This window comes from Nelumbo lutea, chromosome 5 (assembly GCF_056320005.1).
Source record: "Nelumbo lutea isolate HS-2025 chromosome 5, American lotus-T2T, whole genome shotgun sequence".
In the NCBI taxonomy this organism is placed as follows: domain Eukaryota; kingdom Viridiplantae; phylum Streptophyta; class Magnoliopsida; order Proteales; family Nelumbonaceae; genus Nelumbo; species Nelumbo lutea.
Window position 1 is genome coordinate 56047422 of NC_142688.1, and position 72089 is coordinate 56119510.

The window sequence follows — 72089 nt, forward strand, 5'->3', positions numbered from 1 at the left end:
AAATATTAAAAATAGAAAAATAACTATTTAATAAAATATTAAAATTACATAATAACTTTAAAATAAAAAATTTCAATAACAAAAAATTTAAATATTTTAAATAGTTAAAATAATGAAAGTTTGTAATAATAGTATAAATTATAATTTTATGGATTATTAAATTTAATAAATTGTTAATATTTTAACAAATTAAATAATGGTATTATTTAAACAACTAAATAATATTGTAAATAACTAATTTTTAAGTATTTTGAATATCAACTAATCAACTTTTAAATATTATTTAAAAACAAAAGAATAGATTAAACAATGAAATTATGTAATAACTTTAAAAGTTTTATCAAAAACACAAAATTAGTTATAATAGATTTAATAATAGTTGATAATAAAAATATAAAATATAAAAAATTTAAAATATTTAAGTATTATTGAATTAATGAAAATAGATTAAATAACTTAGAGTTATTGTAGCTTCCAAATAGAAATTTTATGTAATAACTTTCAAAAAAATATTTTTAATAGATCTTATAAAAATAGAATAATAACTGAAATTATTAATGTACTAATAATGAAAACATTATTTCACTTATATCAATTAATAATTATAAAAATATAACTTTTAAGAAATGAATATTTATTAATAATAATTTTAAAATCTTTATCTATATTTATTATATATTTATATATAATTAATATTTATTGTAATTTTTTATAATTATTTATTATATTTTTTGATAAATATATTTTCAATAATTATGTATAAGTCTATTTTTTTTATTTAACAAAAATTTTCAACAATTATTGGAGATTAAAACATTGTTATTTAGATTTTTTAAATTTATTGTATTATACTTATTGGATTATTGTATTTTTTTTATAACTTATTGATTAATATTTATTAGAGGTTGAAATATTTTTGAAGATTACACTATTTATTGTCTAACTTAAATATTTTTAGTATTTATTGTTTATATTTTATATTTTTTGTTATTTATTGTATTTTTATTATAAATTTTATTTTTTATAATTGCATTTTTTTGCTATAAAATTTCAATAATTATTGGAGATTAAACTACTGTTATTTGTTAGAGATTAGACTATTAATTTATCTGAAATTTGGAGTGTTGACTTGTCGATTTGGTTCATAGATTGTTTGAGCAACCAAACTAATTTTGTCGGGTTGGGGAGTTAGTCACTCGAAACTAACTGATTATTAGTGAAAACTGGCCAACTCGATTGGTCAATGTTTTAAAATCTAACCTGTAAGCCGACACGCTTTTGCCTCTAGGTCGCGTGTCATTAGTTCGATTGTCCAAGTCAAATGGGTCAATATATATCAATTTATATACTATAAATATATATTTATCAATAAATGGACTATAATTATGTTTTACATATAATATACGTATTATTTTTATATTTAATTAATGTTTTTAATTTTTTATTTATAAAAAATATTAAAGATTATGATTTAAGGCCAAAAAAGAGTTTTTTTTTTGCGAAAATAGTGGGGCAAGGTGCCCATGGCTCCTTGGGACACATAGATCCTGAAAAGTTACCCAAAATACAAAAAAAAAAAAGAAAAGAAAAGATCACGTTAATCGGACTTCTGAGTGCAAAGTTATTATAGCCTCCGAAAGTTTGCACATACATTAAGTGTGCAACCCATGACCAAGTCAACATTTTTTGACTGAAGGAAAAGTTCAACAAAACCAAACCCATAATCAATACGTGGTGATGATTCAAACGGTTCAACCGACCAAATTAAACCAATCAAAAGTTTCTACATGACATTATCTTAGCTTTTTTATTTTCTTTTAATTTCTTTTATTTTTTCCCATTTTCCTTGGTTTTTGCAATGGCTGCCTTTCTACCTATATAGATGCTTGACATAGCTCATCTAGACCATTACCTTAACTTTCTATCAAATAGATGGGATCTCGTTTAGGCTGCGCATGGTAATGCAATCTCTTAGTTTTAGGAGAGACAATACAAGTGATGAGGAGCAAGTAGTGTTACTGTGTTGGAGATCCTTTTAAGTTTGGCAGAAAGTTTCCACCCACAAGTAGGGCTAGATAGCCTAACACATAGATACCATGGTTCTACAAAATCACTACCACGGATGAAAATATCAGACCACGAATCCAAGCTTGTTGTAAAATGCTACCCCACGTTTTATAACTTATAAACTAACTTTTTGGAGTTCATTTATATGGTCTGTTAGGTAGGGGTGGTAATTTTTCACCCAACCCGCTCAATCCACCCAATTTGCCCATTTAAATGGGTTGGGTTGTGGATAACCATTGGGTTAACCACTATATATATATATATATAGTATTAATTTCTTAACCATTTTTTTAATTTTCTTCATTTGAATGAAATAATTTATAATTAATGTATTAATTTTCTATTAATTATTGACTAAATTTAGTTTTGTCTCGAATCAACACACTTCACCCAATTCGACATAAGTCCAAATCAACTTGACCTGAGCCCGGACCAACTCAACTTGGTCTAAATATGAACAAACCTGATCACCTTGGTCCAGTTCGTTTGGGTCGGTCAGCCTAGTCCAACCCGACCCAGTACATGTCGATCTGGATTGACCCGATTCCGAAATGGGTCTAGGCGGGGTGTTTCAACTCTCTCTTGCTTTACCCTATTTGGATCGTATGGTCCAACCAGTATTTGCACAACCTAACCTGAATCTAGACCGGTCCAATTTAATTCTCTTGACCCACTCCGGGTTAGTCGGTTTGGTCCCAAACCCATGCACAAACCTAATATGGGCTGGTCCAAGTCAACCTGCGAATGACTCAACAAGTCTGGTTTGGTCCAATCGAATTGATTCGGATCTAAATGGTTCAACCACCTTTGATGTGATTAGCTTGAAGACAATCTAATTAGATAGTTCAAGTTGGTCTAACTGGTTTGAACCTAAGTGTTTCGGTCAAACCCAAAATCTGAACATAGTCAAATGGCTTTGTCGCTTGTGTAAAAATAACATGCATGTAATGTTATTTTGAACCTTCACCACTAATGTAAATAGCAACTACTATTACCACCAAGCTATGACCATTTTATTTGTTAAAAGAGAGTTTTTATTTTAAATGCATAAATATAAGATTAATGGGTTTGGGCAAGTTGGATTAGATTAAAGCGGGTTTAGGTTAAACCCAACCCATTTAATTTTATATAACTAGGTCATTAATGGGTTGGTGGGCTAGATGGATTGGGTTGAAGCTTAACCAAAACCAAACCCAACCCAACCGCCCAATTGCCATTGCTACTGTTAGGGTCATAATCACCTAAAGTGCATTTTCTATCCAAATACTTCATGCTACTATAATTTTTTAGTCAACCAAAACAAACGAGATATGGATTCATGCCTCATAAGCACTTCAAGGTATTTTTTAGTCACTTGGAGGTTTCATATTGATTTCATTGAACTGCTCTCTAACTCTGCATTTTGGAATGTTCGGTTTTCACTACTTTTCAAGATTTTTTACTATCATACATTTGGACCACTGGTCTACTATTTGGAATCTTCTCCTTCCAAAGTTTGAATGAGCTCAGACTTTTCAATATTTTTCTGTCACTCTTTAATTAGTCGCGAATTAAACAAATGGGACAAAACCTATATAACCACATTGTCATACCAATAGATGCCCATGTGCCATTACGGTTCAGAAGAGCAAGATAAAAAATGAGTGACAAATTTAGGCTCAGTTTGGAAAGAATATAAATGCAAATATGTACAGCGTAAATACATACAAAATAATACAAAGTATAATGTTTTGCACTCTACATATTTGCATTTGTATTCCTTCCAAACTCAGCCTTAGGGGTATATTTTGAACTATGTCAATATCCTTCCTTGATATATTTTATTTATGTCTTCTTCATAGTTTTTATTGGTTTCTTCTCACATTTCTTTCTTATTTATTTTTCAGGCAAACTTGGACTTTGGGGTTTTTTTGTTCACAATAATTGAATCACTTTAAGCATATGATGCATTTTGGTTTATAAATCAAGAGGTGACAATATTTTGAGTAGTAAAGTGAATGATTAAAGAGAAAAAAAGTTAATTTTTACAATTTAGCTGACATTGTAACATGTGGGGCTTCTTGAAAGACGGCACATCAAATTTATTTACTCCTTTACACTTATTAAAATCGCTATTGAGTATCATTTTGCTTATAATGATTTGATATTAAAGATGCCAAGATTGTATTGAACCTTCTACCATATTATTTTGTACCTTGAATCCCAAAATATAATCCTTTAATTTTTACTATCAAACCAAAAGGTTATTTCTCAAATTAGTTGGTCCACTTTTGTATTTAAATTGTGGGACTGTAGTAGTTCTAACTTATGGAAGACTGCTAATGGGTGTTCTAGCTCCCACTTTGATTTATTATTTTTAGTAGCAGTATAGTCATTTATTTGGAAATTTGAACAAGTTGAGAAATTATATAATTTTGGAAGGAATGATATAATTTGTTAATTTGCACAATTAGCCACATAGTGGGTTAGCCTAGGGAGATGAATGAATCAACTTTCCAGGTTAATTTAAAATTATGAAGCCATTGTTATATCTGAGGAATGAGGATTGCAATTTAGATCTGGAAATTGGAATAAAATTTATTCTCATTGAGAACATATATTAGGATGAATTTGGAGAGGTGGCTTGGTAAAAGTGTTAGTGTTGAAAAAGAACAGCCACTCAAAGCATTCATTTCATTAGTGCTAGTAGCTTGTTTGTAGCACAAATTTGGAGTCTTTTTAGAATTACGAAAGTTCTCAATTGTTTGGAAATATACACCTAACTAGTGGATCTGTTCTCAGGATTGAGATTAATGTAAATAATCTTGGGCACATATGTTTCAACCAGATATTGGCGTTGGTCGGTTTGTGAGCCATCCAATTAACCAGTCTAGCATTTCCATTCAGAATTAAAAAATAAGAAATAAGCGAAATGTCGGATGTTATCCATTAAAGAAATACCAACTAGAGACGTCTAAAATCCAATAAAAGGCTTAGTTTGGAAAGAGTATAAATACATATAAAATAATACAAAATACAAGGTTTTGGACTCTACATATTTGAATTTGTACTCCTTTCAAACTAAGCCTTATAGGGAAATTGGCTTACCAGTACTCTATGCCTTCAACCAGAAACAAAGAGGAGAATAAGGTAAAAGTATAAATTAAACAGAGAGCTTGGAGTAGTTTTGAAAGACTCACCCGCAGTAGCACCAAAGAGAGTAGAATGATAGTTGATGATGTGTAATTTGGTGCTCCCTATTGGAGGACAGTTCGGACGTCGGGATAGCGAGGTCGTCTAGTAGAATTGCAAGAAAAGGAGGTCAAAGTGTCATAGGTGCTTTACTCGGTGTGGGCACTCTGATGCTTAAGTTAGTGTACTAGAGGTTTTTGAGAGAGCTAAAAGCGTAGAGTATTGAGATAGTTGAATCATGCGTACCTTGTGAGGCTGGAGGTGAGGCCTTTATATAAGTGAGCTGCTGTGGGCCTCACGATGTGTGTCCAAGATCTTCGGTCCGTCTGTCTAGTGTTGGTTTTGCACCCGGAGATGGACTCCGCATAAGCTAATAAGGCTTGTCCAGGTCCGTCTGAATCAGGTGGGGAGAAGATCAACTCTATTAATGTGGTGCCATGATCCCAATGAGATCAGAGGCACTTGGCTTGCTTTTGGATAGAGGTTACGCGGCATCTCGGCAGATCAATGCATATAGTTGAGCTAGTCTAGCTGGGTGACCCGAGGTGTACGTGGTGACTGGGATCGCTAGTCACCAAGGTCGCTAAGGTGTCACCTCATCATTCTGTCACTCCACGTGTCATCACATCATTCGACAGGCCAAATTATCCCTCATGAACAATAATTGCAAATGCAAGGGATAATTAGATTCCAATAAGTTGAGAAAATCAGATTACAAGTTGGGAAGGTAAGGTTCAGTGAAGTGATTATGGTTTCAAATTTTTAAATGGTGAGCGGTGTTCAGAGATAAAGAGGGAGAAGTTCAGAGATGCAGAGAGAGAATGGGGGAGAAATGAGGAGATGGTGATTAAGATTTCAGAATTTGGAGACAAAGACAGGATTCAAGGACGAAAAGGAGAGAAGTTTTTCTGAAATTGAGTTTGAAATATTTTTTGGAGCCAACGGTGGGGCTTAAAACTCCTCCATTAGTTTCTCACACATGCCAAAGTGTTTTGCATGTGTATGGACAGGTGTTATCTTCTCATGCAGTGGTCAGCAGATTCGGACTCCACTCCTATAGCTATTGACACCAATGTTTTTGAACCACCATTGATTTAGACGGTTGAACCATTTGACTTAGAAATTATTCAAGCAACCAGTTTAAATTCACCTTCAACCTGGTGGTTGGCTAAAATTGTTGATTTAATCAGCGACCCACTGACCTGGGTGATTAGACCATAGATCTGTTCGACGATTTTTTACCATTTTTTATTTTTTAAGCCGGAATTGAGCATCCATTCAAACGGGACATTTGAAACGTTGACCACATAAAATTAAGCTCTAATCCAAATATGAACGTGTTTTCTTGTTAAAAAAGGGGGTTTTCAAAAGAGGGAGAAAGAGGGGCTTGGAAATCCTCCCTCCGTGATCAAGTAGTATGGTTCTTTATTGATTTTTTATGCCACCACAAAAATTAATCTTGGAGTGTTTTATTGTCACAAGGGTTTGTTTGGGTCATTAAAAGGAGGTAGCCTTATATCCATTTGATGATGTACAATTTGGACTCTCCCTTGTGTGCTATGATTCGGATTCCAATTTACAGCAATTTGGCTGGGCTGAGTTGTGTGGATAAGCTACGAACTAGGTATTCGAGCTGAAGCGAGTTGTAAAAAGAGAAGAAGGTGAGAGTGCCCGGGGAGCTTTTACCTGGGGAGGGCACTCTGATGCTTAAGTTAGTGAGTGTGTAGGAGTAATCTCTGAGAATGTAAGGGAGCTTGAGAGTGTCAGTGTGCATACCTTTCAGAGTGATTATGGGGTCTTTTTATCGCTACTCAAGGTTTAGGTGCCATCAGGCGACATCTTTGAGTTTTTTGCGGAGTTGTTTCAGTAGTTTAGGGCATGTTGGACTATTAGTTGCTAGATTTGCATGGCGGTTACAGGTCGCCTGCGGGTCTTGTAGCGTTCAACTCAGTGAGCTGTTTTCATGGTTACGGTTATGGCGCTTACACGGGTGTTGTTCGCAAGACTGTTTTGGACAAGCTAGTGAGCCGAGCTCGCTCTAGCTCGGCTGCATACCTGATGTTGACTATCACGTGTCACTTTGGCGAGCTGCTTCTCTATGCTGGACGTTGCGTTATCACCGACGTCCATGTGTCAATAATTGTGTTGGGCGACCAAAATGCCCCTCATCAATTACCCCCGACTCTTGTCTACTTAGTAGGTGAAGAGAGTAGAAGCTCTTTAGGGCATTTTTGGGTCGGCTTGCTTCGACCGTCAATTCAGCTTGGTCTGCTCTCATAGCCGATTCGGCTTGTTCGGTTCGGCCTGGTTGAGATGCTCCAAGCTAATTTTACTGAGCTAGTTCGTTGACTTGGCATTGAGGTGTCATTTGGAAGCCAAATGTCGTTGTACGATTCAAAGGACCAAATTACCCCTCATTAATTGCCCCCCACTCTCGAGCGACAAAGAAAGTAACTCTCAGAAAGGGTAATTGGTCTGGTTGGTTCATAGGTCGCTTGCTTTATTAGTTCGACGCAAGTATTATAGATATGGTAGTGTAGGATCTTCTATAGAGTTGCTCGCCTACTATCATGTAGCGAGCAGTTTATCGTTCTATGAGCCAAGCTGCGTTTCATTCTCTTGGCGATTCATTTTGTCGATGGTTGGATCTATCCAGCTCGGCTCTGTAAAATATCTTTTATAGAGCTGCTCGCCTACTGTCACATAGTGAACTGTTTGTCGTAATATCTTCTATAGAGCTGCTCGCCTACTGTCACATAGTTAACTGTTTGTCGTAATATCTTCTATAGAGCTGCTCACCTACAATCACATAGTGAGTTGTTTGTCATAATATTTTCTATAGAGCTTCTCACCTACTATCACGTAGTGAGCTGTTTGTCATAATATCTTCTGTATAACTGCTTTCCAACTCTATCTGAGGTGACATGCTTCTTCTTCGTGACGAGTTGTTGTACCTACTCTAAGGCAACCTACTTCTCATTGGTGACTTACTCCTCTACTTGGTTCTACTTGTACTCGCTTCTTCTTTAGTTCACTTTCTTTTTCTTACTATGTCAAACTCTGTCCCCATTGCTTCCTCTGCCTTGATGAAGAACTATGCTATGTCAAGGAATTTTTCCATGGTGGCTGGAGGGCGTAGCTCGAGTTCCCATTTCAGTTTGTGATGTTTCATGCCCTTCTTTGCGGCTATTAGACCTATTCATGGGTTGGGTGGCCCGACGGACCAGCCCGGCCCGGCCTAGCCCCCGAATGGGCTTGAACATGCTTTTTGGCCCACGGGCTTAACCTTGGGCCAAAAAGCTCGACCTGCATAAAATTCGAGTTGGGCTTGGGCTTTTCCAAAATAGCACGGCCCGAGCCTGACCCGAGCCCGACCCAGCCCGACCTATAGTTAAACCTAAGTAAAAACCCTATGTGATGTCCATTTGAATAAATTTTTTGATTTAAGAAGGTTGTTCATTCACTTGTAGGCCCATTGTTCATTTAAATAGGGGAAAAACATCTAAATTAAAATAGATAATGTTCATTTGAATAGGGAAAATTTTGAATTTCTTTTATTAGGTCGGGCTCGGGCTTTGGGATTTTTATCAGGGCCGGGCTCGGGCCCAAGTTGTAGGCCCGCTGGTCAGGCCGGGCTCGGGCCTAACATTTTTCTGTTAATAAAGAGTAAAAGCCCGACCCGAGCCCGACCCGGCCCAGCCCATGAACAGGTCTAGCGGCTATTAGCTGTACAGCGGGATCCAAGTCCGGAATCTGTATACGCTCCATGTTGAACCTCCTAATATATTCTTTGAGTGTCTTATTCAATTTTTGGACAAAGTTGAACAAGTTGCTGATTTGGAGTGTCTCTTACTAGTAGTGAATTGATTGATGAAAAATTTGGCGAACTAGTCCCAGTTCTTGATGGATCCTGGTGTCAGTCAAGAATACCAAAGCCAAGCCTCCTCCTTTAACGTGGTGGGGAATGTGATGTGCATGCTGGCATCGTTAGCTCTATGGAGGAGCATGAGATCTTGAAAGTTGTTCACATGCTCCACTCGGTCTGTCTTTCCCTTGTAGGACTCCAAAGTTGGAGATCGAAAGTTCTTCGTACATGGTGCTTTAAGAATTTCAGGTGCTAGTGGGACTTCACGTGTCAGGCTAGGTGGCTTTGAGAGGGAGAATATCCTGTTGGTTACTACACTGTTTTCCCCTTGTTGGGCCCCGCTGCTCGCATGGGCAAGCTATATCTTTCTTCCTACACGGTATGTGCGCTTCTTGCTCTTCCTCCTAGTGCATTCGGTGGAACTGGTAACATTGGTCTCAACAGGAAACTCAGCTTGGCTCTCTGCTAGGGCTTGGTCATTCCAAGTGGCTGGGTTTAGGACTTGAATCCGACTACATACCCATGGGCAAGGTGGGTTTTCACTCTTCATGACATTGTTTTGAAGCAGCAGCCACTAGTTGCTCCTTAGGACCTCCTAGTTGTTGGCTAGCACTTGCTAGCTATTAAAAGATCATTGTTGGCTATTATGTGGTACCTAGTGGCCATCTCGTGACACAGGATGATCAGGCGCTACAATATGCCACTGTTGTCGCTATTGGAATTGCTATTGTTGTCGCTGTTGTTGCTGTTGATATTGTTGTTGTTGTTGATACTGCTGTTAATGTTGATGTTGTTGTTGTTGTTGATGTTGTTGTTGATTTGTTGTTGTTGTTGATACTGTTGTTGCTGTTTCCCAACAACAAAGACAAATCTGTTTTCTCATGATTGCATCCGTTCGAACATGTTGTGCAAACATCGCACCAAGTTGTTGAACTGTTGCGCGTCCACCGCTATGGGAGGTGTTACAGAATCTACAGTTGGAAGCAGGGGTGGGATGTTCACATTTTCTTGCGCATTTGTTGGTGGTAGAGGAACATCAATTTGACCTATTGTGAGTGTCAAGACCTAGCCGTTGGCACTATTGACAGAGGGGATCGCCATTGAAAGGCTTCTTTGAAAGAAATGAGAGAAAAAGATGAATGAAAAGAAACACAAGCTTTTGATGCACAATTTGGACGCTCCCTTGTGTGTTTTGACTCAAACTCCGACTTGCAGCAATCTGGTTGGGCTGAGCTATGTGGATGAGTTGTGAGCTGGGTATCTGAGCTATAAAAAGAGAAGAAGGTGAGAGTGCCCGAGTAGCTTTTACCCGAGGAGGGCACTCCGATGCTTAAGTCAGTGAGTGTGTAGGAGTAATCTCTAAGAATGTAAGGGAGCTTGAGAGTATCAGTATGTATACCTTTCAAAGTGATTCCTGGGTCTTTTTATAGCTATCTAAGGTTTAGGTGCTATCAGACGACGTCTCTGAGTTTTCTACGAAGTTGCTTCTGCAATTTGGGGCGTGCTGGACTGTTAGTTGCTAGATTCGCATGGAGATTACAGGTCACCTGCAGGTCTTGTGGTGGTCAACTCAGCGAGCTATTTTCACGGTTACGGTTATCGCGCTTACGTGGGCGTTGTTCGCAGGACTGTTTCGGGCGAGCTAGTGGGCCGAGCTCGCTCTAGCTCAGCCACGTATCTGATGCTGACTGTCACGTATCACTTTGGCATGTTGCTCTGCTATATTGGACGCTGTGAGCCAAACTTGTTCTAGCTCAACCATATACCTGATGCTGACTACCATGTGTCACTTTGGCAAACTGCTTCGCTATGCTAGACACTGCATTATCATCAGTATCCACGTATCGGTAATTGTGTGGGGTGACCAAAATACCCCTCATCACTATTCATTTTTATAATTTCTCAACGAGAGTAAGCACTTTGTTTTCTTGGCTATGTTTTTTTTTTTTTTTATATATATATATCTGTATGTATATTTATTGCATATTTGATTATTTGTACTTATTTTACTGTATCGAGACGAGACTTGTTGAACGGGGGCAAAGAACCGTACGTAATTGGGGCAATGGCCCATGGGGTCCCATAGCTAAAGTAATGCACTACACATGTACGTAGAGCAATGGAAGACTATGACCAGCAAGTCAGCAACTACCGTTGGAATAGTGCTCCATCCCACAAACAGTGCCTATCAAAATCAGCATTATCAAATATCAACTGAGTTCTAACTATCAGCTTTTTTCTAGCTATAGTTTCAAAAAACACTTTCCTGTTTGGACTGGAAAACCTATATTAATTGCCTTTTCTTTTCCCTCTTCAGTTGTCAAAAAATATCTGTTTAACAGGAAACTGGGATTTAGCCATTTGGGTTGCCCACTCAAGTCCTGGACCCTGGACATATCCTGTACTTTTCAAAATCTTAGTAGTGGAAGTCAAGATCATCAAAACAATTAATTTAAATAATAAGATAAATACACTAAAATCAAACTGAATTTTGAATTGCCAATCCTTTCTTGTTTTTGTGGTTATGGAACTTTCTCTCAAGTTCAATAATTGAAAACCTAATTTTCTTATTCTAGCACCTGGACAGAACTAGACTCATAGGCTAGACTTAGTTGTTTTCCTAAGTGGGGTCCCCCACACTCTCCACTGGTAGCAGCTCTTAACAGGTAGGGCTGAAGCAGGACCTCAAAAACTGCAACTTTACCCAGCATGGTTTTGAAATGAGCTTTCAGGTCTTAAAGCAATTGTGCCTTAATTGGTTATCATATTCAAGACATTGACAGATTTCCCCTTTTTTCTTTCCTCTATATTTTAATACTTGTTTGAATGTATATGATGTAGCTTTTTTATTTTTATTTTTATTTTTCTATGCATGGTTCTTATTATATTTTCTTATTGATATTTTTTATAGATATGGTGGTTCCACCTCCATTGTATGCCTTTTTCTTTTCCTCGTGGTCTTACCAATCATGTTGTTGTTGGTCTTCCATTCCATATTTTAGGAGATAAAAATACTTGATGCAATGATAATATAATGAAAAGAAATCCCCTTTGAAGTTGAATGAATTGTACCAATAGATTAGTCTGAAAACTTGTAATCCTTTTCTTTCTCTCTCTCTTTATTTTTTATTTTTTTATTTTTTTTGGTTTTTGGGACCCCATTATCCGATTTATCCCAACATGGGTTTAATACCAAAAACCCACATCTTTTCTATTTCCAAATTAGTTTGAAAACATGTCATCTTTTTTCTTTCCTAATTTTTGGGGCTTATTTAGTAATCCTATAATTAATCTCTTTCTAGATTCTCTTGGAAAATATTTGAAATTAAAAACAAAATTACAGACCAGCCAAGCCTGGAAATCTAGATAGATATATCTCTGGGCCCAATCCTAGCCCTAATGTCCTCCGGGCTAGACTGGCCGGGCCAAAATCCGATTGTTCGGGCTAGGCTTTGACAGTAAAAGTTGGCCAAAAATTCAAATAGTACTAGCTTAACTTCTCTACACCAGGAGCAGCAGATATTCTTACAATTTCAGTGTTCTATGTAATGGAAAACCTGTTGGATTTTAATCTCATAAGAGATTAAATCCAATGAGCTTGATTGGTCAATTACATGAGAAATTGCATCTATACACTTGTTTGAAAAAATCAGTTTTTTCTCTTACAAAAACCCAGTTTTGAACTTGTACCACATTGGAAAATTATAAGTTTTGTTTTCAATATTTCAATAGGAGCTGATTTACACTCCTTAGAATTAGTAGAGGAGAGTATGGGGATTCGATACCGCACAACGCGCGCGTGTGTGTGGTGCAATGAGGCGCTTTAGAGGCGCACTTTGCTCGCACTTTGCGTGCACCCGCACGGCTTGCGATGGGCGGCTCTGGTTTTGGAATGTTGATGACTGTTGATCACCATTGATGAGATCAATGGTCACGATTTGATCGGGTGTGATCAAGAGGCACAATTCAAAGTTAACAGTCACCAATTGTTAACAACTTTTTAAACAGTCACAATGGTTGAAATTGTAACTGCTCAAGGTGCCTTCTCTAAACCAGCACCTACCTTTTCCTTATACCTCTTCACAAATTATTTAAGGAGCATGAATCAGACTCCAAAACACACAATTTCGAAATTCACTATCTCTCTCTCTCTCAGTCCGGTCTGCTACAATCTCATAGAAGGTTTCTTTGGAGACTCTTCAACTTTGCTGGTTGCAGATTCTCGCCCAAGGCTTTGTTGTATCCTGGGAATGAATTTGCCTGTAACCCAACAACAAACTCAGTAAAACTGAGTGGGGGCAAATAACATTCTAAAGACAGTGTCTTTAGACGCGCCTCAGAGCTTCTCCTCCTAAGTTACAGTGACCCCATCTTCCCCAACAAAACCTTCATGGGGTGGGATCTTTCATTCAAAAGATGTAAATGATATGGCCAATAGAATGTATATTATATTTCCATATAAAATCTTGTTAAAAAAAGACTCACCCAGCGAGACCAAGTATCACCACGATTCCTTGGCGATGGTTTTCGAACCACAGTTGATCCAGGCGGTTGAATTGTTGACTCATCGATAAGTTTAGTAGTTTTTGACCGTTTTTTATTCTTTTATCAAAACAGGCCATCTGTTTGAGTCGGACAATTAGACCATCAATCCAAAAACCGATAGCCAAAACGGTTCAATTTCTAAATCATTTTTTTTTTTTTGAAATCATGCTCTGAATTTATAAAAACTTTACATCAATAATAATTAAAATCATAAACTGGGGTCACGGCACATATTCCAAATTATTCATCCAGCACAGTGAAACCAAAGATCACCATTGTGTTTTAAGTAGGCCAAGTGGGGAGATCTGAAAGCCAATCAAAGAGGGCTTTCTACTAAAAATAACTAGATGATCTTGTAAGTCTACTTCTTGTCTTCTAGTTGGCTCATCTTAAATCTTAATGACATCTCTCAACGGTACAACGAGAGGTAAACATCTATCAACAAGTAAAATTCTTATATATAAAGCATTTGGGTACTTAAGGGCATTTTAGTCATAAAAGTATGTTAGGTAATTTGTGAATGAAAATTGCATTTATGCTGGATAACTTTTGTCAACATACAGTAACGATGCTATAACGGATGATGATGAATTAAAAAAAATAAAGAAAAATCATGATGAATTTTAAACAGTTTCCCTTAATCCAATGGATAAGCGTGGGTAAAATTCTTATCAGTACCAGATCTGGATCTGGATTGATGTTTGTCATAGTACAGTAACCACTGATCTAAAATGTATTTCTTGGTTCAAATTTCAAAGCTTTTATAGAGAAGTCTATCTTTGGCTATTTTTTCAACTGTCAGAAAATAATTGTACAGAATAAGATCCATTTATTAATTGAATATTCAAGATTGAAGAAGATAATGTACTATAATAAAGTAGGTACATAACAATGTAACCCAAGTAACTGCTTCATATCAGCAAAGTTTGATGAGTAATTTATCAAGAAGTTACTTAAATTGTTTGACAAAGGCACTTCTTTGACTTTTGCCCGTGCTTGTGAGGTGATTGGGTCTTAATAGCCCGTAGGCTTTGGGAGTGATTCGTAGTCTACTCTTTTTTGATTTTGCCCGTGCCGGAGAGGCGACTGGGTCTTAAGCAATAATGTGGCTTGTAGGCTTTGGGAGTGACTCGTAGTCTACTCTTTTTTGACTTTGCCCGTGCTGGAGAGGCGACTGGGTCTTAAGTAGTAATCTGGCCCGTAGGCTTTGCCTGTGAGGTATCGAGTTATGATTGTGCTGCATCAGCTTTGTAATGCCGGTCACCCACTCCTACAAAAAGCTACTAGGAGTTCGACCTTCGGGGGCAGCACTACCAACTTTAAGTCGCCAGCTCACACGGGAGCCTTGGAAGGCTCGACCGGTAAGGACGCCTATGTAGTCGGTTGGCCGCCAACTCCTGCGGAAGCCACAAAGAGCTCATCTTTGTAGGGGGGACCTTGTAGAGAGGATTGATGAGGCATTATCTGAATTGAAAGTAAGGTTGGTATAGCTACTTAGTCTGTTAGCTCCCTGCATAGTCTTTGAGTTCATAAAAGATGTAAACTATAAAGCGCTAGCTTCGATTTCTAAAAAAGTGAGGATTTAGCTTTCTGGGAGAAGAGGACTTAGCTTAGTAAGATGAGAACTTAGCTTTTTGTAGTGTGTTCCCACAGACGACACCAATTGATGTAACTGTTTCTGGCCACGTACCAATGTTTTGTGATGTAAAAATTTTTTGGCTAAGTACCTCATTATTTGACCCGGTGGTGACGTGCCTTGGTGATGAGCTACTTGGTGGCGAACTGCGTGGTGGCGAACTACCTAGTGGAGAACTGCCTGGGGGTGAACTGCCTGGTGGCGAACTGCCTAGTGGTGAATTGCCTGGTGGCGAACTGCCTGGTGGTGAGCTCCCTGGTGGCGAACTGCCTGGTGGCGAACTGCTTGGTGGCGAGCTCCCTGGTGGCGAACTGCCTGGTGGCAAGCTCCTTGGTTGTGAGCTCCCTGGTGGCGATCTGCTTGGTGGCGAATTGCCTGGTGGTGAGCTCCCTGGTGGCGAACTGCCTGGTGGTGAGCTCCCTGGTGGCGAGCTCCCTGGTGGCGATCCGCCTGGTGGCGAGCTCCCTGGTGGCGAACTCCTTGGTGGTGAGCTCCCTGGTGGTGAACTGCTTGGTGGCTAACTGCCTGGTGGCGAACTCCTTGGTGGTGAGCTCCCTGGTGGTGAACTGCTTGGTGGCTAACTGCCTGGTGGCGAACTCCCTACTAGGCGGCCTGTGACTTAGGGAATGGTGGAGCTCCCTGGTGCAGCACAACCCGACTGCCCTCTGCATGAGGTGGTCTTCTTTCCTTTGTAGGCAGTGGGAGCTGAGGTACCTGCTAGAACTCCATCTTTTCCTCCTCTTTGTAGGCGGCGGGAGTTGAGGAACCTGCGAGAACTCCATCTTTTCATCCTTTTTGTAGGCGGCGGGAGCTGAGGGATCTGTGAGAACTGAATCAAATGACTCGGGGGTATTTTCTCGGCGGGGGCTCTCCGATGCTTAAGTTAGCACTCTGATTGTAGAGAGCTTTGAAGTTGATATTGGAGAAACGAGAGAGCTAGAGAGCAGGGATTACCTCCATTTTTTCCCCTCCTCCTCCCCTTTGGGGGGTGAGGTCTTTATATACCGGAGTCCTCGCGGGTTAGGTGGATGAAAAGCCTCCAAACGGTAAGACTTGTCACATCCCATCAGAACTGGGGTACAGTGGTGAACTCCTCGAGGTTGTCAGGCTGGCGTTTGTATCAGGCGGCCAGGTCGGCACTTGGGCCAGGTTGTCAAGGCGGCGCCTGCGTCAGTCGACGGGTCAGTGTCTAGGCCAGGTTGTCAGGTCAGCGCCTGTGTCAGTCGGCGAGTCAGTGTTTGGGCCAGATCGTCAGGTTAGTGCCCGTGTCAGTCGGAGGATCGGTGTCTAGGCTAGGTCGTCAGGCAGGAGATCTTCCTGCTATACGTCAAACTACTCTTGTACCAAGTTGCCTATGTAGTGCCGAGTTGTCTAAGTTGCCAGACTATGAGGGTGAGCTACCTATGGTGAGCTGCCTGTGGCGAGCTGCCTATGGTGAGCTGCTTGTGGCAAGCTGCTTATGGCGAGTTGCCTATGGCGAGCTGCCTGTGGCGAGCTGCTTATGGCGAGCTGCTTATGGCGAGCTGCCTATGACGAGCTGCCTGTGGCGAGCTGCCTATGGCGAGCTGCCTGTGGCGAGCTATCAAGAGGCCACACGTAATTAGCATGAGGTGCCATATGTCACAATTCCATTGGAGGGCCAAATCTGCCCTCACCAAAAATTGCATTTATGCTGATGTGGATAACTTTTGTCAAGATACAGTAACGATGCTCTAACGGATGATGATGAATTAAAAAAAAAAACAAAGAAAAATCATGATGAATTTTAAACAGTTTCCCTTAATCCAATGGATAAGCGTGGGTAAAATTCTTATCAGTACCAGATCTGGATCTGGATTGATGTTTGTCATAGTACAGTAACCACTGATCTAAAATGTATTTCTTGGCTCAAATTTCAAAGCTTTTACAGAGAAATCTATCTTTGGCTATTTTTTCAACTGTCAGAAAATAATTGTATAGAATAAGATCCATTTATTAATTGAATATTTAAGATTGATGAAGATAATGTACTGTAATAAAGTAGGTACATAACAATGTAACCCAAGTCTTTCTCAGTTGTCTGCTTCATATCATATAGCACTGACAATTTCTTATTCAGCAAAGTTTGATGAGTAATTTATCAACAAGTTATTTAAATTGTTTGACAAAGGCAGTAGATACCTTCTCTCATTTGGTGAAGTCCTCTACACCATATGATACCCACCTAGAAATCTAATACTATTTTAAGCATCTAAAGCATAGCTTGCTATCTGTTGGATAGAGAGTAGGATGATCAGAAAATACAAAAATAATCCTTGCCTTCTAAATGGGTTTGGATGAAGCGTGATTGGAAAATTTATCTAAGTAGTATATTTTCTGTATATGAATTTTTGCAGTTGGTAAAATTTCTGTTACATAGGGTTTTCTATCATGGGCCTGGTACTACATGACCCATAAAAGGGTTTTGGGCTTTTGTCCCGTATTGCTCATCTTATTCTCAGAAAATGAGGAAAATGGGGATTATATATCTATATATATATATATATATTAATTAGTTTATTTTCCAAATCATATATAATGTTTTGATCATTTTAAATAATATATTAATACTGTTCAAATATCTACTGCAATCTGAATTTGATCATCCAATGGATAAAATTCGATTTGAACCTAAAAATGACAAAATCTATGGTGCATCCTCTGCACTAAGAGTGTCAATGGACCGGTTTTGGATTGGACCCTGTCCAGTCCAAAATCAATTTGGATGGATTGAATGGACCGGTTCAAAATATTTATTATGTTGAATTGGACCTGATCTGTCCATAACAAATTTATATTGGATTGGATTGGATTAAGCCAATATCTGATCCATTGATATAAGATAAGAATATGTGTCAATAGACCGGGTTTGGGTTGAAACCAATCCAAATTAAAATGAATTTGAACAAATTGGACAGTCCAGGCATTGAATTGGACCGATCCAAATTGGTCCAAAACATTCATTGGATTGAATTGGACCTGGTCCATTTATAATGAATTCATTTTGAATTGGATCGGATTGGACCAAATCCAGTCCAATTGACACCGTTACTCAGCACCATGCAATAAAGGATGTGATTGGTTGAATGTGAATGTTAGTAGACACTAAACATGAAAAATACACTCTACACTCCCCAAAACATGAATCAATGAAAAATAAGCAGACTTTGATATGATTAATTGATATTTGTATTTAACATAGAACCAATACTAGTAACTGCACTCTAGCTGAACTCCCTATAATTTATAAACCAAATTAGACTATGTCTCATTCAATATGATCCAATCCAATTGCAGCCCTACCAAGGCAACTTCCTTGTAAATATCTCTCCCAAAAGACTTCTATAATTAATTCAAGCAAATACTAACAAAGCAGTTAGCATATAGCAACTACATTACTTAATGCATTGATTGAAGATCAATTGTGAAATTGATCAATGACAACCTTCCAATATGAATTTAACGAGAATATCAATGAGCTAAAAAAAATATCATTGATTGCTGCATCAAGAACTAAATTGGAAAGAGTACAAATACAAATTTGTAGAGTGTAAATACATACAAAATAATACAAAATACAAGAGTTTCCACTCTACATAAGGCTTAGTTTGGGAAGAGTACAAATGCAAAAATATATGATTGAAATACATATAAAATAATACAAAATATAAGGTTTTGCACTCTACATATTTGCATTTATACTCCTTTCAAACTGAGCCAAAATGATGCTTAGATACACAAGAATAGCTGCTATTTAGGTTGCAAGTGGAGTTGCCCGATTGGAAGAATTTCAATTACTTCGGGCTTGGGTTTGGATTTGGGCCCATTCAAATTCACAAATTCCAACCGAACCCAACCCAAATTGATGAGTTATAAGGCTGTCTCCTTCGACCTTAAGGTATGTTTAAGGGGTGGAATACCTTCAGTCAACAAAAGTGTGAATAGTTTTGAATCGACCAAATAAATTATTGGTGCATTAACAATTACTAATAAGATGTTTCTACTGGTATCCTTCAAACGTTTTGATTGGTTTCTCTTAAGGATATCAGTTTAGACTAGAGAATTGAACTCTTGAAAATGCTTACATTTCTTCTATACAGTTAAATTAACCTCTGATAGAATGAATTTTAGAGCAAGTAGTTACAGAGTAATTTACGATTAACAAAGATAAAATCTGTTTCAATATTATTACTGGGAATTAAGAGAAGAATGTTTGACATTAGCAGACGGCAGATAATTGAGAGATGCATTCTACTGATGCATGTGCTCCTATTGGAAGGATTCTATCGGTTCATACACTTTGAAAACAGTTGATGGGTGGAAAGGAAACCTTTTTAACCTACAGAAAGATGACCCTTATAAACCACCTTCTTAATAGCATGTCGGTTTTTCTCCGCAGTACGGTTGATGGGTGGTTCAACCTACTCGGACCCAGCTCACAATTTTACATGGATTTTGGTCCTTAGGCTGGTTTTGCTTGGACCCAAAAGTTCAGGTTTTTCTATTTTTCTGGTTGGGCCCGGCCCTTGCCCTTTGGTAGTCCAAACTCAGCCCAAGCTCAGTTTGATCCAGCCAATTTATATTAGGGGTGCTCGGTTAACCAAACCGTGGGCCTATTTTTGAAACTGAACCAGTCCTATTAGTTTCTGGAAAACTGGAATCAAAATCAAATCGGTTAACTAGTTGACTGGTTCGGTTTGACAACTTATCGAATTTTTAATATTTATAGTATATATTATAAAAATACATATAAATATATAATAAAAAATAGAAATATATGATAAATATATATTTATATATAATGCATATTTATTAATTTATAATATATAGAAAATATAAAATATATATAATATACAGAAATATATATAGAAATATATGTATACTGATCAGTTTGTTTAACCGATGGTTTTCTATATTGGTTAACTGAAATCGAACTGACCTGATCAGTTAACCAGGTTTCAGTTCAATTTCTGTTGGTTTTTCGGTTTGGTTCGGGTTTTTGGTTTTTCTTGCTCACCCCTAATTTATATGCATACAAATGAGCACGTATAAAGACATTTGCATGTCATATATTTGCATACTTTTTCTCCTACAATAAATCAAAGAACCCATCAACTAAGCCATCATCAATTAATATATTTATATCAAATTTTAATGTGGGATTATTGACTGACCTAAACCTAGCCCTAACCCAAATTCAACAACCTGAGTGCATCAAATTTCAATGTTAACTAAGCCCAGATTGAACAAATCAAAATTGACCTTAGGGTTGGGCTTAAACCCTGCCCAGCCTACCTGACTTTGAACCCTAGGCGTATGTGTTCTGTTGTAAATTATTATTATTATTATTATTATTTATAATTTATAGAGTAAAAATTTTATTTTTTTTACCTGTCAAGGTCCCAACATTTTACTCTTAGTTTAAAATTTATGCAATATTTTAAAATGATTTGATTGTGTTAGTTGGGTGGTAATCTCTATTAGTGCTGTGTTCCAATCCGTTCAGTATAACACGTTCGTCAACGATTCACACAGGTAACACAACCCAAGAAACGTAAATAAAACTTTCAAACTCTTGAATTTGTGAATAGTGTTTTTTAGATATGACAAATTAAATTTGAGGAATTTACAATGGTTTGAGTTCAAAACTTCACAACAAGATTGGTTATAGAAGGCATGTCAAGGAGCAGAGTTTCAGCTGGTAGAGAGGATTTAGGTTTTAAAAGGTTAAAGGCATAGTTGAGGCATAATGACTCAAAAAGGTGAGGTGTAAGACTCAAGTTATTGGAAGGCGTAAGTTTAAGAAAAAATTAATTAAAGTTTTGTAAATTGATAAAAAGTATACATATCTATAAACTAGAAGTTTATAAGTTATAAATTTAGACATTTAAGTATTAAATAAAATAATTATTAATCAACTAACAATTATAAACATTTTATACTTCATGTAAATAAATAATTTAGAAGAAAAGAAACGACTTAGCTGATTTAATCTATATAATAATAATAATAATAATAATAATAATAATAGTAATTGTTAGTGTATTCCATCAGATTTAGTATTGGAGATATAGTTCCCTCCAATTAGATGTACATATCTTTTTCTTTACTTTTTGTATTCCAATTTAGGTTGCTGACCTGTTGGCTGGTTGTATCCCTACCTTTATTATAAATAGGTTGTAACCTATTGATTTTATATCAAGAAATATTATTTCTCTCCATCAATGTTCTTTGTTTCTTCGTATCATTGTATCAAAGCTAAAGATTGGTATGCATTGGCTAAGGGAGAGTAATTGGTATTAGGAACTGCAGCCAGGTAGCCGAGGGCAACAGGACTATTAGCAGCAGCTCGTTCAAGAGATTGCACCTGTCTCTTCAAGAATTTCACAGAGTGGACCGCTTCGTTCAACATAGACGTCGTATCCATCTTGGTTCCTCCTGGTACAAGTCTCTACAGAATCCTTATCCTCTCACTTATTCGTTCCCTCCTGTGCCTCGCTGCAACACTTTGTGGGTCCTTTGATATCTTCACGTTCCTCCACTTGGGTGGCTTCACCGACTCTGGGTAAATATGAATAGATTGCATCGCTGCAATCCGGAAGATCATCTCCCTCGTTGCCGCCATTGAATTTCTCTTCTGCAACGCACTTGCACTACTCAGTAATTCGTTTGTGTCTCTTATGCATTCCGTCACAGAATTATTGGATAACGGTGTTGGTGCCGCTAGTTGTTCAGTCTTAGGGTGCTTAGCATCGTGGTGTGTCTCTACCCTTGTATGACGATCGATCACCGATATTTGCCGAAACTCAGAGGAGAGATATGAATGTTCTGAGCGACAATAAATCCGTCTAGTTCCGGGGTTGAAAGCCAGAACGCACAGGTAATGCGATCGCGAATTTGGATAACCGCCAGCACCACCAGCTCCTCCTTTGTCCCGCGGCACTAACTCGTTAAAGCTTAGATTTTGTGTTTCTCTTTATGGATTCATCTGAAGTTGCTCAACATATCTCTCATCCCATTACTGTCACCTTCGATGGCTCAAATTATGATTTATGGTCCCAAGAGATGTGCAGTTTTCTCAAGGGATGCCTTATCTGGAGATATGTGACTGGTGAGTTTCCCAAACCTACTAAAATTGCTGATGAAACAGAAGATAAATTTGCTGAACAAGTAGAAAGATGGGATGGAAAAAATCATCAAATATATGAAGCAGCAGCCTGAGCAGTCTATTCACAGTTATGTCTCTGAATTACAAGTTCTTTGGGATCAGTTAGCACAGTGTGAACCTGAATGGGATAGTAGTACCTCTATGGCCACTACTTATTCCAAGATTCACGATTGCCAACGTGTTTGGCATCTTCTAGTGACTCTCAGGGATGAGTATGAACCTATTAGTGGTGCTCTACTTCATCGTAACCCATTGCCCTCCCTTGAAGTTGTGATCAAAGATTTGCTTTCTAGAAAAACTCGACTAAAAACACTTCAAGATGAGCGATCCTTACTATCTACTAATGTTGTTCTTGCTACTCTGGATACGTCTACTACTTCTTCAACTTCCTCTAAATCCTCAAAACGGAGTTTTTGTAATTACTGCGAGAAGACTGGTCATACTATTTATGGGTGCCGCCGCCTACAAGCCAAAAAGGCGTCTGGACAGAAGTCTTCATCCATGGTTTCTCAGGCTTCGAGTTCTACTGCCGCTGCTGTCATAGAGGATTCTTCTGATAACACCTCTCCAAAATTTTCTCTTCAAGAACTCCAAGCCCTTCTTCACCAACTCCAACCTGCTTCTGGTATGCCTTCTAATTTGGTCTTGTCCACCACTCCAGGTACTACCTCATCATGGTATTTTGGTTCTGCCTGTTGCAATCACATGACATCCAATTCATTCCTATTTAATTCAAAGTCACAACCTTCTATTGCACCAATTGTTCATACTGCTGATAGTTCAACCTTAACTGTCAAAAGTGTAGGAACTATTTCAACACCTCATTTGTCACTATCTAATACTTTTTTGGTATCTCAATTATCTCTAAATCTTATATATATTGGACAATTATGTGAACTTGGTTTTGAAATACATTTCTCAAGTCGCGGTTGTACTGTGCAGGATCCATGGACAGGGAAGATCATTGGGATAGGCCGTAAGGTTGGGAGACTGTTTTTGATATCATCTCTTCAATTACCATCTCTTGCTGCTGCTATCACCTCTAGCGTTTGACATTCTTGTCTGGGTCACATTTCTACCTCTAGGTTAGGATCTTTAATTTCTAATGGATGTTTGGGTCCTGTTAAAACAACACCCTTTGATTGTGTTTCCTGTCATCTTTCAAAACATCATGCTTTGCCTTTTAATATAAGTGATTCTGTTTCTTCTACACCTTTTGATCTTATTCATTCTGATATTTGGGGACCTTCACTTCATAATACCATGGGTGTTCACGTTATTTTGTGATCTTCGTTGATGATTTCTTTCGATATACATGGATTTATCTCATGCGTAATAAATCTGAATTACCTGCAATTTATATTCAATTTGCCACTATGATAAAAAATCAATTTTCCTCTATCATCAAAATCTTTTGCATTGATAATGCCATGGAATATAAAGATTCTATCCTTACCCAATTTCTTTCACAAAATAGAGCCATCATTCATAGATCTTGTCCCGGCACCTCTCAACAAAATGGGCGTACAGAACAAAAACATAGGCATATTCTTGATACTGTCCGAGCTCTTTTAATCTCTTCCTCTTGTCTTGAACGTTTTTGGGGGGAGGCAGCCCTCACTACTGTTTATACCATCAATCGCATTCCCTCTCCTGTTATTGGTAACATTTCTCCTTATAACCGGTTGTATGGCCATGGCCCTGATTACCAGTCTCTTCATGTATTTGGTTGTACTTGTTTTGTTCTATTACAACCTCATGAACATACCAAATTGAAACCAAAAGCACGTTTATGTTGTTTTCTTGGGTATGGTATTGAACATAAAGGATATTGGTGTTAGGATTCTCTTTCCCAATGACTTCGCATATCTCGTCATGTTACCTTTCGGGAACACAAAATGTTTTCAAGTCTCTCCCCATTTCATGTTACCAAGACATCTTCATATTTTACTGATCCTACTATTTCCTTTTTTCCTGATGATTTACCTGTAGGTCCGACTACTTCTTCCTCAGATAGCTCTAACAGTATTGCACAACCTGCAACCTCTCCTGATGCATCTACCTTGGCTATGGATCCTCCAGTTCTGCCTTCTTCTGAGCCTTTGATTCCTCCTACTGAATTAGACCTTGCTCATTCTGATGCTCCACTTCATCATTCTGGCACTAAACCTTCCATTCTTCTTTGTGATTTTCATTGTTATTCTACCATTATTTCTTTATACAAGCCTTGTACCTATCGTGAGACTAGTATTGACCCTCTATGGCAGAAAGCAATGGTAGAAGAAATTCAAGCTTTTACAAGCACTCATACTTGGGATTTAATTGACCTGCCTTTAGATAAATTTGTGATTTGTTGTAAATTGGTCTACAAAATCAAGACTTGGGTAGATGGTTCAGTTGAAAGGTATAAAGCTAGATTGGTAGCAAAAGAGTTCACACAGGAGTATGGCATTGATTATGAGGAGACTTTTGCCCCAGTAGCTCATCTCACTTCTGTTCGTAGTCTTATTGCGATTGCTGCAGCTAAGCATTGGAAGCTATTTCAGATGGATGTTAAGAATGCTTTTCTCCATAGACATCTTTCTGAAGAGATTTATATGCAGCCCCTCCTGGTTATGGTCGTCTCCCTAATCAGGTTTGTCGTCTCTGTAAGGCTCTATATGGACTTAAGCAAGCGCCTCGAGCATGGTTCTCCAAATTCAGCTCTATTGTTTGTCAATTTGGTTTTCAATCTAACACTCATGATCATGCCTTATTCATCCATAAGACCTCTCAGGGTTGTGTACTTTTCCTCTTTTATGTGGATGATATGATCATTACTGGTGATGACTTGTAGGGCATTTTCGCTCTTAAGACTTTTCTCAGCAAACAGTTTGAAATGAAAGATCTTGGTCGACTAAATTATTTCTTAGGCATTGAGGTCTCCTCCGACCAATCAGGATATTATCTGTCTCAGGCTAAGTATGCCACTGATCTTGTTTCTCATGCTGGACTCACTGATACTAAGACTGTTAACACTCCAATTGAGCCTAATTCCCATTTTTCAGCCACTGATGGTACTCCTCTCAGTGACTGCACCTTATATTGGCAACTAGTTGACAGTCTTGTATACCTTACTGTTACTCGTCCTGATATTGCGTATGTTGTCCATATTGTGAGTCAGTTCATGTCTGCCCCTCGCACTACTCATTATGCTGTTGTGCTTCGTATCATCCGTTATGTCAAGGGCACTTTGTTTCATGGACTTCACTACAGTTCTTCCTCTCTTCATTTGATCGCATATTCTGATGCTGATTGGGCCGGTGATCCTATTGATAGACTCTCCACTACTGGTTATTGCTTCTTTCTTGGCGATTCTCTTATATCTTGGCGTAGTAAGAAGCAAATGGTTGTCTCTCATTCTAGTACTGAAGCTGAATATCGAGCTCTTGCTGACACTACCTCCGAGTTGTTATGGTTACCATGGTTACTCCATGACATGGGAATTACTCATTCATCTACAACATCTCTTTACTGTGACAATCGTAGTGCCATACATATTGCCCACAATGGTGTATTTCATGAGCGCACTAAGCATATTGAGACTGATTGTCACTTTATTTGTCATCATGTGCTCGAGGGTACTATTCGCCTTATTCCTGTCCCTTCCCAGGATCAGTCTGCAGATATATTTACCAAAGCTCACTCTCATCTTCGCTTTCGTACTCTAGTTGGCAAATTCTAGATGATTGATACATTACCATCTTGAGTTTGAGGGGGGATGTTAGCGTATTCCATCAGATTTAGTATTGTATCATTATCCCCTTAATTCTAGGAGATATAGTTCCCTCCAATTAACTGTACATATCTTTTTCTTTCCTTTTTGTATTCCAATTTAGGTTTCCGACCTGTTCTCTGGTTGTATCCCTAGCTTTATTATAAATAGGTTGTAACCTATTGATTTCATATCAAGAAATATTATTTCTCTCCATCTATCTTCTTTGTTTCTTCGTATCAGTAATAATAACAATAACAACAACAACAACAATAACAATAATAAATCAATTAGGAGAATAAATGAGAAAAATAACAAACTTGGGACATTACATTTAGACAACTAAGAAAAATCTGACTTGATTTATTCAAAAGAAATTAAGAACTTGATTAGTCATTTTTGTATTGAACTATCTTAAAACACTAAGAAAAACTAATATAATTTGATTTTCCTTATTAGTTTTTCTTTTTTACCTTTTCATTTGGACCATAATTATTAAAGTGTTTTTTCTATATGTTTTAAATTATAAAAGTACATAAGTTTTGCATTAAATCACTAATTAATCATTGATATTTGAGGCTTACGCCTTTTTATACCTCACACCTTGAGGTTTGAGGCTTACGCCTCATTCTGACAAAGGTTTAGACTTCACATCAAAGTTGTGAGGCTTAAAGCTTGATTTAAAATCTCTCGCCTCAAGGCTTAAGCCTCACATCAAAGTTTTGAGGCTTAAGCCTTAGGCAAAATCTGTGCGTCTCGCCTCAAGGCGTAAGCCTTTTAAAGCAATGCAGAGAATTGGACGACGAATTAAACAGCCAATAATGGGCAAAATAATTTTGGCATGGTGGTTTTAAAATCCAGATTTCCTTCTCACTACTCTCTACCCACATTATCCGTTGTGCAATTCAGGGCAGGTAAAGTGAGGGTAGAGAAAGTGAATAGGAAATCTGGGTTTGTGGTTTTAGAGTCAGAATTTCCTATTAAGTCCACCCTACTCCCTTCTCTACTAACTCAATAATATTATTCCAGCGGTCCTTAATGATGCTAGAGGAGTCCAACTTGAGTTTGGGTCATCTCCCAATATCATATGGCACTGTACATGTTATGCATGGCAGGTCCCACTTTTATGGTAGGCCCCAATTTCATATTGAGGTCAATGTATGGTATGAGATCAAGTTGGTAAGGTGTTAGAACATATTTTGTTGGTAGGAAATCCCAACTGGTCCAACTTTAATGTAACAACTAACGAACAACTTAAGCCCTGTTTGGCATCACTCTAGAAGATCAATTCTTCTGATTCTCACAATCCTCTGAATGAGAATGGCGAGAAATTGGGCCTAAGAGCATCCTTCTCAAAAAGTGAAAACTGAGAACGAGGATTCTTGGAATCCCAATGCTCTCTACATCCCCTTTAAAATAACGAACACGCATTTACATGTTCCATGTGAGAAGAGATGTATCATTGTAATTTCACATGAAATCAGAACATTCAAAGGAGAAGAAAACCCTAACCCCTATCATTTGAAAGTTTCTCTTCTACTATTCTCCCCCTTCCTCAACGGCTCAAACCATGTCTGTTCTCTTCTTCGGCGACCGTTCAACTTGCCACCACCAAGCTTTGGACAACTTTCCACAATGGGGTTTAGGTTCTCCTGCACTCCCAACACCAAGCTCCGATCAATTGAGAATGGTGTTTTCATTTTCATACACAACGCACAAATTGAAATCACCAAGATCCAACCATCTGTTTCTATCTACAAATGACCTTTTTATCAAGCTCTAATGCATAATGCACAAATCAGTTAACGGGTATGCAGAGCATCAGTTTGCTGCAAGTCCGAACTAAGAAGCCCAGTTGTCGAATGATCAAACAGACACCACCAAACCGCTCCAGGAAAAGGATAGTTCTTTCGATCTCTTTGGCTGGTTTATGGCAGAACACCTTGGTGAGGTTGACATTGTTGAGAACATGAGATAGCTCTTGGCTGGGAATTCCATGATCAAGAAACAAAGTAACCTTCCCGGGAAAACCAACGAAGAATTGGGGATCTATAATATTTAAAAGACGTTTGAGCTTTAACGGTTTGGTCCGACCTTCCAGCTCATCCCAAACAAAGTAGAGCAGCAGACCAATTTCTTCTGCCATTAGTAAGTACATAAAGATGTTTGGTAATCAAGGGATAGAGAGAAAAGCCATTAATCCCAATGGAACACAAGGAAAGAAGTTGGGTGCGAAGGAATTCTAAAGATGCAGACCTCAAAAGTGGATTTTTGTGGAAGAGAACTTCAGTTTCTCTCTCTTCGAGTCCAATTTCTTGAAAGAAGGGGAAATATAATAGGAAAGCTGAAAAAAATAAATATGAGTTTGGGTACTTTTTTGGTTTTCATGGGAGAGATATTGTTGGATTCATAGCATACAGAAACTATATAATGTTACTAACCCATTTCTATCAAGTGGCTGGAGAATAGGGTGTTGCTACGATTGCATAGGATCACCATTTGTTGAGAATATCGAAACTCCATTTAGCTAATAACAACTTTTTTTGTTACGTGGTTCTTTCTCCGATCATAGTTTTGTCTTTAAATCTTCATTTCTCATTCAACTTGGGCAGAGGCGATCAAAGAAAAGTGCCTCTACACCTTTATAGCATATTACACAAGGAAGCTATTATTTGATTATTATAGAGACACTTTTTAATGCTTCTAATGCCATTTTTACTCCTCTAAAAAGAAATGTCATTTTTGTTTCGTGCCCAAGATAAATTACACTGCGAAACTCTTGAGAATTGTTCATTTCCATGGAACCCTTCCCCAAATGATCTGTTTTCCATCTTTGAACAATTTTTCCCTTTGAAAACCTCCTCTACATTCTCCACTTTTCTTCTTCTCTTTGTTTTTTTTCTTCTCTATTCCAACTCATCTCATCTTGGAATTGAAGTGAGCACGTTTGGATCAAGCTAGAGATTGTGCCTCTTCAAAAATGTTTAGAGTTAGTGTTTCTCTGATCCCAACCCATAGTCTCTCACTAGTCTTTTGTTGTATGGTAAGGGGTACAACCTTCCCTATTCTTTATCATTATCGTTTTTCTTTATAGGGGTTAGTTCTTATACTTTGTTTCTTTTTTTCTTTCAAGTTCTCAAAATCTATTAATCAAGTTCCATCTAAAGAAATCATCAATAAGAAACAAAGCTCAATATGTCCATGTGAAAGAAATATAAAAAGAAATAAACCACTTTATCGTGCCTAAAGCTGTTTATCCATGATCTCACTAATACATTTCCTCATAAGTTCAAGTGGTAGCATTAAATACCACTCTTTTGTAGATGACTTGTCAAAACTTCATAAAATTTGCAGTAATCTTGATATTCAATCTTTCTGTTGTGTTTATATCCACCATCACATTTGCTATAGAGTATCCTCCCATTCTCTCAACTGTTGCATTCAATATAGACACCAATGAGGCCATCCTCTTATTGGCAGCTTCAGTAGATCTTACCATAACCTCACCAATGTCCAATTCCTTCTTCTTTTGGCTTTCCTTCCTTGTATTTGAAGTAGAAGCTTCGACAATATCAATGGGAGCATCATCACTTTCATTCATATGAAGATATGGGGCATCTTTAATGGATCATTCAATTTTAATGTCATTAATTTGCCTGAGATCTAGGGGAGATTGCACCCCACGTGCCAACAAGGTAGCGAACCGACTAGTAGGAGTTGTCCCCCCAAATATTACATTGAAACGATCATATTTTGGATAGCCCATGGTGTGGAACCTCTTAGCCTTGAGGTTAATTTAACAATACAAAAAAATGATATAAATAATTATATTTAAAACCAAGTTAAAACAATATAAATCCCACACAAAAAAGTTTGAGTGTTACCGCAAAAGAGTTGTCCCATGTTTCTGATAATGCTATGACCATATGTTTTTCTTCATTCCAGCCAAATCATGTTTGTCCAAATCTCAATTTTGAAAACTCCTTATACCTAGAATTCAAATCTTGAATCTTATTGCTAAAAGCCTTTGTGTTAAATTTCAATACAAGTTTAGTAAAAAACCCCATTTTTAACTTAGGTCCAAGCCCATTTCAGCTTAAAAACGATCCTAACCTAAGGCCAAATAGTCCAAGATCGAAGCCCATCCTAGCCTAAAACCAATCCTTAAGCCCACCTGACATAGATCCCAACTTAGTACAAGCCCATGTGGTCTTAGGCTTAATACTATTCTACCCTAGAACCCACTTAGCTCCAAGCCCAAACAAGCTTAGATCCAACCTATCTTAGTTCAGCATCCAAACAACTTAGGCACAAGCTCATCCCAACCTAGCATCCAAACAAGCTTAAACCTAAGTCCATCTTAGCCTAGTATCCATACAGGCTAGACCCAAGCCCATCCCAGTCTAGCATCCAAACAAGTGTAAACCGAAGCCCATCTCAGCCTAGAATCCAAACAGGTTATACTCAAGCCCATCTTAGCCTAGTGTCCAAACAATTTAGACTCAAGGCCATCTTAACCTAGCACCCAAGCAACCCAAGACCCATGATCCATATCCATGTCCCATACCCATAAGCCATGACCCAAAACCCATGACTTAGATCCATGACCTAGGATTTATGACCCATAATCCATATCCATGATCCATACCCAGCCCATGACCTATAACCCATACCCATATCTTATGACCAAGGACCCATGACCCAATTATAGGGCCCCGGCCCCCTTCTCCCCTAATAACCCTTAATAATAAACATTGAGTGCTTGATATGAATATTGCCATCAATTGTTTGTGAAATGTTGATTGTTCTTTGTTGGACGTTTGAGTTTTCTCTATTTGCTTGCTTCATGCATGGCATCCTACATGTCCACTCTAGCTTACGTGTATAGCCACCTTTTTTCATTTTTTGCTTGCATGCCCTTTTTTTCTTTTTCTAAAGGGGCCCAAGTTAAAGAATAAAAATTAAAAAAAAAAGGAGGAAAAGTATAAAAAAAGAGCATTCAAATATGAGGAAGATAAAAGAGCATTTAATCAATCAAGAGGGAATATTAGGAAAAAATCAAAAAATAAAAAAAGACAAAATAAAAATAAAATAAAATAATAAAAGTAAAGGATCAAAGAATTAAAAATATTAAAAAATAAAGAAAATGAAAGCAAAACAAGAAGCCTTTTGGAAAGTAATAACAATAAAAATCAAGAAGGTGTATCAATCCAGAAAATCAAAATTAAAATTAAAAATAAATAATCAAGAAAAATAAAAATGAAAAATAAGAAAAAAACAAGAAAAAGTCCTCAAAAAAGGCTTATAAAGCTTTCATCAAATGTGATTTATTTACATAATGTTCAATTGAATCAATCAAATAAATCATCCTCTTTTGAGTTTTGCATGTACCTAACCTTAGTTGGCTTTAGGACCCACTAATAGCCCATGACCCTTCCTAATCAAATTAAAGCTTACTCATCACCAAGCATTCAGGCCTGCAAACTTGTAACAATTAAGCTTAACCAAGCCATCTCACCTTTTACCTAATCAAACAATTCAACCTTTAATCCAAATCAACCTCTTCCACATGGCTCACCTAATCCAATCAACCACACTAATATCCTTAACCTCAATTAGCTCATCATGATTCTCTTGGATCCGACCCAATACACTTATGAGCAATAGAGCCTATGTCAATTTAACCCAATTCCACCCATTGAAACCCAACCCACTAAACCCTGTTATGCCCATTCAAACCAACTAGAACCTAGAATCAAGTTCATCCAGTCTGCCCGAATCTTTTAAGTTAAACCAGACCGACCCAAACCGGGCCTATCTAACCCACTTGAACCCAACTAAACCTACCAACTCACCAATAACCCATTTAGGCGTATCACCCTAAACCAAATCCAACTTGTCTAAACCAATTAGAAATGACTTCACATAGGTCTGACACACCCTCTCTTACCTTAGAGCCTAAACTAACTAGAACCCAGAATCAAGTCTATCCAATCTACTTAAACCCTTTAGGGTAAACCTGACCGACCCAAAACAGGCCTACTTAACCCCAGGAACCGGACTTAACCTACCTACTTAGCAACAACCACTAGGCCCATCATCCAAAACCAAACCCAACTTACTTAAACCAATTGCAACCATAGAAGGCTAACCCACCCTCCCACACCTTAAGACCCATTTGGATAGACCCAATTCATCTCAGCTTCGCGCAACACAGAATCAACCTCAAGCAACCCCATTCACCCTCTACCTAAAACCTAACTTCTATCCACTTTCTTATACACAGACCTAGGGTAATCTGCATATAAAGAAATCAATAGAAATTTTAAAAAAATGTGATTAAAATTAAAAAAAAAAGAATAAATAAGAAAATAGTAAAATAATAAGCAAAAATAAACAAAACGGGTAAAAAGAGGGGATCAAATGTTAAAAAGTAGTAAATAAAAGAGAGAAATGAGAAGAGCTTTTATCTCCATTCTGAGTTTACAACATCTTTAGGAGATGGAAACTAGATCGGAAGAATTCGTGCTCTCTAAAAGAATCAAGACCTCAGATTTGAAGAGAGACATTGCAAATCAGCATCAATTTACCCGTGGATAAGCGTTGCAAGGAATTTAGGGAGAGATAAAGGAAGATCTCACACAAATCCAAGCTTAGGCACAAAGAGATTTCGACTTTCATAAGTTATGCCCTTACTCAAGACTTTGTCTCCCCTTGGTGTTAAGGTGCCTCAACTACACAAGTATGATGGCAAAGGTTGTCCTAGGTCACACATCCTTCTCTACTTCATGAACTTGTTCCAACTTGATTCAGGTGAGCGATTTTTGGTCCAATTATTCCCTCAAAATCTAGAAAAAGTTATTCTTGTCAGGTATACCCATCTCAGCTTGGAGATCAAGAGGATATGGTTGAAACTAGCCAATTACTTCATCAAGCGCTTTGATCTACATTTGGCATCAACTCTTGGTGACTTAGGAAATCTTGTTCAAGCAGTAAAAGAAAGTTCTGCTGAGTACGTGCATCAATGGAACATGGAAGCCATCAAAGTAAAAGATCCTATGATCGAGCCAAGGTCAATCATGGTCTTCCTCAAAACACTCAAAGAGCGTTTCTACTCTTTGATGATAGGGCAAACATTTGAGAACTTTCAACAAGTGATCTAAGCTAGAGGCAGGATCGAGGAAGGAATCAAGCATGGAAGAATTTGCAAAAGGTTTATGTTTTTAGGTCCAACAAATGGGGTTTATCAAGGTCAAGTAGCAATGGTGCATCCATCTCCAACCTTTGCTCAGAAATGTTTGATTCCACCTATTCACCCTTGAAAACGAAAGAGGAGACACCTTATCTCGCTCCCCATGTCACTCTTACATGTTTTCACCTACCTCATCAAAAAAGGACACTTGGCACCTCTAGAGTCAAAGCCGACCCCATGTCCTCTATCGTGAGGTTTTCAATCCCACTGACGCAGCGTGGAAGCAATGGAAACCGGAGCTGGCTATGCAAGCATCGGGCAATCGCTAGCTCCTGGCGAAGAACACCGAATTCTCTAGGAGAGAGAAAAGGTGGCAAAAATTGAAGAGGAAATCTTAAGAAATTCTGAACTGTCTATTAACTGGAAAATAACAATATTTATAATACATCTGGAAATTATAAAATAACTAGGAAAGAAAACTGTAGTTGATCTAAACATCTCAAACACATAGCTGGATCGAACTCTTCTTGATCTTGGTCTTGATAGGATCGAACTCTCTGGTTGGATCTTCACTATTGGATCTTCTTGGATCTAATCCATGAATCTTGGAAGTCTTGGATTATCTTGACCTCTGGGATTCTTGATTATCTTGAATTCTTGAGTTCTTGATTATCTTGAATTCCTGAGTTCTTGATTATCTTGAATCATTTTTTTGACTTATCTCTTTCTTGGCTTTTGCCTTATCCTTATCCTAGGAGCTGCCGCCCCTAAGGTGATGTGGGCCTTGTGATGGGCCTCCATCATTCCCCACTTGGAAAGAACTCGACCCCGAGTTGTGACTGGGATAGGCAAGTGTCACCTCTGGTAGGTAGCGATGGATGTCAACAACATTGAAGTTCTTAGAGATACCCATATGATCTGGTAGGTCCATGACATAGGCATTGTCATTGATTTTCTTCATGACTTGTATGGACCGTACTTCCGAGGCTGCAACTTGTGTATTTTCCCATGGGAATCCTTTCCTTCCTCAAAAAGACCATGATTTCATCACTGACGTCAAATACTTGGGCTTGGCGATGCTTGTCTGGTGCCAACTTGTACTTGGCATTGGTTTGCTCTAGTTTCTGCTTCACGGATTCTTGGACAGATTGGATCTGGTCTGCCATCTGCTCTATGGAGGCATTGACTCCAGGTACTCTGGGTAGTTTTACTAGGTCCAATGCATGATTTGGAACCTTCATGTAGACAATGAAGAATGGAGATCTACCAGTAGAACTGTGTACTGCATTATTATAGGCGAACTCAGCTTGTGCAAAGGCGAAATCCCACTGTTTTGGTCTCTCCCGACATATGCTGTGAATCAAATTACCAAGGGTCCGGTTTACCACTTCTATCTGTCCGTTTGTCTGCAGATGGGCTGTGTTGCTGAAATTTAGTGATGAGTCAAATAACCTCCACAGGGTCATCCAAAAGTGACTTAAGAACCTTATGCCTCGATCTGATGTAATAGTCTTCGGTACCCCGTGTAGACGGAAAATCTCATTGAAAAATAATTTGGCTGTCATTGATGCATCTGTTGTTTTCTTGTAAGGGAGGAAGTGAGCTATTTTAGAGAATCTGTCAACTACCACGAAGACAGAGTCCATATTTCTTTGCGTTTTTGGCAAGCCTAACACAAAATCCATGGATAAGTCTTCCCAAATAGTAATAGGAACGGGGAGAGGTATGTAGAGACCAGTATTTTGGGTTTGTCCCTTAGCTGTCTAACAAATATAACATTTACTCACAATAATGGACACATCTCTTCTTAATTTCAGCCAATAGTAACACCCCTTAACTGCTTCAATGGTCTTGTCCCTTCCTAGGTGTCCTGCCGCCCGCATGCAGATCCCTGATGATCTTTTCACGGAGGGAGGTGCAGGGGATGCATAGTTGTTCCCCTTTCATAAGGAACCCATCATGAATATAGAAATCATCTGCTGGCTGTCGGTGCACACATTTCTCCCACACCTGTTGGAAATCTTCATCCTAGGTGTATAGGTCTTTTAGGCACTCAAACCCCGCAATCTCAATATTAAGGGTCTTGATGAGGGCTACTCTTCTGCTAAGGGCATCAGCCACTTTATTCTGTTGTCCAGTCTTGTATACAATTTTGTATGGGAATTTGTCAAGAAAAGCAGACCATCTAGCATGCAAATCACTCCTTAATTGTTTCTGCCTACAGAGATATTTTAGGGCTTGGTGGTCAGTGTAAAGAACAAATTCCTTTGCAATTAAATAGTGTTCCCATGTTTTCAAGGCTCTTACCACAGCATAGAACTCTTTGTCATAGGTAGACCACTTTCTCCTAGCTTCACATAATTTTTCACTGAAGAAAGTAATGGGTCTTTTTTTCTTGGGACAATACAACCCCTATGCCAACTTCACTGGCATCACATTCAACTTCAAATAATTTATCAAAATTTGGCATGGCAAGGAAAGGAGTAGTACATAATTTCTCTTTTATAAGAGAAAAACTTTGCTCTTGTTCTTCTCCCCATTGAAATTTTCCCTTTTTCAAACATTCAGTGATGGGGGCTACAATACTTCTAGAGTGCTTAATAAATTGCCTGTAGAAAGTTGCTAACCCATGGAAGTGTCTCACATCTATGACATTTGATGGGGTCAGCCACTCCCTAATGGCTTTCACTTTTTCTTCATCTACTTTAATTCCTTTCTTGCTCACAATGAATCACAGGAATAATAAATTATCACTTATGAAAGTGCATTTCTTCAAATTAGCATATAATTTATTTTCCCTCAATGCTTGTAGGACCTCCCTAATATGTTTCACATGCTCAGTGATATATTTGTTGTATATCAAAATATTATCAAAATAGACTACCACAAATTTACCAATGAAGGGCGCAATACCTGGTTCATCAGCCTCATGAATGTGATGGGTGCGTTGGTTAGTCCAAAGGGCATGACTAGCCACTCGAACAAGCCATCTCTAGTCTTAAAGGTTGTCTTCCATTCATCTCTGGGACGGATCCTGATCTGATGATATCCACTCCTGAGATCAATCTTTAAGAAAACTACAGCTCCATTAAGCTGATCCAGCATGTCGTCTAGCCTAGGAATGGAAAATTTGTACCCAATAGTAATTTTGTTAATGGCCATGCTGTCGACACACATTCTCCAACTGCCATCCTTCTTAGGTGTTAGCAAAGATGGTACTGCACAAGGACTCATACTGACTTGAATGTGTAACTTTTTCAATAATTCTTCTACCTTCTCTCGCAAGATTCCATTCTCCTTGGGACTCATCCTGTAATGTGGGAGGTTAGGTAGACTAGCACCTAGAACAAAATCAATATGGTGTTGTATATCTCTCACGGGAGAGAGTTCATTTGGTAATTCCTTTGGAACTACATCATGGAATTTATCAAGTAGTCCCTGCACTTCCACTGAAATTTTATTTTTATCATTAACATTTTCTTCCTTTACTACTAACAAATGTACTTCACAAGTATCCTTACATTCTTTTAGAAATTCAACATGATGATGGGTAATGGTAAGGAAAATTTTCTCATGTGCTTTTGTAATGTTCTTTTCAGCAATGGGTAACAAAGTATAACGTATACCCTCTTTTTCAAGTTGGTAGGTATTCTTCTTACCCATGTGCCTTGCATTTGTATCAAATTGCCAAGGCCTCCCTAACAAAATATGGCAAGCATCCATATCTACAATATCACAGTATGCTTCATCATGGTACTTACCAATAGAAAAAGGTACCTTGCAACGTTCCTCCTACCCGTACGCTGCCTCCTTCCTTGATCCACCCAATTGTATATGGGTTTGGATGTTTTTCAGGAAGTAACTATAACCTTTGTATGACATCCCTACAAATAATATTTTCTTGACTGCCACTATCAATAATTAAATCAAATAATTTACCCTTGACAGTACATCTAGTACGGAACAATCTGTGCCTTTCTGAGGTATCTTGATTTTTCTAGGACAACATTAATTTTCTCACAACACAAGTATACTCCTCATGTTCGTATGGACCCTCTTCATCCTCCCCATCAGGGCCACAGTATACCTCATCCTCAATATCTTCTTCCTCCTCCCTTTCTACCATATTAACTTCCTTCCTCCTGGGACAGTCTCTGGATCTATGTCCAATCTCATTACATTTAAAGCATTTAATAGGAGCAGGCCTTGCATAAGGGTTACTGGGTTTAGGAGGTTGGAAGGATTACCTCGAGTATGTCCTCTGTAGTAGCCTTATCGGCGTTACTTGTGCTTACCAGGTGAGAGGATTGTACTGCTGGGACTGATTTGTTCCTGTCGACAGTTGCCGGTCTATTGTCGCTCCCGCTGTACCGGCGGTAATTATCACTGTGTGCCTTGTCTTGGAACATTAATTATGCTTTCAGGGCTAGGTTCCTTGCTTCCTGCACACTAAGAACCATTTGTACACCAATTTTGTCACTGATGGACGGTCTTAACCCACTCAGATATCGGGCTACCTGCTGGTTATCACTTTTAGACAACTGGTTTCTTTCTGCTAATCTTAAAAATTCTGATGTGTACTCATTAACACTACGTGAACCTTGTGCACACCGCTGGTAAGATTCAAACATATATTGTTCATAGTCAGGAGGTAAAAATCTACCTCTGATTAATTGTTTCATGCACCTCCAAGTTCGAACAGGACCCCTTCCTTCTCTGATCTGGGTCTCTCTTATCCATTTGCACCAAACAGATGCACCTCCCTTTAATCGGAAAGCTACCCGTTTTACCCTTCGTTCCTCTGATATCTCCATGTAATCAAAGATGACTTTTGTGATCCAATCCAAAAGTCCTTCTATGCCAAGATCTCCACTAAATGTAGGAATATCTACTTTAAGTTTGAATTCATCATTATTCCTACGGGGGTTGAAATCACCTTGGTTGTGCCAAATTCCGTCGTTTCTATCGTTGCCAGGAAGAACTGGAGCACCACCAAATTCTAAATCATCATCACTGTCGTCGTCAAGAACTGGACGTCGGAACGCAGTATTGACGGGTGGTCTATCATGGTCATCTCCTTCAATTTGATGTGGATTTTCTCAGTTCCGTGGAACAACCTCCCATAACAAGGTTCGTAGTTGTTCAGCCATCTCTGCCAATTGCTGTTCGATGTTATGAGTGGTCGTGCGCTGCTCTTCGATTTCTCTCCAAATAGCTGGGAACCCCTAATCTCCGTCACGGGGTGGGTTGCGACTACTACCATCTGGGTTGGCCATCTAACTGGGCAAATTCCCGCTCTGATACCACCTGACGCAGCGTGGAAGCAATGAAAACTGGAGCTAGCTATGCAAGCACCGAGCGATCGCTAGCTCCTGGCGAAGAACACCGAATTCTCTACGAGAGAGAAAAGGTGGCAAAAATGAAGAGGAAATCTTAAGAAATTCTGAAGTGTCTATTAACTGGAAAATGGCAATATTTATAATACATCTAGAAATTATAAAATAACTAGGAAAGAAAACTGTAGTTGATCTAAACATCTCAAACACATAGCTGGATTGAACTCTTCTTGATCTTGGTCTTGATAGGATCGAACTCTCTGGTTGGATCTTCACCGTTGGATCTTCTTGGGTCTAATCCATGAATCTTGGAAGTTTTGGATTATCTTGATCTCTGGGATTCTTGATTATCTTGAATTCTTGAGTTCTTGATTATCTTGAATCCTTTCTTGACTTATCTCTTTCTTGGCTCTTGCCTTATCCTTATCCTAGGAGCTGCCGCCCCTAAGGTGATGTGGGCCTTGTGATGGGCCTCCATCACCCACTCTTTTTACAACTACCATCAAAGTCCAAGGCATTCTATAGATTATTTCACCTCATTGCGACTTGTTGTTAAAAACCACATTGATGCAGGGATCTATCAACCACGATGTCATAGATGAGAAAGTTTGCTTTTTGTATTTGATCTCACAAAGAAAGAGAAATAGAAAAAGAAGAAAAAAGAGAAAGAAAAAGGAAAAGGAGAAAAGAAAAAAATCAATAAATAATGGCATCGATCAAAATGTTTAAAACTATGACTAGCCTTATCCCTTTTAGAGGGGTACATAGGTAGCCTGAGAAATGGTTCCTAGGTCCGACTCCAATAAGAAAATAGGAGGTAAAAAATAATGAAAATTAAAAACAAAAGTAATAAAAAAGAGAAAAGAGAAAAAAATCATAGTAATGGAATCATTTTGCTCCATCACTCAGGCAAATTAATCACTTGTTAAGTAGTCTTAAAAGTCATCCCTTCTCACTTAAGTCTTGCCTCCTCTTTTTCTGAACAAGCTTTTTCAATTAGACCTTTAACTGCTACATCCTATTATGTCGTGCCTTTTTGCTCATGGACCAATTATACCACTCTTGTGTATTAAAAAAAAAAATGTATCACTTCTTTGCTTTTTCATTATTCCAGCATCCCTTCTCTTTTTGCTTCATGGTGGAGCAATAAGTTAATTGGGCTATGTGAATCCTATAAGAAAAGAGTGTCTACCTCTTTTTAGGATGGTTGTACAATTGAAGCCCTAGCAAGACTAGGGACTTGTGGTAAGTCCCAGGGGTATGGGTGGAGCAATAAGTTAATTGGGCTATGTGAATCCTATAAGAAAAGAGTGTCTACCTCTTTTTAGGATGGTTGTACAATTGAAGCCCTAGCAAGACTAGGGACTTGTGGTAAGTCCCAGGGGTATGGGTGGAGCAATAAGTTAATTGGGCTATGTGAATCCTATAAGAAAAGAGTGTCTGCCTCCTTTTAGGATGGTTGTACAATTGAAGCCCTAGCAAGACTAGGGACTTGTGGTAAGTCTCAGGGGTATGACTTTGCAAAATGTTTGTCAGTAATCACGGATTCAGTATAAAAGGGGTAAACTTGTCATGTTGAAATCAGTATCGAAAGCATTGAACCTTCACTGAGATCACCTATGTTGACTCAAACTTGGTGTGAACATCCCATTGAAATTGGGGTGTCACTTCATGCCTATGAGAGGAGCCACTACCCATCAATACAAGGAACATGAGAGTGATGGGTCTCCCAAGTTCAAGAAACAAAACAAGACTCTCATATGAACACCAAAAGAGGCTATTCTAGTTACATTTTAGGGGACAGTGAGAAGGTGTTTGGCACCCCTCTCCCATACTTAACATGTAGTACCATTCCTCTAATTTAGTAAAGGAAGAATAAGAAAAACAAAAACAAAATCTACAAGATTTCTAGCAACCTTGCCCATCAAAGAGGATGGTCATGGTGGGATTGCTTCCCAAGTGATTTAACCCTCTCATTCTCTTTTTGGGTTAGAGAAACCCTCAAAGGAGCAAAGGATTAAGTACATGCATCCTCCTTCTCTATCTAAGGTTCCCCTCATTCCTACTTAGCTAATGAGGGAAATCAAAGTACAAAGGAATCAATCCCCTATGAGCTACCTCACTTAGGGCTCCCTAAACACAATCTACATTTAGGATAAAAAAATCATAGAGCAAAATAATCAAATAAACAAGACAGCAAACTAACTTGAATTAGAATTTAATATGAGGCTAAAACACCATTAAACCCATATTCTAACATTCAAGCAAAAGATCCAACATGTATATTCACTTAAATAGACAAATCCGAATTTCAATAATATGAGAGAGAAGAAATTTTAGCAATGATATCGATTCTAATTAAGTCAAGTGACTACTAAAAAGACATAGAATGCTATCCAAATAAATCAACAAACTATTCCAATGATTTTTACATCTAATAACTAGAAAATTAACCAACAAGAATGCCAAACACCATCCAATTAACAAAATAATCAATGCTGAAATGAGAAAAAAAAACACCTAGACCATTAGGAAGATTTAAGAAAACAAAAAACATTAAAATAAAATAAAATAAAATAAAATAAAAAAGGATGAGGTGAGGGGCTCACCTCTTTGTGGCCTTTTGACAAATACTTGGTGATGAACTTGGTTGTAGAAAATGGTGTTGAAAAATGGCTTTGGATTTACACAAATGCAATGTGGGGAATCTCCTCCTTTCTTTGCTTCTCGCTTGGCTGGCCGAAATGATAGAGAGGGATGTTCATTCCTCTTTCTTCTTTCTTCTCCTTCTCTTATTCTTCTGCTTTCCTCTTGTCCAAAAATTCTTGTTCTTGTTTTCTTTTTCTTCTTTTTTTTTTTTTTGTGAGGGAAATGGAAAAGGAAGGTGATGGTATTTGGTGGTGGGTGGAGGTTAAGGGAGATGGAGATGGAAGGCTAGGAAGTGAGGGACGTTATCAAAGGGACAGATGTTGAGAGGGGTTTCATGGTGAGAGGCTAGTGAGAGAAGAGAGCTAGTTCACTCATGGAGGTTTTTTGGATGTTATGGATGAGAGAAGGAAGAAGATGGGGATGCAAGAGTTCAGTGGGAAGAGTGGGAGAGAAGGTGTGAGAGAATGGAGAGAGTTGAGAGATAATGAATAATGAAAAGTCCCCCATGTTAGGTTCGGATTTGGGTCTTATGGCCTCTTTTTCTTTCATTTTTTTTTTTAGTTTTCCTTGGGTTTTCTTAGTTCAAAAAAGTGGGAAGGGTCCTAGTTTGGTTTGGGGGGTTTGGTTACATTAAATTGAATGAGTTCAGGTCTAGTTGGGGTTTGGTTCGGTTCTAGAGGTATTTTGTTGGGTTAGAATTGGATGGGAAATGGGTTTAGTTAGGATTTGGTTTGATCTTGGTTAGGGTTTTTTAGGGTTTAAGTGTCCTCTCAAAAGGATGGATGGCTTGGATGGTTTGATCCTAATCTAACGGAAGGGGGCTTCCTAGATTAATCTTTTGCCTTTTGACTGAATTTAAGGCAAGGAGACAACTTCCCTCAAAAGGCTCTCCCTTGTCTCCTTATTAATAGACTTGTTCATGGGTCAGGTAGCCCGATGGCCTGGCCTGGCCCGGCCCGCACCCCGGTCGGGCTTGGTCATGCAATTAGGCCCGCGGGCCTGACCTCGGGCCTAACACCGTAAGCCCGATGTGTTATGGGCTGGGCTTGGGATTTGTTAAAAAAGCTTGTCCCGACTCAACATTATATATTTTATAAAATACATAATATGTATTTTATATATTATATAAATAATATAAATAATACAATATTTATTGAAATATATATATATATATATATTTATAATTTAATATATACATTTTTTTATTTTTTTCTTTATAATTTCTCTCTCTCTCACTCTCTCTCTCTCTCTCTATTCAGTTGCTTCAGTAGTAGTAACAACATGGGTTAAATTTTGAGCTCGAGCCCAGGCCCGGGCTTCGGGCTTTTTATGAGTGCCAGGTTCAGACCCAAATTGTAGGCCCAATGGTCAGGTTGGGCTCGGGCTTGGGCCTTAGAAAAAATTGTTGATATAGAGTGAAAGCCCGGTCCGACCCATGAACAGGTCTACTTATTAATGGCCTAAAAAGGGGTGTCTTAAATTTTAATTTAAAATTTGAATTTAAGGGGGAATGGAGAGGTGGCAGCTAGGGTTTTAAAATCTAGGGTTTGGGGGGTGCTAAAGTCATGATAAGGGTGATCTAAGGGTGGAGAAGCAAGGGGAATTTGGATCTATGGCTAGAATTGATTCTAGGTTTAGTTGGGGCTTTGGGTGATTTTTGAAAATGTTTAGGGTCCAAATTTAAAATGTATAGGGGTGTTTGCAATGAAAGGGCAAGTCTAGGGGGTGTGGTGTGCAAGATTCAAGGGTTGAGATTAAAACTCAGATTTTATGGTTTTTCTCAACCAATGAGATCACACGAGTTGGAATCTTTGTAGACGGAGGGGTAAAATGGGGATTTTTGTAATGAAATTTTCCAAGGGGGTTCTAAGGTGTCCAAAAATGGTAATGATGAGGTTTGATGGCCTCGAAGGGTATGTTAGAGTGAGAAATCGTAATATGGAGTGTGTCGAGCAATGTGGGTTGTCGAATCGGGTCTTTCTTAGTAGAAGGGTAAAATGGTTATTTCAAGTCTAAAAATGGAGGAGGGTTTATCCAAGTGTCTAAGAAGGTGATGACGTGGTCTAGGTGTATCAGAGGGTGTACCACAATGCAGATCTTGAAATAGGAGAGTAGCGGCCAATGAGAGCCCTCAGTTTAGAATATTTATAGGGGTAAAATGGTCATTTTAGGGTCTAAATTTTGTTGGACTATCTATCAAGGGACTTCGATGAGGTTTAAGGGTGTCAAAAGATGCATGGCAATGGATATTTCAAAATTGGAAAGTATCGAGCAACGAGGATGTTCCATTTGGAAACATTTTAAGAAAAGGGTAAAATGGTCATTTTAAGGTCTAAAATGTAACAGATCATCAATCAGGAGGTTTTGATGGGGTTTAGAGGCATTAGATGATGTGTGATGATGGATCTTGAATTTGGAGCGTATCGAGCGATGATGATGATCCATTTGGAATCTTTTTAAGTCAAGGGTAAAATGGTCATTTTAGGGTCCAAAATGTGATGGATCGTCAATCAGGAGGTTTTGATGGGGTTTGGTAGGCTTTGAAGGTCCTACAAGATGTGTCTCGATGAAGATTACCGATTTGGAGAGTGACAACCGATAAGAATAGTGGGTTTTGAATCTTTTTGGATAAAGGGAAAAATGGGTATTTTGAGGTTTGAAGTTGGTTGAATGGTTGATCCGGAAGTTAATGGAGGTTTTGGGGCCTTGGATGGATTATCTCGATGAAGATATTGGATAGGGAGAGTGGTGGTTAATGAGGATCATCGATTTGGAATCTTTTTGAATAAAGGGCAAAATGGGCATTTTGAGATCTGAAGTTGGACAGTAGGTTGATCAGGAAGTTGATGATGGTTTTGGTAGGATTTGAGGGTCTTGGGTGATGGCCTCGATGAAGATCTTGGATTTTGATAGTGGTGACCAATAAGAATAGTCGGTTTGGAATTTTTTTGGATGAAGGGTAAAACAATCATTTTTTGGTCTAAAATCTGGTGGATGGTCAATCAGGGGTGTGGTGGAGTTTTATGAAGATTTGAGCATCTTGGGGGAGTTATCGTGATGGATATCTATGATTTTGAGAATAGCGAGCAATAATAACGGTTAATTTGGAATCTTTGCGTACGAAGGGCAAAATGGGAACTTTTGGATCTGAAATTTGGGTAGTGGGTATCCTGGGGTCTTTGGAGTCTAATGGAAGTGTGTGATGGTTTTAGAGGTGTGGGAATCGTAAGGATCTAAGTTATGAGTATCTTGGCAAATGAGGGGGCTTGAAATGGAACCTTGGGTTGATGGATCGATAAATGAGGGAATTTTAGGTTTAAGCTTAGTAGAGTGGAATGATTTCAATTATAAGGTTGTGAAGAAGGTTTGGTCATGTCAAGGTTGTGTGGATCATAGGTTTTTTGTTCGAGAAGTACCATAGTGTGAGATATGTCAAAATAGAATCTCGGATGGATGAATGGCGAGATCAAAGAATTTTTGGCTGAATTTTGGTTTGATTTGTTTTTTGAAGGTTTGGTTTCATGTGATGGGGTCTGATCGGGTAACAGGTATGGTGATGTGGTGTAATCGGGACCATTGAAAGGGAATCTTACGGATTTAACGGTGGATTTGAGGGTATTTGAGTTAAAATTTGGTTTCCTAGGGTTTTGGCATGTTCTAAAAAGATTGGTGAGGTCTGATAGGGCATTTGGAGTATGAGAAGTGGGTTAGAAAGGGGACCGAGCAAAAATTTGGTGCTTACACTTGGGCAGCCGCAAAAAGAAGTATGTTGAAAGAAAGTCCATTTCAAACTAGCACAACATGAGGCATCATAAAACCCTAGTACCATGCCAATCGATCAAAGAAAGGACTGGAGGCCATACTTGGCCATTTAATTTCCCAATTATCCCCATCATCACTCTTATCGCTAGTCAGTCCACTGAACCAATCAATTAGACCTTTCCTTTGGTAAGCCAAAACAAATTCCTCAAAATGCATGTTTCAATAGTTGAGAAAATAATTCAAGAAAAAGAAAAGAAAGAAAGAAAACTTGGCACATTCCAACTCAACATGAATTTGTTTTATATGGGTCATGCAATTGATAATGAAATGAAGGGAGGCCATCCTTAGTCTTTTTCATCATCTAATACCTTCCCATCCCAAAACTTGCAAAGTATTTACACTAGCTCCATGTTTTACACTACCTTCTTCTTAACCAAACACTTTCAAGCAAGTAGGTGTCGAAATTCGTGTGTCCATGAATAGTAGTAAAAAAAAGAAGGAAAAAAGAAAAAAGGAAAAAGAAAAAATTTGGGGTAGACCTCTTTAGAAATGAGGAATTTAATCAAGCAAACAAGAAGTTAGACACAAATTCCAAGGAATTAATCAAAGAGTTATCAAAAGAAGCAGTTGAAAAAAAAAGTGGGGTAGCTACGATGGTCTCACGAGCCCTCATTATTGACATCCACTCATCGACTTCAACTTCCTTATCCCTTGTTAATTCAAAGTCCTTTCCAATCAGTAAGATGACACAATGTATGCCGCTGAAAGACATGGAGAGCACATTCCACCATTGAGGCTACAAAAGGAAATAAAAAAAGTGGAAAGAAAATGAGAGTGCATCATCCCATAAGGTCCTGATCTCAATTCCATCATTTGACACTCAAGCAAATTTTGAGCCTTTTTACCTTTCATTTCTAAGCCTCATCCTAAACCATGTTTCATCCCATTCAATAAGTCCTCAATCTTTGAAAAATCGACATTCGATACTAGACAAAGCTTTTTTGGTTAGCAACGAATGAATCTAGTCATAAAGGTTGCACAATAAAAACTTTGACTCCCTTGCTTAGGTTTAACCCGTGACCATTCCACCAACCATGTTAGCTCACCAACCCAAACTGGGGTAAACCTCCATCAAAGTATCACTTCCATTAGCCACGCCCATTTGCTGGTACAAACTAGGGTACACCTCTTTATCAAAGCACCATTCGTATCAATCCTATGCACCATTTAACCCAAACTAGCTAGGGTATGCCCCTGCCATTGAAACATTATCTCCATCAACTCTATCAATCTACCCACCAAAATAGGGATAACCCCCTCTGACTCGAATGATTTCTAGACTACTGGTTTAATGTTTCAAAAAGCCTTCCCATAAAGTTCTCAAGGTTGATTGGGCGCCTCTAGAGAGGATTTAGCCACTCTCCAGGCTCAATATCCATAGTGGAATTAATTGCTTTGACGAGTCGATATTGATGGCTTCCCACCAATTGTGCTTTTCTCCTTTAATTTTGGCTAGTTATTTCTTTGTTCAACCCTAAGATCAAGAAAAGCAAAAAGAAAAAATAAAAAGAATAACAGAAAAAAATACAAAAATATGAATAAAAATATTACTTAAGTCATGCATGGAATTTTTTTGAGCAAAAAAGGGAACTTTTAGTCATTCATCATTGTCACAAAGGGAAGGTTTTCAATCACCCATGTTTCAAGCATCAATCACAAATGAAAAAAGTTTTCCAAAGTCCCCTTGGGCGCTCAGCTGGGTTGAGAAAATTTACTTAAATTTCACACAGATAACACAAATTTAATTTCAACATAATCAATCATTTTCCAAAGTCCCCTTGGGCACTCAGCCATGTTGAGAAAATGTTTACTTAGATTTTACTCAAATAACACAGATTTAGTTTTAGCACAAACAATCATTTTCCAAAGTCTCCTTGGGCACTTAGCTATTTTGAGAAAACTTTTAATCAAATTTCACTTAGATAACACAAATTTAATTTCAGCACAATCAATCATTTTCCAAAGTCCCCTTAGGCACTCATCATTCTAAGAAAAGTTTTACTTAGATTTCGCTCAAGTAGCACGGATTTAATTTCAGCACAATCATTCATTTTCCAAAGTCCCCCTAGGCACTCAACCATGCTAAGAAAAGTCTTACTCAGATTTCACTTAGATAGCACAAATTTAATTTGAATACAATCAGTCACTTTCCAAAATCCCCTTGGGCACTCAGTCATGCTAAGAAGGTTTTATTCAAGCACAGATTCCAATGTTTCCTTGGGCACTTAACCATGTTGAGATAACACATATCTAATTTCAGCACAATCAATCATTTTCAAAAGTCCCCCTAGGCACTCGGTTGTGGTAATAAATATTTTACTCAGATTTTACTCAAATACCACAAATATAATTTCAGCACAATCAATCATTTTCCAAAGTCTCCCTAAGCAATCAGTCATGCTGAGAGTTTTATTCAAGCATAGATTCCAAAGTCTTCCTATGCTATGCTGAGAAAAGTTTTATTCAAATTTCTCTCAAATAGCACAAATTTAATTTTATTACAATCGATCATTTTCCAAAGTCCCCATAGGCACTCAACCATACTGAGAATAGTTTCATTCAACACAAATTTTACATAGACACCGTTGCTCAGATAGCATAGGTTTCTTCGTTCAGCAAATGTTTTACTTAAACACTGTTACTCAGGTAGCATTATTATTTTTTCATCCACCATAGTCTTACTTAGATTCAATCAAAAAGCACAAAATTTTCATTCAACACATATTTTACTCAGATATCATAGTCTTTTTCTTTCATTCAACACTGATTTTACTTAAACACCTTTACTTAGATAGCATAGTCTTTTTCAGCATAGTCTTACTCAAATTCATTCAAAAAGCATAGAATTTTCATTCAACATAGATTTACTCAAACACCTTTGCTCAAATAGCATAGGTTTTTCATTCAACAGAATCTTACTCAAATTTACTCAGAAAGCATTAAATTTTCATTTAGCACATATTTTACTCAGACACCTTTTCTCAAATAGCATAGGCTTTTCATTCAGCATAATCTTACTCAGATTTACTTAAAAAACACAAAATTTTCATTCAACAATATTTTACCTAGATAGTTTTTGCCCAGCTGACATAGATCTTCATGTAATGAAAATTTTATTCAAATAGTTTCACTTAAACAACATAGATTTTACCCAATTTTGATTAGAAATCACAAATTTAATTTCAACAAATCGATCATATTACAGAGCGACTTGGGCCTATCAAGCTCTTCATCATCAAATAGAGTGACTCGACACTATCAAGGTCTTTCATCCTTTGCATCAATCATTCAAACATTATAATGCAACAAATAGAAATAAATATGGGCTAAGAATGGCAATTGGTAGGGTACCCATGCAAATTTTCCTACCCATTCCCGAAGCCAACTATGTATCCCCGATTCCAAACTCATCCCAAATCCATCTAACTTTTCCTCTCAATTTCCCAAACCTGTCCTGTTCCAAACCCGTTAAACCCATCCCGACCCGTCCCACTCGTTAAACCCCTTGACCAAACTTTTTCTACTAAAAAAACTTTCTTAATGAGGCGTCAAAAGAGATCTCCTGGATCTCATTCAATAGATTATCAAATCTCCAAGGCCCCCGATCATGGTTGGAACCTCAATCAATTAGAGAGAGAAGCCTTTTTAATGGTGAGTCTCCCTCCTTTAGAGGTGAGGTTTTTCTTCCACTAACCTAGTCTTTTTTCACAATTCTCTCTAACAGTATCCCAAAAGCTAGTGGTATTAGTATTACCACCCAAAGGCATACCAAGATTACTTGATTGGTCAATTGTCCAGCTTATGACCCAAGACATCCCTCAGCTCCAATGACCGATTTCAGGGGAGATGAATTGACAGGAGGCTACTTTTAGCCAAATTACATTTCTGCATATCTATTAGAAATTCCAACTATTGATCACCTCATTTTCCAAGTAAGAGATGCCCAGAATGCGTTCATGTGTCCATTGTGTCATATCTAACTACAAACTGTGGCCCCATTTCCTCTGCCACTATCCTTTTGTTGTGATGATTGGTGGCATTTTGATATTTTGTTAGACTTAAGGTTTCCAATAGGTTGTTCCTTGTTCTTTTCAGTTTGTTATTAATACATGACCATATAGGGTTTCAACCACAGTGGTAATATACTAATATCTCTCTTAATACCTTGTATTGAAATGAAACTATTTGCGTGCCTTTGTGATTGACTAATGTGCGTGTGTGTGGGAGGGGGGGCATTCTCTTTTCAATATTACAGGATGTTGTTCTAACTGATAACATTCATTCCTTGTGTATATCTTAAATGCTATATTTTCCTTTGATTGATTTTATGGTTTTATTTATGGAAGGATATACAATAAGAACTAAGAACTAAGATTTAACTTCATGTTTGAAAAGAATTTTGAGTTGGCTCAAAGTGGTCAAATGATTCTCAAAGTTGTCACGGGGAGGGGGTGCAAATCTAATAAATCAGTTTTGAGGTTCTAAATGAAATGGGTTTGCAATCTAATAATTTAGGGGTTATGGGTCAATTGGAACTACTGTACTCTGTGATCTGGACCTTTGAATGCTAGGATCCATATCAAAATGGGTCAAATCTGATCTACTTATAGGCTAACCCATATATAGGTTTATGCACTAGAAAACTTCTCTCTACCTCTAGTTTTTTATACTCCACAGAAAACAAGTCAATAGACTATTAATCTTTCCCTACCAAATTGTAGTAATAGTAATAGTAATAATAATAGTAATAGTAATAGTAATAATAATAGTAATAGTAATAATAATAGTAGTAGATTCATTCATTATGTAATTTGATCACTAAAGTAATTAATCAAGTTGTTCTATAGTCCCATCCCTGAACAACAAAGGCAAATAGGTAACCACATACCAGAACAAGAGTCCCCCTTAGAGCTGTTTATTTTTCGCATACCAGAACAACAGTCCCCATTTGGTAGAAGATGACATCTAGGCTTGACATTGCTTGACCTGACCCACCATCCCAACCAAGTCTTTGAGTTTGGGTTAGCAGATCCAGTCTTGGTTCAAAACTTGGTAGCCTTTAGGTTGTGTTGATTTACCATCAAACCAAGTTAGACCCATTTTTGATATGACCATTCTACCCAAGTGGTTCACAAACCACTTAACCTAATTCTACCCATGTCTTAATCTATTTTGAAAAAAGAGGGGGTGGGGTCTTAGCTATTTGTAATCTATCGAGTCTTTGGACTAAAAGAAATTGGTATTTTTTACTTAACAAATTTCATGAAAAATTAATTGAAAGGCTTTACTTTCTTTTCTCTTTAGATAATTCTTACATTTTGGTATTAAATGATTCAATAGGTCCTAGCTAGTATAACGATTTTTTTCATAGCCTTTGGACTAAGTACTTACTCTAATTTTTTTTTCTTTGCATTTTTTTTGGTAGATAGATTTTACATACTACACAAGGAGCAATAGTCAGCTAATGGATGAAGACTTTTGGTTAATATTTGATACATTTTTTTAAAGTTTCATATGTATTAAAACAATTCATCCAACATTATACATTTTTTTTTTGTGTAAATATATTTTTAAAATATAAATGAATGAATTCTATTTGAAATGTATATTTATTTTGTTGAACTTTATTTTAAAATCACACGTTTTAATGATTCTAATATTGAATATGATAGTTGAACAGGTTGCAGTTATGTATAGTGGCGCTTATAAATGCCACTGTAGATTCGATGAAATAGGTGTCTATTGCGGCATTTATAAATGCCATTATAAGTTTAACGAAGTAGATCTTTTGTGGCGTTTACAAACGTCACCATAGATACGTCAAAATTTATTGCAAGCTGGCTATGGTGGCATGTATAAACGCTACTGTTTCTTTATATTTGCAATTCAATAGTGGCGTTTATTTTGTGCCACCATAGATGCTATATTTATAGTGGCGTTTGTATGTGTCGCAAAAGACGTAAACTAATAAGTTTAAACTTATAGTGGCGTATCTATATGCCACTATAGACTAATTAAATGCCGCTATTGAGTTGTCTATGGTGGCATTTCACTAAAAGCTGCTAATCCCCTATGCCGACGTAGTTTTCAGCTGCGTAAGATGATACGTCGCAAATATGCCGTTATAAGCGTTTTTTAGTGGCGAATACAAACGCTGCTATAGGCGTTTTTTGTTGTAGTGATTCCAACTTATTAGCACTGAATTCGAGGAGTCAAATTATGCAACTAGATTCATATCTTGAGGTGATTTTTCCCTATTTATTTCTACTGTTGTTATTGTTTAGTAGACAGCAGAGTTCTCCACATTGCTTCATTTATTTTATAATATAATACTTCTTTTTCTCCAATCATAGAGGAGGTAAAAAGGAATTTTAAAGATCTACTTCTCCCCTGCATCATCTTTTAATAAACGATAAAAATGTCATAAGTTGGCCCAATTATTCCGATTGCTTCCATGGCATTTGGGTTCTCATGATGCATATCCTCTTTGAACCTATATTTCTTGTTTAACACAATAACAAGGGAGGTAAAAAGGAATTTTGAAGATGTACTACTCCCCTATATCATCTTTTTTTTTTTTTTTTTTGCTACTGATAAGAAAAAAGATTGTGGGGTTGACTGGGCATTAGATCTGAATTCTTATGACTACCAATTCAGGTTCATCATGTACATCTAGTAACAGAAGTTTGTTATTGATCAAGAAGATCTTGTCCCACATGGAATGATAAAATGATAAAATGAACTAACACAAGAACTTAGCTAAATTGTTGGCTGAGTTTCACTTACAGTGGAAATCCATTTTGATTATTTTTGTATTTTTATTTCCTTTTTCACTATCGAGTTTTCTTTTTTACTTTAAAATTTAATTATCTTAATTTTTTCTACATTTATTACCAATGATGGTTCTCTTTCTTGTTGGGCTAGGCAATTCCAGTTTGGAATTACTGGTTTAGTTACTTCGATGAGCTATATATATAGATAAATAGATAGATAGCAAGATAAATAGATAGATAGATAGGTTTCTTCTAAACAGTGCATGATTAATATAGCGTATATGGGGATTAGGATCAAAGGAGAAAATAGCTAAATCGAGTGGATTAACTATACTTTTCCTGGAATAGCCATTTTCAAAGAAAAGACAAGTTTCATTAACATTTTGTCATTCCTTTTGAACACTAATTAAGTTTTTCTCGTGTCCAAATGAGTAAATGTATAGGGTTTGCATTGTTTCAGTTTACTCTTAAGTATGAAATGGATCTCCATTCCTACTTTTGCAAGTAAACTCAGCATTGTTCTTTTTCTTTTATCTGCTCATTATTTTTCTTTGTCAATGAAAGTCCAACCCTCTTTCTGTTGAGAATGTCAATTAATTTCTTATAAAAGAAAAATCCATTAGAGCAAGTGCGTATCACAATGTGGTTCTATTAATCAATATATTAATGAACTAAATTTGGATCCGGGTATGTCCTATTTGGTCATTTGAAACATGTTTACTTATCTATACTGGTTACGTAGCATCACATATGCTTTTTCTAGAGCTCAACAATATTTTGATTGTTGAAAACTGTAGTGATCATACCTGTGAAGCCCCATTAGTGATTGAAAACTGCAGAACAAGCCCTGAATGGCCAATCAATGGAACCATTGAGCTCCAAAACCACAAGAGCCAACACTATTTCAAGGAATTGTGTGAATTAATCTGGATCCTCTGTTGCATGGAACATGAAAAATTCAATCTCCGAATGTTTTCTAATTGCATAAGCATAAACAGATATTTTAGATTATTATAAGGTTTTGACAATTTATTACTCAGTTATTAATTTTTAAAGATTCTTCTGTTTTAAGTATTGGGGATCTTGCATTAATTATAGAACCTTCCCTTTCTTTGTATAAAAATTTGAATTTTGCTCTTGTTAAGTCTTCTGGTCTAAACAATATGAATTCCAGGCAAGGCAAAAGAGGTCCTGCAAAGAAGGATTTGAAGGTGGGTTGTGCTGGTGCAAATTTCCCTTGTACAAACCTTAGTTGTTGCAGATCATGGAGCAGTGTGGGAAATCCTTATCATTTAAAATAACTTGATGACAAGAGTAAGAAAATTCAAAGAACTTTCAATCAGACAAAAAAAAAATATCAACTAAAATAGAATATAGAATGCTGCTACTTTTTCTACTTTACTATTTCTGATTAAATCAATGGAAAGTGTATAATACATATAAAACTCTTACATTATTTATTAGTTAATTATTGACATCAATCCTTATGTATTCATTTTTATTGAACTTGATAAACCAAAGTTTATGATCCAAAGTGAAAGTTTTGAGTGTGTTGCACATGCATATTTGCAACTATTCAGATACGATGAGGACAAATTTGTTAATTCTTTTTTATTTTTTGGTGATGAAAAAGAATTTATAAATGTGTATATTGAACAAAGAGCATTATGGATATAGTGTAAATGTATACATGTTTTATTTGTAAAAACTTCCTTTATCATACAGGTACATCGTGAAAATATTTTTTTGTTTTTTGTAATGGTGTCCATTCAAAATTTAAATGAGAAATAAACGTTGCTAAACGCTCCATTCAGTAGCTGTTTTAGCAACAGTTTGTCTACCATATAGCAACCATTAATATTAAAAAACCGTGGTAATACAAATGAAATTTAACACTTTTAGGGACGGTTTTACCTAAAGTTGTTGCTATTGTTAGTTATTGATCAATACTGCATATTCTATAGCCACAGCTAAAACCATTGGTACAAATTGATATAGCAACGATACATAATAAATCCGTTGCAATAAAGTTTTAAATTAGCAACGGTTAAAACCGTGGCTTTACGTATATTTATAACTACGATGTACAATATCCGTGGCTATAAGTTTTAGCCACGCCAATATCTGCCACAGAAAGAAAACCGTTGCTGAACTGTCTGATTAATTAGTCTTGCGGTATCCTTAAATTTTTTGCAATTGTCTGATACCTCCTTTACCATTAATTTTCGTCATAATCCGTTCACATACATATGAGTGAAAAATATTTTAAAATTTCTAAAATACCCTTATCGTTCACTGCTGTTGGAAGTTGTATCGGTGGCAGTGATTTTGGAATCATCATTGTAGGCAACGGCGGCCACTACAAATTCTGAACGGCAAAAGGAGGTGAAGAAAGTCTAAGGAACTAGTCCCGGTGTCAGCCACTGGTTTTCTCTTTTTAATAAGAAACCTTTCTTCACTCAGCTCTTTGTGTTTCTTCTCCTTCCTCTCGCCGGACTGCTTGGCTCGTGCTACAACAGCCTGCAAGCACTGGCAAACGTGTGCCAAGACTTGCCTTCTTACACAATCTCAGCAGGGCTCCGGCCGTGCCAACCTCCGTGGTTCCTTGCCGTTCATTCGCGCAACCGAGGGCTCCCCTGCTACGTTTAGTATTGTTTTATTTCAATACAGCTTTCGACGAAGCGTACGAGAAGGAGTCGTCGTGGGAGGTAACGGACGAGAGGCTGAGGGATGAGATTAAAGTGCCAATTGTGAAGAAATTCGCACCGGCGTATCGGGCGTTTTATGACAGGTATAGGACGGAATCCATTGAGAGATGAGAACAATGCAGAGTCGGTGGTCAGTTTTGCACCCAATGATTTGGGGAATTACCTACCGGATCTATCTTAGGGGAACGGATTACCGGGGAGCACTTCAGCGTATTCTTCTTCTACGACACATTCCTGGGTATTGCATGATCATTGTCAATCTCAGTGAGACGGGTGTTCATCCGTGAAAGCAGGGATATTACCATCTCTTTCTGGAAGGAGTTGTTTCTTTTGTTTTTCTTCCTTTCTTTCTATATTCATGCTAACAGCAATCAGTATTGTTTTATTTCATCAGAATCGCAGAATACCCAACAGGCTGCACAAGCTTCGTCGACAACAGAAGTTGGGGGTCCCTAGCTCTGAGTCGATAATGTTAGGTTTTAATCTTTATTATGTGGGATTACATATTTAATGAAACAATGGCATTGATGGGCTATTTTATAAGTGGGCTTAATTAAGTAATTCATTTATGTAAAGCCCATAGACTCTAATAAGTGGGTATGGGGTTTAATGTGTGGATACCATATTTTGACCCATGTAAGCTTAATGGGATCCTATTAGGTCAAAATATAAATACTCCTAGGTTATGGTTCCCAATATGTTAAATCATTTTAGCCACCCTATATTCTCTACCCATCAAAGATAGAGAGCTAAGAAAACCTCAAGCAAAGGAAGGATTTAACTGAGGAAAATCGCACCTGCCAACTTAGGCACTCGTTCATCATTCATTCTGCAAAGATTCGATTGCTACGATGGATATAGGTATTTTTTATATAAGAATTTCCTTGATGACTATAGCATGATGGATCTTGAGTGTTTCAAAGTCTTTGGATCTTTGTATGTTTATTGTATTAGTTGAATGCTACAAGTGGTATCAGAGCCATGTTGGGTTATAAGGATTGTTTTTTTTTTTTCTATCAAAATTTATATTTAGGATTGTATCTGGCACTACACAGTCGTTCGGTAGGCATTGCACATAGCCGAATGGCTATGTAACTTGTTTGAGGCTGCACAGTCGTTCGACTGTGTGCATGCCGAATAGCCATGAAGCAAGGCTGTTTTGACAAAAAAAAATGCATTGTAGCGACTCAATGCGTTTCCAGAACCATAAAAAAATTCTGGTTGTGATTTATGTGCATTAGATTTGTATGACAATAACATTGAGTTGTTTTTTTTTTTTTTTGTTTTGTCATGTATGCAATACTAAGGATTTTACTTAGCGCTGGTTGCGTACAGTATTTTCAAATTTAGTTGATTGAAACAACATGTTACCAAAGTAGCCTCTATTGTGTAAAATTAATTTGATTTGAAATGTAAAGATTTTGTGTATTCATTGTTTATGTGGACATTGATCAGCCCAAATGAAGGTTGATGTTTGGCCAGGCAGTGAACACACATGCGATGATAAATATTGAGATTATAAAGTTGTTATTCATGTGAATAATAGTCAGTCCAAAGGAAGGCTGTTGTTTGACAGGATTTATTATAAATGTTTGATTGTTACGTTGAGAGTACCATTTACAATTGGTATTTATGTGCAAACACTAAATGTCAAGTTGTGCTAACTATCTTATTTTGTAATTTGTATTATTGATTATATGTTGTTTTTGTTCTCTATTCAGTTTCAGCAACTGCAAATAATGTTTCTGCTCAAATCAGTGTCATTCCTATGCTAAATGGTACAAACTTTAAGGTCTGGAAAGAGAATGTGGAAATCGTTCTCGGCTACATGGATTTAGACCTTGCGTTAAGGACGGAGCGACCCGTTCCAACCGAGGATAATTCAAATAAGGCCAAAGTTGAAAAATGAGATTGCTCTAATCGCATGAGTCTAATGATTATGAAATGTTCCATACAAGCATTTCGGGACTCTATTTCCGAGAGCAATAATGCTAAGGAATCCCTTGTGGCAATATAACAATATTTTGCCAAAAATGAGAAAGTGGAAACTAGCAACCTTTTGACTACTTTGATTTCTATGAGGTACAAGGGAAAGTGAAACATAAGGGAGTACATACTGGAGATGTCAAACCTTGCTGGAAAACTAAAGGCATTAAAGTTAGAGATAAATGATGATTTACTCGTGCATTTAGCTCTCATTTCTCTTCTTGCACAATTCAGTCAATTTAAGGTGAATTATAATACTCAGAAAGATAAATGGACTCTTAATGAGCTCATTTCTCAATGTGTTCAAGAAAAAGAAAAGATCTAGAGGGAAAAGACTGAAAGTGCTCACTTAGCATTGATCTCTCAGAATAATAAAAAGAATAGGGCTAAGGATACTGCAAATGGAACACCCTTACAAAAAAAGGCAAAGAAGCAAGGTGATGAATTCACATGTTTTTTCTGAAAGAAGGGAGGACACATGAAGAAAGAGTGTTCCAAATACGCCGCCTGGTGTGTAAAGAAAGGTAAGTCTCTCACTTTAGTTTGTTCTGAGGCTAATTTATCTCCTGTACCTATAGAGACTTGGTGGATAGATTATGGCGCTACTATTCACATAAGTATGCCTATGTAGGGTTGCCTCTAGAGCCGACCGCTAACTGATGCTGAAAGGTTCATCTATGTGGGCAATGGCAATAAAGTTCCTGTAGAAGCTGTAGGACATTTTAGATTATTTTTGAAAATTGGTTGTTATTTGAATTTAGTTGAGACTTTTGTAGCTCCGTCATTTAAACGAAACTTAATTTCTATTTCCTATTTAGATAGATGTGGATACTTTTATGGTTTTGGAAATAATAAAGTTAGTATCTCTCTAAATTTAGATGTTATTGGTACCGATATTTTAATTGATCGTCTTTATATGCTGGAAACCATTGCTTCCTATAATGAAATCCTACATGCAAGTTTTAAAGGTACAAAGCATAAATTAACTGAGAATTCTGCTTCCTTATGGCATAAGCGTTTAGGTCACATCTCTAAACAGAGAATTCAAAGGCTTGTGTCAGACGGAATTCTTGATTCCCTTGATTTAACAGATTTCCAAGTCTGCATTGAGTGCATTAAGGGAAAATTAATGAACATAAAGAAAATAAGTACCAACAGATGTACAAAAGTCTTAGAACTAATACATATAGATATCTGTGGGCCATTCCCTACACCAGCATGGAATGGTCAACAGTACTTCATTACGTTCATAGACGACTACTCAAGATATGGGTACCTATATTTAATAAGTGAGAAGTCTCAATCCCTAGACGTTTTCAAGTCTTATAAAGCTGAAGTCGAACTTCAATTTGGTAAGAAAATTAAAGCCGTCAAATCTAACCGTGGTGGAGAATACTATGGCAGATATGATGGATCAGGAGAACAACGTCCAGAACCCTTTGCTAACTTCCTAAAGAAATGCGGTATCGTCCCACAGTACACTATGTCGGGCAAACCCAGCATGAGTGGTGTTGCTAAAAGACGAAACAGGACGGTTAAGGACATGGTAAGAAGTATGATTAGTCATTCTTCTTTACTTAAATCACTTTGGGGAGAAGCATTAAAAATTGCAATGTATATCCTTAACAGAGTACCCAGCAAAGCAGTAACTAAAACACCATATGAATTGTGGACTGGAAAAAGGCCCAATATAAGGCATTTACACATTTGGGGATACCAGCTGAAGCAAGGCCTTATAGGCCTAACAAAAGGAATTTGGACTCTAAGACAATTAGCTGCTACTTTGTTGGATATGTAGAACGCTCTCGAGGATTTAAGTTTTATGATCCCACTACCCAGTCCTTCTTTGAGACGGGAAATGTGAGATTTCTTAATTATGTAGAGTTTGGAGGGGAAGAATTAAGGAATGTCTCTTTTGACAAAAATGTTGTCTTCTTGATATTATTATTGATGGTGATCAGACAATAATTTCTGACTTTGTTCAAGAAGCAATTCCGGTTCAAAACAATAATGAAGTTCCTCCTATAGAGCAAACTCAACAACCTCAAGAAGTGCCATTGAGGAGATCTAACAAACAAAGGAGAAGTGCGATTCTAGATGACTATATCATGTTCCTCCTAGAACAAGAAGATTCTATAGGCTTAGCGAAAAATGATCTAGTCAACCTTCGCGAAGCTCTTCAAAGTTCTAATTCTCAACGTTGGATCAATGCCATGCAAGAAGAGATGAAATCCATGAAAGACAATGACGTTTGGGATCTTGTCAAGTTGCCTGAAAGTTCGAAACCCATTGGTTGCAAATGGATATTTAAAACCAAAAGGGGTTCAAAAGGCAATGTCGAAAGATATAAGGCTCGTATAGTCGCCAAAGGTTTCACTCAGAAGGAAGGCATTGACTATAAAGAGACATTTTCTCCAGTTTCTTCAAAGGACTCCTTTAGGACAATAATGGCACTTGTAGCTCATTTTGATTTAGAGCTACATCAGATGGATGTAAAGATAGTGTTTCTCAATGGAGACATTGATGAAACGATTTATATGGTTCAGCCATAAAATTTTGAACCCAAAGATTCAAAGTCTATGGTCTGTAAGTTAAAGAAATCCATCAATGGTCTCAAACAGGCTTCTCGTTAATGGTATCACAAATTTCATCAAGTGATTACCTCATATGGTTTTGAGGTAAATGTGGTTGATGATTGTGTATACCACAAATTCAATGGGAGCAAGTTTATCTTCCTGGTGCTATATGTCGATGACATACTGCTGGTGAGTAACGATATAGGCTTATTGCACGAAACCATGAAATTTCTCACTAAGAATTTTGAGATGAAAGATCTTGGGGATGCTTCTTTTGTGCTAGGCATACAAATACTACGAGATTACTCTCGAGGTATTCTTGGATTGTCACAAAAGAGCTATATCGAAAAGGTGTTAAGCAGATTCGGCATGAATGGTTGTTCGCCGTGAGATACACCTATGGCTAAAGGAGACAAGTTCAGTCTCAATCAGTGCCCCAAAACAAACCTTGAAATAAAGGAGATGCAAAAGGTTCCCTATGCCTCAGCAATAGGAAGTCTGATGTATGCTCAAGTTTGTACCTATCCCGATATAGCATTTATAGTGGGACTGTTGGGCAGATATTTAAGTAACCCAAGATTGGATCATTGGAAAGCAGCCAAACAGGTCATGCGGTATTTGCAGAGAACAAAGGACTTCATATTGATCTATAGGAAATCAGACAGTTTGGAGATCATTGGGTATTCTGATTCTGATTTTGTGGGATGCCAAGATAGTAAACGATCCGCTTCGGGCTATGTTTTTATATTGGCTGGAGGAGCTATATCTTGGAAAAGTGCCAAACAGACGCTCATAGCTTCGTCAACCATGGCTGCTGAGTTCTTAGCATGTTTTGAGGCATCCAATCATGGAATATGGCTGCGTAATTTTGTCACTGGGCTGCATGTAGTTAATGGCATTGAAAGGCCATTAAAATTATTATGTGACAATAAGTCTGCAGTTTTGTATTCCCACAATAACAAAAGCTCTGTTAAGTCAAAACATATTGACATCAAGTTTCTGTCTGTTAATGAGAGAGTTTAGAGTGGTCAGATTTGTATAGAGCATATAGGGACAAACTCCATGATAGCGGATCCGTTGGCTAAGGGATTGCCACCTGAAGTCTTTCATGAGCACACTGCTCGTATGGGTATAGGCATATTTTGAGATACCTTGATTTAGTGGGAGTTTTTCTTTACTTTTGGATGTTCTATTGATTAAGGCATGTTTTGCATATCCACATTTATGCATAATAAAGTTTTATGATTCATTTCATCATCTATATCTCTGAACATGTTTGTGAATTTTTGAATGATCTCTCTAAAGAACAAAGTAAAACCAGTTGGAAATAGGCATGTTTTGAGATCACATTGCATGTAATTTCCATGCCACTCATCCATATTTGATCTATGTCGTTGAATGTATTGATATGGTGAGCATGAAAGGTTTAGTCACGCTTGTAAGTGACAAAAGCCATCATGATCTCATATTGGTATAGGAAATGGACCAGATTGAAACTAAGGGAAAGTCTAAAGAAAATAGCATAAAAGGTGTACACATAAGAAATTTGTTCAATATAATTGTTTCAGATTTCATATATAGCCCAAGTGGGAGATTGTTAGGTTTTAATCTCTATTATGTGGGCTTACATATTTAATGAAACAATTGCATTGATGGGCTATTTTATATGTGGGCTTAATTAAGTGATTCATTTATGTAAAACCCATAGACTCTAATAAGTGAGTATGGGGTTTAATGGGTGGATACCATATTTTGACCCATGTAGGCTTAATGGGATCCTATTAGGTCAAAATATAAAGACTCCTAGGTTATGGTTCCCAATATGTTAAATCATTTTAGCCGCCCTCTATTCTCTACCCATCAGAGATAGAGAGCTGAGAAAACCTCAAGCAAATGAAGGATTTAATTGAGGAAAACCACACCTGCCACTCAGACACTCATTCATCATTCATTCTGCAAAGGTTCGACTGCTATGATGGATACAGGTATTTATATCAGAATTTCCTTGATGACTATGGCATGATGGATCTTGGGTGTTTGAAGGTCTCTTGATCTTTGTATGTTTATTGTATTAGTCGAATACTACAGACAAACCCAAGGGAATAAGTCATGAAGAGTTGGTAAATGTGTCCAAATTGTATAACCTTGACAAAGTTTCTGTTTCTTATTTCTTATCTCACCACATTCACTTTTCCCTTTTGTCCAATGTGGAATTGAACAAAGCTGCATCAGTGCCCTGAGCCCGAGTTGTGTCAAGATTTTTTCCCCACATTTGGGTTCTATTTATCCTCAATAAGGTAGAAGGCAGATCGACTGGAGTTCGCAACTGGTGAAGCGAAAGGGAAGGCTAGCGCTTGTTGAGAGAGACTGTGATCATTCGAGTTCAGTTCCGTTTTTTTTTCTCCAGAACTGACGCGCTTGACACAGACAACTATGATTTCAGCCTCTGGGAGGTATTAAAACTTGGTGGCGGAGGAGCTGGTGGAGGTATCTGAACTCAGCACTATTGTTATTGAGGGGTTGGTGGCAGCTGCATACTTGGGCGAGGTGTAGGATGAACAATCGCACGAGAACAAAGAGGCATGGATTTCTTTTCTAAGCAAAGCTTTGAAAAAAACTGGAAACCAAGAGTTTTTCATCAGTTGGGTTTTATTTTGAAAATTTGATAAATAAATAGTAAAGAATAAATTCGATATTCTATTTCCTTCCGTTAACACTTAACAACCATGACAATTGTCAAAAAAATGTTAAGATTATACATGCCAATTTCATGGACACTAGTAGTTTAAGAGATTTACTCAAAGAATATTAAGAAGAGGAGACGAATAACTAATTTATTAAAACCATATATACAAACATGGAGATTGGACAGTCCAACAAATAACATGCATGCATGCAAATGAAAGATGTGAAATACACACAAGCAATACATAGGCGAAGGTTGACATATAGCAGAGATGTAGTGGAGACAATTAAGGTGCTATATATATAAATAGCAACACACACATTTCATACAAGCCTGGAGGGAGATATATATTAGTACTACTAGTCATATATATGAAATTCTAGCTAGTTGGGAAACCAGGAAATGGTATCATCCGGAAGGAAGTGGCAAATAGGAACTCCCCCCGGCTTAATGTCAAGCAATTGGAAGGCAATGTGGTCAGGGCTGAAATCCTTAGTGTCAGTGTGGCACACAGCGACGGCCTTTGCTTTTGTCCCATCAGCAGCGACCAATGGAACCACGTACGACCTTGTGGCACGTATCACATGGCAGTAGTAGACAGCGTATGGGTATGTCATGCCATGGCACACAACTGGGTTTCCACCCATTTTCTTGATTCCTGAAGAGATGATGAACTGCTTCTTCTTCCCATTCTCTCCATCAAATTCCGTCGTCATGGCCTTGATGTTCTTCCCCAGCTTTGAAATGCTGAAGTCTATCATCGACTCTAATGATGTTGCACAACGCTTTGCTTCTACGTTATCTCCAGGCCTTTCACAAGACACGATTGTCTCCTTCATGGCCTCTGCTTGTATTGATCTGTCATTCACTGAGAACCGATGTAAGATGTCTGTTAATTCGTTAGAGGAGAAAGGAATTGAATCCGCCACTTGGCGGGATAAGAGGATAGCTCTTGTATGGTCTCCTGATAGCTCCAAAGTCATCTTTCTGCCTGGATACAAGTTTTGCTCGAAGAAGTAGTAATCGACATCTTTATCAACATTCAGTTGTTTCTTATTTTGAAAACCTGCTATTCTCTGGTTCTCCTTCGCAGAACCCCATTTCTGAAAAGACCACTTTATGTTGTCGTCGCGGGCGGTAGGAATTACAATCATCTTTCCAAGACCTCGCAGTTCAGAATCTACATAGGCACCTGATGATTTGAATTCAGATTTATAAACGTTAAAAAGAAAGAACAATAAGAAAATGTCAACTGTATCATAACTAGGTTAAGCTAATAGATTGTGGGAAAAACCAGATATTAATTGATGCTGAACCAATTTTGGCATTGGAGTATTGGGTAGCATTGAATTCCAGTAAATCTCAGAAGATAGAGCAGCATCACTTGACACAGCTACTGCAAGTACAAGCTGCAAAATGTTTTTCTTAAATTACTACTTACACAGAAGTCTTTCCAATGTCTTTCTTGCTGAAGTTAGTAATAGATTACAAGAAAAGCACTACGAAAAGAACACATGTGAAGAGTTGAACAAAGATGAGAAATTCTTTAATTACGTACCAGAAAACAAAGCTCCATTGGAAGGCTTGGAGAAATCATATCGGATAAAGAAATGAGATAGGCAGTGAGAGAAGCTCTCGTAAAGCCAACTAAGCATACATGAGCAACAAGAGAATGAAGTGAGCGTAATTTATAATAGCATAATCGTTGGAGAAATGACAAAACGTATACAGTAGAGGTTGGCGGCTGGCGGCTGGTTTATGCATGAAGGGGATGTATATATAATTATTATCGACTCTTTTAAGTTACTTATATTGACTTTCTTCTTGGGAAAATTTATTTAATTGTTAAAACATTAACTATATTAAAATCAAATTAGCTGTATTAAAACTTATTTTATTTTATATATAAAATTTAGGGCATTTACTAAAACATCCCATGTAATTCCATGAATTTACTAAAACATACCTTATAGGCTATAGTTTGTGTTTTACTAAAACATCCCCAATAGTTTGCAATCAATTTACTTAATCAGCCTTCTATGCTATGAAATTAAAAAATAACAGTTTTATACCTAACACCCATTCAAATAAAATTTAATCAAAAGAAACTAAAAACAATGCTTCTAGTAAAACAACGGACAACCACTCTATTTTTCTCTATTTAGTCAATTTTATTTTCTATACAAAAAAGTGTAAGGGATAGTTTTCAAATAAACAACCTTGGATCCATACCCTTGAACATTTTTCACTTAGTTTAGGGGTACTTTTGAAATAAACAATTGTAGGTTCATGCCTTTGAACATTTTTTCACTCAGTTTAGGTGATCATGTTACTATTTTCATATGGCAAAACAAATAGCTATTTATGAAAGGCTGATTAAGTAAATAGGTTGCAAACTATAAGGGGTGTTTTAGTAAAATACAAACTATATGATAGGTTTAAATAAATCTATGAAACTATAGGGGGTGTTCTAGTAAATGACACTAAAATTTATAATACATAAGTATGATCCTCTGGCTTAAAAAAAAAAATAAAAAGTGTGAATCCTCTAGTTTTGGAAAACAAAATAACAAAGGACAAGTGGTGGTGGTGGCCATAAATTAAACTTTTAATTACTCACTTGCGTATATAGAGGAACTGAAAGGGCCATTTGCCTGCCTAACCCGTTTGCTTCTAAATTATTATTATTATTGTGATGTTCCTTGGGAGCCCCAATGAAATAGACACAGCCGTGTTTAGATGGAAAATCTTTAGCTGTTGGGGGCCAACGGCCTATGCTGTTGAGATAAGTTCTGGAAATGCTACGTTATCATGAGAATAGGTAAATTAGTAATTACATCTTAATTTATTTTGATTAAAAATCAAAGCATGGGCATGAATAGGTGAACTGCCTAGAATGTGCCCAGCCCAAAAACTGTCTCAACAGTCTATATTATTGGACCCCAACAGCCAAAATTTACCCATGTTTAGATAGATAAAAGGGAAACAGTTGATGTTATGTCTCAGGGTAAATAAAAAATACTGAGGTCTGGAAATTGACTTAAAAATGTCAATCCCTTGTCATATCCATTGTTAAATTATAATATGCCAATATCCATATTACCTTTCTTTTCATCCAAAGCTTCCCCTTGGTTTGCATTAGTACCTGCAGCCCCTTGAGCACGTACTAATCTTCTAAAACCTTTGTAGGAACTTATCAAAGATCAGGTGGCAAATATGATTTATGGCCCCTAAATCGTAGCAATGCAAATCATTGACCCCTCAAAGTAAAATTCAGATTTTGTTCTAGTTATTTTATTCATGTTGTTTCCTATATCCTTTTCATGTAAAATCCCTTGACAAAATAATCTCTCTCTTTCTCTCTCTGTTGTAAGTTGCAAAGTATTCATTCAAGAGGCTTGTTGAAACTCTCCTTGTGAGGGTTCTAAGGGAAATGAAGCTTAAAAAGAAAGATATACTTGGGGCTTTAGATCATTATGTCAAACTGAAACTAAGGATAAACTCAAGATGTTGAAGGGAAGAACCATAGAAATCCATGTTCAGATCCCATTTAGAGGGCGAAGGCCAAGATATATATTAGGCTCCATTGTGGCTAGGCTTGGCAATGATATTCAAAAATCTGTTGCCCAATCCAATTATCTTAGATTTGGGTGATGTGTTTATATAATTGGATTGGGTTCAGATCTTGTGATTTGATCTCATTAATAATAGGATCATATTTGGATTTAACTCCACCGGATCCAATTAAAATCTGAATCCAATTATACTATAATATTTATTGATTTTAATACATAAATTTTATATAATTATACTTAAAATTATAAAATATGTCTTTATATATATATATATATATTGATGGAGGGTGATTTGACCCGACCTCCTAACTAAGGGACACGTGGATATGACTCGACGTAAGTGACAGCTTAGCATGACAGCTTGGCCACAACTCGGCGTAATGAGCTCGCTGAAACCCTAGCAGAACAACTTGCCACAAGGCAACTCGCTATAGCATGCTACAGAACGGCTTGCTGCAAGGCATCTCGCTATTGGAGCTTGCTACGAAGGAGTTCGTTACAAGGGAGCTCGCTACAAAGGAGCTCACTACAAAGGAGCTCGCTATTGAGTAACCCAGAGTCTTCGGGAAACTTCTTATCCGACAGGACCGTGCTTGTCAGTCTGCTACCACATCTCTTGTCCGGTGGCACAGCACCTGCCAGTCCAGAGGATTGCGCTTATGTCTCATGTCAGGTGGCGTCATGCACGCCAACTCTGCATAATGTCTCTCAAGTGACAGGACCCTACCCTACGATGGATACCTGTGCCAATCAAATCAGCCTGACAAATAACGACTGTAGTAGAGAATTAGAGGCAGTTACACCCGATTCGGCAGTGCATTAATATATAAGGGCTCCGACCCCCAAGGAAAAGGTAACTAAATTTTTGGAAATCAAGTAGTGCGCATCTCCACTCTTAGCTCGTTTTCCTTCATTACTCTCTAAGTTATTCATCGAGTTCTCACTTAAGCATCGAAGTGTTCCTGCCAGGCGAGCTCCCCAAGAATTCTTCATCTTCTCCTTCTCAGGTGTTGTCCGTTGCCAGCTAGGAGCGAGGCCCCTGCCAGCTAGGAGTGACCAGATCGCGTTACATCAATTGGTGCTGTCTGTGGGAAACGCTTCAAAAAAGCCTTCCACCAAAACTTTGCAAACTTCAGTTCTCATGGCTTGCTCCAGCAATGCAGGACACAATGCAGAAATGAACACCACCGGGGAGCAACTCCAGGTCCCAGCGGTGTGTATTGTTGGACAGTTCACCATCCCCCTCTCTGCGGATGGAGTTCCCATTCTGAATGTGCTTCAAACAATGGCACCCGTGAATGCTTCACTCCCTTTCATGGTTGGAACAACCTTCACTGAACCCTTCTTTGTTCCTCCCGTGACCGCCCAAAACCAACTTGAAGACCTGGTGCAATGCATGCGAGCTATGCAAGCTCAGATGCAACATGTTCAGCAATTCCAACTATATCAGTAGCAAGTACTGCACCAAGTTTCTTAGCATCACTATCAGCAGCAGTTTCCTCCACTGCCTCAGACTCAGCAGTCGCTTCCTCCTTGAAATCCGGCCAGGCAACAAGTCCGGCCTCGCCATCAGAATGAGCGTCCTTGCCGGGGAGAGACCTCTTAGACCCAGAATCCTCCCAAGAGTCAAGTCTCATCCCACGGGAGGAAGGAAAGACCAGTCACCCCTGCCTCACCGCGTGTAGTCAGGTCGGGAGGGTCCCAGCTTACCAGGCCCGCATCACCTCAGCTTTCTGAGTTCATGGCCCCGCTTGTGGAGAACCGGTTCAAGGTCTTGGCTGCAGGCTCTAGGCAAGATCCCTCTATCCGCAGCCATCACCAGCAATCCGTCCCCTTCCTTGCGAAAACTGTGCCCGACAATACTGAAGCCAGCAACACCAATGCAGAGCCTGCAAAAAAGCAGCGGAGACGTCGCCGAGCTCACCAAACTACAACACACAACCTGCCCAAGATCAAGGGTAAGGAAGAGGTAAGCTCAGGTGAAATAAAAGCCACTTCGCCCCTCTCTGTACCATCCCCTCTATCTCTTGAACTCTTGGTCGTCCCAATGCCCAAGGACTTCAAACTACCTCCCCTAGACAAATATAACAGATCATTCTACCCGAATGATAACGTAGACGCCTTTCAGTCACAGATGCACTTGGCAAGGGCCAATGAGTCCTGCATGTGCGTGGCTTTCTCCACCACTTTCAAAGGAGTGGTCCGTACATGGTATAGGAACCTCGCGCTCGGATCGATAAAAAGCTAGTCACAATTCGTGCAAGTTTTCACTTCTCATTTCGTCACCAGCAAGCGGTGCCCGAGAACCCAAGAGAGCCTCCTTGGCATAGTCCAGAGGGAAGGAGAATCTATCTAAAGTTACATTGAGCGGTTCAATGACGCTTGTTTACAAATACCTAACCTGGACCCTGCAGTTCGGCTTACAGCGGCCAAGAGAGGCATCATGCACAAAGAATTCAAGTGGCACGTGGTGGTCAATCGGCCCAAGACTGTAACTGAGTTCCTCAAGCTCGCAGACTAGTTCATAGGGATGGAGGAGGAGATCGGCCAGAAAAATGAGAAAGTGCTTGAGAAAAGAAAAAGGGAAGCTGAGTCCTTGGCCCAAGGGGACAGCAAGAAGAAAAAAGACCTAGCTCGGGGGGCAAGGCTAGGTCAACCTTTCTGAGCTCCACCAGTAGAGAGGACAGACTACACGCCCTTGAACACAAAGCGGGCCGAGATCCTTATGGCGATCAAGGACGCCCTGTACGTGAAGTGGCCACCCCGGCTGAGAGGGGACCCTAGTGTAAGAAATAAGAACTTGTATTGTAGTTTTCATAAAGATCACAGTCACAGTACCGAGAGTTGTAAGAACCTCCGTGACGAGATAGAAGTGCTCATCCATCGCAAATACTTAAGAAATTTTGTACAAAATAATAACAATAATAATAAAGCAGGTTGGTAGGGGGAGCAAAGTAGAAACGCTCTCGAATCCTGCAGCAAGCAAGCCGAGCAGCCACAGAGGCAGCCCCCCAAAGAGAGACTAGTTCGGGGTACCATAATGTGATCATCAGAGGTTCGATCATCGCGGGCTGCACCTTGCCGCAGCTCGAACTTCAGCTTGAGTGGTCGGAAGGGAAGAACAGAACCCCCCGAAGCGGCCAAGGACAGAAGATCCGATCTTCTTCACTGAAGATGACACACGCGGGGTCCACTACTCCCACAATGATGCGCTCATCATGAAGATAAGGATTAATGACTTCGAAGTCAAGCGTGTCCTTGTCGACTCTGGTAGTTCAGCGGACATTCTTTTCAAGGCGGCATTCGAAAAGCTTCAGCTCTAAGAGAGCAACCTCAAGCCCACAAGTACTCCCTTGGTGGGCTTCAACGGAGAGGAAGTCAGGCCCCTGGGAAGAATCACTGTACCTGTGGAGGTCGGCACCTGGCCTAGTATAGTGAGGCTCAGCCATGACTTCTTGTTCGTTGTGACTCCCTCCCGTACAATGCCATAATAGGTCGGCCCATCACCCACGCCCTACGTACGGTGGTTTCCACCTACTATCTGGCGATGAAGTTCCCTATAGACTTCAGAGTTGGGGTGGCGCGAAACGATCAGCTTGAGTCTTGCAAGTGCTATGTCGCCGCCCTCAAAGGGAAAGCCAAGGTGGCAGACGACCTCGAGCTAGAGCGACCTGCAGAGCAGTGCGAGGAGCGAGATGCTCCCATAGAAGAGACAGTCTCCCTCCCAACTTTGGTAGAGGACCTAGCTCAGACACTCCAGATTGGCGCTTCAATTGAGGAGCCTCTGCGATCCCAATTGGTAAGTTTTCTACTTAAAAATTTAGATGTTTTTGCATGGTCCATGGCAAAGATGCCCAGCATAGACCCTAGCATCATAACTCACAATCTGAATATTGATCCTGTAGTTAGGCCCGCTAGATAGAAGAAATACAACTTAGCACTAAAGCATTGGAGAGCAGTTGATGAGGAGGTCGGGAAGCTCCTCGCAGCCAACTTTATTAGAGAGGTTCATTACTCGAGCTGGGTAGCCAACCCTGCCCTGACACGACCTCAGCACACGAGTTGCTGAGTTTCTTAGATGCCTACTCGGGTTATAACCAGATAAGGATGAACCCTACTGACGAAGAAAAAACAATCTTTATAACCGAACTAGGCATGTATTGTTATAAAGTCATGCCCTTTGGATTAAAAAATGTCAGGGCTACCTTTCAAAGACTTGTAAATAATTTATTTGAGCCATTAATTGGTAGAAAAGTAGAATGTTATGTAGACGACATGGTCATCAAGACTTAGTTTTCAAATGATTTAATACAAGACTTGCATTATGTTTTTGAGATTTTGTGTAAATTTAATATGAAGTTAAACCCGAACAAGTGTGTTTTCGGTGTCACCTCGGATAAATTCCTAGGATACATCATTAACCGGCATGGCATTGAGGCCAACCTGGATAAAATTAAAGTCATCCTAGATATGAAACCACCCTGGAAATTGAAGGAAGTTCAGAGGCTGAATGGTCACATAGCCGCTCTGAGCCGCTTCATGTTCAAATCAGTAGATCACTGCCTACCTTTCTTTAAGGCAGTTAAAAGCAAAGGCTTTGAATGGACCAAAGAATGCCAGCTCGCGTTCGACGAGCTCATAAAGTACCTCACCAGTATCCCGGTCTTAATCTGACCCGAGGAGGGTGATGCTTTGGAGCTGTGCCTCTTTGCAAGTGATGAGGTGGTTAGCTCGGTACTGATAAGAGAGGTAGATAGGGTCCAACGACCTATCTACTATGTTAGCAAAGTGCTGCAGGGAGTAGAGACGAGATATTCAAAGATTGAAAAGTTGGCATATGCTCTAATCGTTGTAGCTCGGAAGCTTCGCCCATATTTTCAAGCTCATACTATTGTCGTCCTCACCAACAAGCCTCTGAGGCAAGTCTTACTCAAGCTCGTGGTATCTGGTAGGTTGACAAAGTGGGTCATCGAACTCAGTGAGTACGTCCTCCAGTACAAGCCGCGAACTGCTATCAAGGCACATGCCTTAGTCGACTTTGTCGCGAAATGCACTTTCAGCACCGAGGCCCCCAAGCCAAATGAGCCCAAGGTTCCCAGGTCGGTTGAGCTCGAGCACCGTGAGGTAGCAACCAGTGTGGCTTCTCTCGTAGTTAAATTGAACCCGAGTTGGGATGAGGAGCCCTGGATCCTTCATGTAGATGGCTTGTCCAACCAACAGGGCAACGGAACTGGAATCGTTCTGTATGGGCCAAGCAGGATGAAACTGGAGTATGCGCTATGCTTTGAGTTCGTAGCGTCCAACAATGAAGCGGAGTACGAGGCGTTACTATCCGGGCTGGCTCTAGCAAACGAAGTGAAAGCCAAAAATATCATCGTCTATAGTGATTCTCAGCTCATGGTCAACCAAGTTATAGGTGAACACCAAGCCCGTGAGCCAATCATGACTGCCTACTTAGCTAAAGTAAGTGATGCTCTGCTCAACTTCCAGTCACACTTCATCAAGCAAATCCCGAGATTAGAGAACGCTGAGGCCGACACCCTATCCCGGTTAGCCAGCACCAGTGATAATACCATGAGAACTGTGTACATAGAGAACTTGCCTCGGCCTAGCATTCTCAAGGTGTCAGAGGAGGTCGCTCCTGTCGTTCAAGCAGAGCCGAGCTGGATTGATCCGCTTGCAAGCTTCCTGCTACATGGGACCCTCCCTATAGATCGCAATGCCCCCAAAAGAGTAGAGCGCCAGGTGGCCAAATACGTCATAATAGATGAACGGCTATACCGAAGGTCTTACACACTCCCCTATCTGCGCTGCTCGCGACCTTCCGAGGCCGAGCTCGTGCTCCACGAGACTCATGAGGGCCTGTGCGGCGGACACTTGGGGGGTAGGGCTCTCGCCCAAAAAGCGCTGCGACAGGGATACTACTGGCCAGCGATGAAGGCAGATGCGATTGAGCTCGTCAAAAGATGTGATAAGTGCTAGAAGCACGCCAACATCCACCATCAGCCTACCGCCGACTTGAAGTACCTCACTATCCCGTGGCCTTTCGCACAATGGGGGATCGATATACTCGGATCATTTCCACCAGCGACAGGACAAATGAGGTTCTTGGTGGTGGCAGTTGATTATTTTACCAAGTGGGTAGAAGTTGAACCTCTCACAATGATCACAGCGCGGAGTGTGCAGAACTTCTTCTGGAAGAATATAGGGTGCCATTTCGAACTACCCCATGTATTGATCTCTGACAATGGTAAGCAGTTCGAGGATATTAAATTCCAGAACTGGTGCAAAGATATGGGAATTCAACAAAATTTCACCTCGGTGGCACACCCTCAAGCAAACGGCCAAGCGAAGGTCACGACCAAAGCCATTCTCCGCGGACTAAAGGCACGCCTTGATCGAGCCAAGGGGCTATGGGTAGACGAGCTACCCAGTGTACTATGGGCTTATCGGACCACGGTAAGGACCGCAACAGGCGAGACTCCCTTCAACCTCACTTATGGCACTAAATCAATCATCCCAACCGAGATCAAAGTTCCCACACTACATCTGGAAGTGTATA

General features: G+C 38.5%; 1 protein-coding gene and 2 pseudogenes across 2 annotated transcripts; 1 reads left to right on the forward strand and 2 right to left on the reverse strand.

The window, feature by feature from the left end:
* Positions 1 to 21546: 21546 nt before the first annotated feature.
* Positions 21547 to 22316, reverse strand: LOC148852544 (transcription factor bHLH87-like; annotated as a pseudogene).
* A 37349-nt stretch (positions 22317 to 59665) lies between these two features.
* LOC148852545 (secreted RxLR effector protein 161 pseudogene) lies at positions 59666 to 60289 on the forward strand (annotated as a pseudogene).
* A 1785-nt stretch (positions 60290 to 62074) lies between these two features.
* Positions 62075 to 63636, reverse strand: LOC148852546 (BURP domain-containing protein 6-like). Of its 2 annotated transcripts, XM_088947124.1 has the most exons (3): positions 63511 to 63636; positions 63247 to 63361; positions 62075 to 63144 (listed from the first exon to the last, which is right to left on the reverse strand). In XM_088947124.1, exons 1-3 carry the CDS (start codon positions 63547 to 63549, stop codon positions 62336 to 62338), a joined length of 963 nt encoding a protein of 320 aa, XP_088803250.1. In that variant the 5' UTR covers positions 63550 to 63636; the 3' UTR covers positions 62075 to 62335. The 2 variants fall into 2 exon arrangements, with proteins under 2 accessions (XP_088803250.1, XP_088803251.1); XM_088947125.1 differs by lacking the exon at positions 63247 to 63361 and having other exon boundaries at positions 63511 to 63622.
* Between the last annotated feature and the right edge of the window lie 8453 nt (positions 63637 to 72089).

What these genes read in the sequence shown, in the direction of transcription:
- LOC148852546 (XM_088947124.1), bottom strand. Translation starts at nt 63,549, where the DNA reads ATGATTTCTCCAAGCCTTCCAATGGAGCTTTGTTTTCTG. An exon ending in CAATGGAGCTTTGTTTTCTG is followed by an intron (nt 63,362 to 63,510) that starts GTACGTAATTAA and finishes AACATTTTGCAG; the next exon opens with CTTGTACTTGCAGTAGCTGT. An exon ending in TCAGCATCAATTAATATCTG is followed by an intron (nt 63,145 to 63,246) that starts GTTTTTCCCACA and finishes TCAAATCATCAG; the next exon opens with GTGCCTATGTAGATTCTGAA.